This window comes from Dromiciops gliroides, chromosome 1 (assembly GCF_019393635.1).
Source record: "Dromiciops gliroides isolate mDroGli1 chromosome 1, mDroGli1.pri, whole genome shotgun sequence".
In the NCBI taxonomy this organism is placed as follows: Eukaryota; Metazoa; Chordata; class Mammalia; order Microbiotheria; family Microbiotheriidae; genus Dromiciops; species Dromiciops gliroides.
The window spans coordinates 102,566,343-102,638,431 of record NC_057861.1 but is presented as its reverse complement, the minus strand read 5'-3'; the positions used below and the strand labels follow the sequence as shown (position 1 = coordinate 102,638,431).

Below are 72,089 nucleotides of genomic sequence, written 5' to 3'. Positions count from 1 at the left end.
GTTTGCTAGTGTGACTTTGGGCAACTTATTCGAACTTATCTAGAAAGCAAATAATTATAGGGTCATAACAATTTTAGATTGTTGAGAAAGCAAGATTGTGGATCTTGAAGGGCCTGCCCAGATTGAATTTCCTGTGACATGGTGACCAAGGGGATAATTTAGCCATTAACACTTAGTCGGGGGGGCGGGGGGGGGTATTCCTAGCATCTTGCTTTGAGATACAATATTACCTCAAGCTATAGTTCTTCTGCCCCATTAAAGACCTTATTTCTCCTATATTGATTATTTCAGCTTAACATCCCCATCCTTAACACTTGATTTAAATTGATCATACTAAGCAATAAAATTGATTAATTGATTGGGATCTGAACTCTAAATTGTTGGCATTTGCAGGGGGTGGAGCCAAGATGGCTGAGGAAAGGCAGTAAATGCTCAGAATTCCTGACACAATTACTCCAAAAAAAGTCCAAACACAGCCAGAAAACAACTCCTGGAGCAGCAGACTCCACAAAAACTATTTTCTAGCCAAAGACAGCTTGGAAGTTTGGAAGAAGGGAGAGTCGGGTTGGAAGTAGAGTGCAGCCATCACAACACAAATATAGCCCCAGGCAGGCTGTGTCAGAGAAATTTACCCCTGAGCCTCCGAATCCGCTGAAGTGCCAGTGTCTTCTGGAACTAAGCTCATGATCTAGTGAGAGGGCTGAATGGCTGGCTGCGGGGCAGGGGGTGGGGGGGAGTCTACAGGGGTGTATGCAGGAGGTAAGGGGGGATTTGGATGTCCTACCACAGCAGGGAACCAGGAAGAAACCTTGAGCATTGGCGGTCCACCTTGGGGAGGGGTTCAGACTTGTCGGAGCTAGGAACCACAGCACACAATGTTTTCTATCTGGCTGATTGGCTGATTGGCAAATTGGCCTGGAGTTATCTATGGAACAGATAAATGACCTGGCGAGTGAAGAAATTGCCCCTCATTAAATCATAACGCCTGGGACCCCCTGAAGCTTGGGACAGTATATCCTGGAAGCAGGACCCCACACTAAGAAGGAGTTAAAAGTCAAGCTTAAGATGGGCAGGATGAGCAGGCAGAGAAAATTGAAAACTATAGAAAGTTTCTGTAGTTACAATGAAGAATGAGGTGCACCCTCAGAAGAGGATAGCAATGTCAGAGCCCCTACATCTAAAGCTTCCAAGAAAAACATGAATAGATCTCAAGCCATAGAGATGCTCAAAAAGGACTTTGAAGATAAAGTTAGAGAGGTAGAGGAAAAAAATGGAAAGAGAAATGAGGGTAAGGCAGGAAAGACATGAGAAAAAAGTCAACAGCTTGAAAAGCCAAATTGAAAAGGAGATACAGAATCTCTCTGACAAAAATAATTTCCTAAGAATTAGGATTAAACAAATGGAAGCTAGTGACTTTATGAGAAACCAAAACACTTAGTTGGTCATTAATACCAGATTATAGTATTTTTTCAGTTGTTTCCCTAGATTTCTGACTCAATGCTTCTCTACATTCTGTTTCTGAATATCTGTTTCCTCCTATCAATTTAGGGATCATTCTTCTAACTTTAAACCCCAGTGTCAAATCATTAGGGCATAGTTCCATGGAGTTTAGGGCTTTTACTCACAGAATTTAAAGAACCAGCCTCAAACCTTGGGAAGTAACTCAAAACATTTTTGTGAGACAAACAAAAGGTAGAGAAGGGGTCTTGTATCCAAATCATAAATGGTGGTGATAATAGTAAATCTGCTGAATGGGGAGGTATATAATACTTAATACATGAAATTTAAGGGCTTCAGATTGTCTGAATCTACTTTCCAAACAATCTAATATTGTTATGATACTATAATTACTATGGTGTTATAAAAGGGTTTTAGCAAGTGGGTGGAACCTTCCTTATTCATTATATTCATGCTAACCTTGGATGAATCATGAAATAGAGCAATTGTGGCCCTGCACGTTAGTGGAATGTCTCAGAGACAGCATGTAATTTGATGGGAAAGATAGGGATGCTAGATCCACAGATACTGAAGACTCAGAAAGGAAAGTTCTTGCCACCAAAGTCCTTGGCACAAATGGTTCAACATCAGAAACTGATATGATTTTATCAGTGGAAATGACACTCAAAGAAAAAGTGCTAAGAGCTCTTTGCCACTGTACCCTAAGGACCATGGGGTCTTTCTATCTGACCTGCAGCTGAAACCTTCCCTATGTGTTGTATCCCCGATTAGAGTGTGACCTTGAGATAAAAGACTGTCTTATTTTCAATTTGTATATCCTGCACTTAGCACACTGTTTCACATTAAGTGCTTAATAAATACTTTCTTCATTCATACAAAAAGAGTAGCCTACTGTCTAAGAATAAACTAGCAAATCTATGATTATCTTTGAGGCTTTTTAGATAATGTGGAGAAATAGTCTTCTGAATTTCTGATGAGTATTTCTGTTTCCATAATATTTTTATATCATTTGTGTTTTCTTCTATTTCTTCAGGTATTGATTTTTCTATTCTTGCTTTCTGAATTTACATTCAGTCTGAGCCAAATTCTGTGCATTTCTGATAGCAATGGTAGAGACATCTATGGCATTGATCAGTATTATAAGGATGCTTGGTCACTCTTTTGTTTATCTCACACTGATTTTTGTGAGCTATTCCCCAAGGTTTTAAGGATGGTCCTAAATTACTTTATGTAGATTTTGTGAGCAAAAGTCCTTCATTCCATGGGATCATGCCAGAATGATTTGATACTGGGGTTTAGAGCTGGAAGGATGTTCCCTCATTTTACACAGGAGGAAACAACCAAAAAACCCCTAGAAACAGAGATAGAATGTTCTGCAACGGACCACCCAATGTTGATTGAACCTGGGTATTCCAAAGTACATAGACCTTCTGGGCACTATGTGCTGGTCACCTACTTGGTAAGGGTCAAATTTAGTATGGGAAGAGTTAATTGGGTGGCTTGTCATAATATTGGGGTAAGAAAGGAGATTAACAGCCTCTTTCAAAAAACAAAAGAGGGTTTATTAATGGGAACAAATTTAAAATACAAATGAGGTTAGTAAAACTAGGGACAATGAAAAAGGGAATAGGGGAAGGAAAAAATACAATCTGTAACTCACTACTACCTGGAAATCAGCAGTTCCAAAGAGGACAAGCTGCTCAGCACCTCACTCCCTCTCCCGCTAGTACCAGAGTTGAGAGCTTTGGTTTCTTATCAAGCCCTCAAGTACTGATCAATGGCATAATGTCTCTACCATTCCTATCAAAAATGCACAGATATTCACTTGTAGATAACATGGAGAAATTATCTTTTTTTGGATTTCTGGTGAATCATTAAAGTCCAATGGCAGGACAAAAGTAAAAATGACTGGCAATGGTCCAGGATAGAGTGGATGTCCTTGGTGTTTTCAATGCCTGACCAAGTTCTCAGTGTTCCATAGTGCCTGCTTCAGCTACCTTCAAACAAATTGTTCTCATCCACCCATTCTACTGGGGGAAATCTTCACATGCTTGGGATAGACACCCCCTTAAGTCACTGCATGTTTATGGCCCATTGGTTACCATCAGCCTGGTTCAGCCTACCTGCTGAAACAGTTTCCCAAGGTTTTACCTCTGTGTGTGCTACAGCTTCTTTGAGACAGAGGTTGAGAGCTCAGTCTCAGGTAGACACCAAAGGTAGATTAGTAGCTTTGAAAAGGGTTTGGCAAGCCCTCATACCATGGGTGCAAGTCCTCCTTGAACATTCATATACCCCATATAAGGTAGCAACATATATAGAAATGAAGTAACATGTACTGGTAGTAATATATATACAAAAGAAGTAACATATATACAGCACTTTGAAAAAAGCACTATTATAAATTTTTGCTGTCTGGGTGACATAAAAAAGTCTATTATACCCATTGAGATCTACAGCAATTAGGAGTTGGCTTTTATTCTCCATTTTTTTTTCAGACAAAGTCTCAGTTTTTCCAACTTTGGAAGAGACAGAGCATGGTGGAGTCTTGGTTCCTTATTATATTGATTAAATACTTGAAACCAAGAGTCTAAAAAATATCTCCTGATGGTAGAACAAAACACATGATGAGAGTGGAGAGAGTCCAAAGAACAATTAATGCAACAGCTAAGATACCGCTGCTAATTGGAAAGTTATCCAGCTTCTCCATCAAAGTATAAAAAATGCAGAATGGGGGTATAAATATTACACTCAGCACGAAGAGAATCAAATAGCCCATTTATTTTCATTCAGTAGGAAAACAACCAGATATAATTAGCTCTCTGTGTCTCTGCTTCACCACCCATGAGTTATGTGGTCATTCTAAATCATGAAAATAACCTGATTATTCTGTGTTCTACTAGAGTGTCTCTGAACAAGCTTTTAATGCTGTGCCTTAACTATCCCAGAGTGAAATAAAATAAAGGGTTAGTTTCTACTTGGGGGCCAATTTTATGTAACTCTGGTCCGATTAAAGTCAGCTACCTTGAGGATATTTTTAATTAATAGAAAACAAGGAGGGGCCAGGATTTGCATATAAAAACACTATTAAACAGTAATAAATTTCAGAAGAAACACATAAAACACTGATGTAAAATTATCTTTCCCCTTCCTTTCCCAAGAGATAGATTTACTATTGTCATTAAAATGTTTTAATGGATGATAGTGAATACAATTCTAATCCTTATTTTGGTTATGGTGAAGATAATGATGGCAGTGGTGATAATATGGAGTAAAAATGATGATATAATTTTTGGTGACAATAATAATGATTAGCACCTTGAAGGTTCTTTTTGTATCCTCAGTGTGTATTGGAGTTTCTGACACATAGTAGGTGCTTAATAAATGTTTTTGATTGGTTGAATCCATATGGGAAGAAGAATGGTATCATGATGAAGTGATATGGTACCAGAACACCTAGGTTCTAGTTCCAGTTCTTCTAGGTGTTTGTTATTTAACCTTAATCAAGTCATATCTCATTTCTGTCTCTTCGTTTTCTTAATCTGCAAAATGGAGTCAATATTTGTTCTCCATAGCCACTATAAATAAATTATATCTGAAAGAGAATTTGAAGATAGATCCAAGCCCTTACATGACAGAGGAGGAAAATGAAGTCCAGTGAAGTTAAGCATAGCTAGTTAAAGTCAAAGCCAAAACTAAAACTTTCATCTCCATTTCAGGTTCAATACTTCTACTACATATTAGGTCACTATTCAAGAATGTGGTAAAGAGACATGTGCAAGAGCTTGTTAAAACATACCTTATTAATATAAATTAATAAGGAAGGTGTTTAGCGAAGAATGTGATTAACCAACTTCTAATAGTTATGTGCTGCTGCCTAGGTAAACTAAGAGAAAATGACACTTGCTATTTAAATATGAAAGGTAAATATCTTATTGATATATTTTGTCTTTACATAAAAATCATTTTGGATGTAGGAAAATCATAAATACATTCCTCCTCCAAATTGAGGCTTTACTTTTAAGGGGAAAAAATTACTCATAAACATTTCATACAGTAACTGAATCTGACAATGTATTCAGCACTCTAGCTCAATAAACATTCCCCCATTTCACCTCTGACATGAATACAGAGCTGTTTCATTGTCCACTTGCTGGAAACACTTTTTTTGTTCCCCAAGTTCCCCCAAATCACTATACTTATGCTAATATTTTCCTTTTCATTTTGGTATTCATTGTTCATTGTCTTTCCTTTTGCTTCTGCTCATTTCTCTCAGTGAAGCCAATTCAACAAATTCATTCAAATCTTTACATGTTCTACTGGATTAATTTGTCATTCCCATATTTGTCATTCCTACTTCACAATAGTATTCATGGCACTCATGTTATATTATTTTTTGTTTTGTTTTTGTTTCTTTGTTTTGTTTTCAGCAACATCCTGACTGATAAACACAATCCTTGCTTCCAATTCTTGTTTATGAGGAAGAGTCCTGCTTTTATTGTTTCAGTAGGTTTTATAGTTTTATTTCTATCTTTGACTTCCTTGAGTTTTAAGTCAAGTAATAATATCCTTGGGTAAAAATCAGAAACAAATTAGTCATTTTTCTTGCTAAATTTCAAATTGATATCTATAAAGGTAATGGTTAGTCAAATCCATAGCCCTACAACAAGTAGGCTTGTTTACATATAATTTCATCCAACATTGACTATTCTCCTATTTTATCTTTGCAAATTTGTAGGATATGAACTTAAACTTAAAAATTGTTTGAATTTGTATTCCATTGACTATTTGTGATTTCACATGTTTCAATGTAGTCATTTATTTTCAATTATTCTTTTCAAAATTATGCCTAGGGAATGGCACTTGATATAAATAATATTGTGGAAATTCCAGATAGATAGATGGATATATAGATAGAAATATAGAGTTGCATCAGTATTTGCATAAAAAATAATAGATATACCTATGATATCCAATACGTGTTTTTACTGGATATCATGGTCCATCTGTGATATTTGATGCAAACTTCCCCTACTATATAGTGTCTCATTAATCTATCATCATTTGTTTTATTTTTTAAAAAATCTTTAACTTTATATAGTCAAAAGTATCAATTTTTCCTTTCATGTCTTCTCGACCTTATATTTGATCTAGACTTTTTTCTGCCATATAGTGTAAGTTGTTGGTCATGCATAATTTCTGCCAAATGAATTTTCAGTTCTGCTATCATTTTTTGTCAAAAGGATTTCTTCTGCAAGATTTTTTTTTGGTGATAATTTCTTTATAATACATATTGAGGTCTGATAATTTCATGTCCTTTTCAATCATGCATTTTCCTCATTATTTCTCTCAAGATTATTTTTTTCTTCCAAGTAAAGTTGTTATAGTTTCATGGAATTATATAAAGTATATATTACAAAATTGAGTGGTGCCATACCAAACATGTAAAATTAGTATGATTGTTGTCATTTCTAATTTTTTGGTGTGGTCCAACTATGAGCAAAAAATATCTTTCCAATTGTTTGTCATTTTATTTCTGCAGAGAATGTTTTATAATCTCATTTATAGTCAATCCTCAATTTTTGTGGGGGGTGTAACATTACTGGATAATGGCATGAAAGTGAAAAACATTATTGTTGATACATTGAACCTATGGGAAATAGGGGAAATAGGTTTCCATGACTACCAAAAAAATCTAATCTTTTCCTAGACACTGCTGAAAATACACTTTTCTACATACACTCCTTAATAACAAAATCCTAATTCTGATAATAGGCACTTTTCCTCACACAGTAACCATGAAATAACCCATAAAATGCAGTACACAAAATAAAATTAGTAACATGCAAAATATTTTTCTCACTACAAATTCCCTAGAATTCTGTAACCTTTTTTGTTAGTATTTCAATTTAAAAAATGACTTCAGGCAAAATTTCCTTTTCATAACATATGAAATCTACTATCTATAACTACTTTTCTCCTTTTTGTATATAGTTCAGTTGTTTCAATCATGTCTGACTCTTAGTGACCCCATATGGAGTTTTCATGACAAAGACAGGGGAGTGGTTTGCCATTTCCCTCTCCAGCTCATTTTACAGATGAAGAAACTGAGACAAACATGGTTAAGTGACTTTCTCAGAGTCATATAGTTAATAAGATTCTGACACCAGATTTGGACTCAGAAAGTCTTCCTAACTCTAGATCTAGCACTCTATCCACTGCACCATCTAGCTGCCTATATTTTGTGGGTATAAAGAAAAGTCAATTTATTAACACCAGACTTGAAGCTCACAGTGGCTGCAGACATTCTTGCACAACGTTTATCCAACACCTTTATTTTCCAAACCACATCACTATGCAATGAATGTACTTACTCTCCAGCAATTGGATGAACAAAACCAGTGAAGTGCCTAGTAGGATAACAGTTGCTTGAAAAATTTAGATAAATCACACCTTTCATTTTTTTCTCTAATGTTCATAGCCATAAATGTGTGTGGTTGCCAAGGCAAAACTGAAAATGGCGTTATTTTACTAATTGCTCAAATGTTTGAAGTCTTGAAAGGTAAAAACATGAATGTTGAGGATTGACTATATAAATTTTATATGAGCTTAGGTAGATAAAATATGAGATATTTATGAATTTGATAGTTATTTTAAAGGAAATTTCTACTGTAATCAGTCTTCTTAGACTTTGTTAGTACTACATAGAAAGGCAAATTATTTCTTGGCATTTAATTTATATCCTGATATCTCACTGAAACTACTTTTTTTTAAATTAGGCTCTTTGGTGGTTTCCTTGTATGTTCTTAGTAAACTTTTATAATATCTGCAAATAGTTATGATTTTGTCTCCTCCTTGCCAACAGTTATACTTTTGGCTTTATTTTGTTATCCTGTTGTCAAAGATAACAAATAAGAAGCAGGTTGACATCTTGGATAGACAGAGAACTGGCCCCAGTGTTAAGGAAAGAGGATTTTAAGTCCTATTTCTGACACATGCTGTATGTTACTGCAGGCAAATCATTTAAACCTTTGGTATCCCTAGGCAACCCTCTAAGACTGGAAATTGAAGAATACATGCCAATCTGCATTGGTAGAGGAAATTCACCAGCAGCTTCCAGCAATGATGAAATCACAAATCTGGCCAAAGAAAAGAAAAAAAAAAATAGGTAGATGGAGCAACTGGGTTTATCCCATTTTGACAGAGAAGGCTTCTCTTGTTTCTCTATTAAAAAGCATTGGTTTTGGCTATTATCACTAATAATAGCAGTTCACATTTACATATCATATAAAGGTCTGCAAAGCATTTTATATATGTGATCTCATTTGATTCTCATCTTCAAGAAAGGTAATATTACTACCATCTTACAGATGAGGTAATAGAGGAAGAAAAAGATTAGGTACCTTGCCCAGGGACACTCAGCTAAGTAAGTATAAGGATTTGAACTCTTTCTGATGCAAAGTTCAGCATTCTGTCCACTGAACCACCTGACTAATATTAAAGACAGACCATGCTTGTGCTTTTGGAGGGCTTTAAAGTAAATGAGTATTGCATTTTGCCAAAGATTTTTTTTTCTGCGTATGTTGCAGTTTGTTGTTTTTTTTTTCCTTGATTGATTATATAATTATTTTTCTAATGTTATTCTATCTTTGAATACCTTATGTGAATTTAACCTGGTTGTCTTGTAGATTCATTTAGAAGTGCCAAATCTCCCTTTTTCCATATATCTAGAAAGAAGGAGAGAAATGAGGAGGCAGATGAAGAAGAGGGGGGAGAAGAGAGGAAAGAGAAGGAAAAACCTTCTTCAAGCAGTAGCAAAATCATCACAATTCAGCAGCCCCAGTACTGCCTTCTTCCAAGAAAAAGTGATGTGAGGCCCTGGCTCTCACTTTGGTTTTGGCAGCATGTGAAGATCAAACCCCAAAGCGGGTGGGTTTCCTTTAACTTTCTACTTTGGAGTCATGACCAAGTAGTTCTCTCTCCTTTCCTGGATCTAATAAAGTTTTCTGATGGGTTTTGGATTACTCTCATTCCAAGAGAATCCTTTCTCAGACCTCGAATTGCCTTCATGGACCACAGGCAGTCGCTTGCAATCCATTTAGGGGCAAAGGTCTCCTATTACACCCACTGTAGAAACCAAACTCAGAGACAGAAGGAATGCATTGCAAAATGTAATCCAGCACAAGCCCCCACAGTATGGAGGCAGTGACCTAACAGAACTTTCACATCTCTATTTCTGATGATTCTATAACACACAGTCTCCTTAGTAGGGAGACAGCCCAGATTCCCTAATGCATCCCTGACCTGAAAAAAGACTAAGCAGAAAAGAAAAGAAAACAAAACAAAGCAATCAAAAAGGGACTGGGGAATACTTTCTCCCAAAGAAGAGGTCAAGCAAGTTTAAATGCAAAGACTTGATTATTTCCCACTAATCCCTCCCCCATAATAGTTTCAACCAGGGTCTTGTTATTCCACCATCATTGCCCCCTCCCTGCCACCCCACCCCATGTTTGAATAATGGTACCATTAGATCACATTATTTACCAGGGACAGGAAATATTGTGTATTCTAAAAGTACTTTAAACATAGCTCTTTGCTTCCATGAGGCCATACTTCACTGGGTCCCACTAATTGCCAAATGCAGCCCTGGAGCTTTAAAATTGAGAATTTGAAGAATTGCACTTCACATGTGACATGTGTAAAATCAAACTAAATTGTGGTACAGGTTCTTTAGGATTTGGATACATTTTTCTGGCTGAGAATTACGGCAGATGGAGCCAAGTTTAAAAGAAAGAAAGGAAGGAAAGATTTATAGAATAAATGACCTTAAATAGGGAGTAAAGGAATATGGACTAGGAATTCAGGGTCCTGGATTCTCACCCTGGATATACCATTTATTAACTTAAGCAAAGTACTTAACTCTTTTGAGCCCCAAGCCACATAAAGGATGTGAGATCTGGAGACAGAGTACCTGGGTTGGAATCTCACCTTTGTTACATATTATCTATGTAATTTGGGACAAATCAATGAGCCTTTCTTATTCTTGAATACTTCATATGGAAAATGCAATCATTGATCAATCCTTTAGGGATCCCCATTCACTTTTTCCCCACCTAAATTCATTAATAGGCTCTCTTCCTTCCTAACTTCTCACATCTTTGAGTATATTTATGAAAATTATCAACTCCCTTGACCTCTATCTCTCAAGAGCTTCAATCACACATCAGAGTGGGCATAGCTTTGATACCTCCCCCAGCTCCATCCTAACACAATCCTCAATCTATGATCAAATATTAATGTTGTCCCTTTCTATCTCACATTTACTATAAGACTCTACAATTGTTACCAGCTTCAAATTATATCATGCTTTTCAGTTACATAGCTTCTGGCTTCCAATTTAACTCTTACAACAACAGGAGCAGCAGCAGCAGCAACAAACTAGCACAATGAGATTTTCAAAGCCCTTTTCAGCAACATTTCATCTGGTCCTCACAGAAACCCTGTGAGGTGGGTGCTAGTGTTATCCACATTTATAGATAAAGAAACTGAGGCAGGCAGGTTAAGTGACTTGCTCAACAACACATAACTAAGTGTCTGAAGCTGGATTGAAATCAGATCTTTTTAACTCCAGGGTCAGGGTTTTATCCATTGAGTCTATCTAGCAGCCAGAAGAAATAATCTATCTAAAATGGCTTTGAAACCATAATGGGACATGCCCATAATCAATCAACAAAGATATTTTTATATAGGCACCTACTGTAGGTCAAGAACTCTGATAGTTACTGGGGACAAAAATATAAGAACAAAATAATATCTATTCACAAAGAGCTTCAATTCTAAGAAAGACCACACATACATATATACAGAATCACTTTGAAGACAATAAATACAAAGTCGTTCATTAAGTACGAGGTAGTTTGAGAGGAAGGGTGCATGTTGCTGAAAGAATCAGGAAAGGATTTTTGCAGAAGACGGTGTTTAAGGAATAATAGGATTGTATGAGGTGGACGTGTGGAGGGAATCCATTACAGATATGTGTGGTCAGTGCAAAGACAAATGGAGAGGGGAGAGGGAATATCCTGTGTGAGAAGCAGAGAAAAGGCCAGTTCGTTTGAATGTTAGAATGTGGGAAGAGCAGTCATTTACAAAGAGAAGGAAGTACAGAATTATTAGTCTAATTAATATTATTAATCTCATGGCTATCATTATGAAACCTTTAAACCTACCTCAAGATTCAGTGGAATGAGGACTATATTTGGAGTCAGAGAACCTAGTTTCTTTTGCTATCTTTCTGCTTCCCAACCCTGTAACCCTAGAAAAGTCACTTAACCTCCCTTGCCCTCCATTTCCTTATTTGTAAAATGAGATGACCCTGGTGGTCCCTTCCATCTCTCTACCAATGATCCAATGAAAGACAGCATGAAAAAATGGAAACCTCTCCTCATCTCAGTCATTGCCTTGTGTGTTTGGCTGCCATGCTGCCTATCGTTGATTACCATCTCTTTAGACCTTTCCCCTGGAATGTGCCTGGGAAAGATTTCCCTTTGATTCAGTAATTGAGTATTGGTAGCGAATCAAATAAGAAACAGAAGGTTAAAGGAGATACCCTGCCTCTGGTTGGGTCCTAGAATGCCCCCTCTATTCCCTAGACAATGTGTGCATTTTCCTTAATACACAGTGTCTCTTTAAAGCACTAACTGGAAGCACTAGGATCACAGAGTCGTAGAACAGACCTGAGAGACTTTCCAGTCCACAGAACACCTGATGAATGATCTTCTGTGGCATAAAACCCAGAGTAGTCAGCCTTTGTCTAAAGGCCCATGTTGAGGGAGAAACTGTTACATCCCCATACAGCAGATTTCATTTTGGAATCCTCTAAATTTTAGGAAGATTTCCCTGGAATCAAGACTCAATTTGCCTCATTGTAACTTCTACCCATTGTTCCTGGCTCTGCCCGTAGGAGACAAGCAGAATATTCAAAGCAAGCTATCATGTCTCCACTAAGTGTTTTCCAGGCTAAACATCCAAAGATCCCACAACCACTCTTCATAGGACATGATCCTGAAAGTTTTAATATCCATTTTGCCCTCTTCTGTACCCTCACTGGACATTGTCCCTCCAAAAAGGTGTTACCCAGCATTGAGCAAAAGTACTCCAGATTGTATGGGAGGAGGGCCTCTGTAAATACTGATCCTAAGGTGGAGTTTCTTGGTTGATTACAAAGGAGAAAGAGAGGGTTGGATTATTGGTCAGGGGTGCACTTGGGGGAAATCAATTTACTGAGTTGAATGAAAGAGAGTTTGGAACCAGAGAGCTGAGTCAAGGAGACCAAATGCAATTGCAAATTGCAAAAGTCCAGGTGACAGGTAATTAGGCAATGAAATAGGGAGGTGGCTGTGTGAGTAGAGACACATGTGAGAGATGGTGTGGAGGTAGAAGTGACAGGATTTGGCAACTAATTGAATATGTGAGGTGAGGGGAAGGAAAGAACTGAGTAAGATATGGAACTTCGAAGCCTGAATCACAAGAAAAATTGGTGGTGCCCTTGACCTTAAGTTCTGAAAAATGAGGGGGGAGGAGGGTTGGAAGGAAATATCATCTAATGATACCTCATAACAATAAACAACCATCTATTCATGTTCATCCTCTGCAATGATTTTGATGGGGACATTGCTGATGGAGATGTATGATGCTACAGATTCCAGCAAAGAGTGGAAGATGACTGGCAGGAGAAACAGGGCATGACTAGGATAGTATAAAGAATTAATCATTATTTGAGGTTTTTATGACCCCATCTTTTGGCTAGAATTTAAAAGAAAAACCTCAGTGTGCACTGGCCTGGGGCTCCGCAAACTGCATGGTGCTCCACCCACTGATTGTAGCCGTTGCCATGGTGCTGGCATCTCATGTCATCACCACTCGACGATGCCTACATGGGCCTGGAAAAATTAGAATGATTGGAAGTCTAGTGAGGGCAGTCATGTGACTGTCAGAGTGGCCAGCCAATTGGCTGGGGACTGTGTGGGGGTGCTGGGAGAAGGGAGTTTTTTTATGGCAAGCTGGAAGTCACTGAAATAGGCTGCGGTGTATTCTCAGCTGATTCCTGGGCAGTGGTGGTTTTTCAGGTTGTATAATTTCCCTTCCCCCATTTTATTTCCTTTCCCTTGATCCTACTGATCCTGTTTGTGTGTTTTTTGTTTAAGTTCGTTCTTGTTAAAATAAATCCTGTTCTGTTTTGAGGGAGGCTGCTGGTCTCCTTCCTTGCCCCAATATTGTGGCGAGCCGCTTAGCTAACACTCCCCAAATAAAAATTGGTCCCCACAATAGGAAGATGAGAAAGATGAGAAAGACTAGACCCAATTACCTGTGGAGAATAATTACTATCACATTTGGTGGGCTTTGAAAAAGAGTACTAGCCTTAGATTTTCAAAGCCTGTTTTTTTTTTCCTAAAGCCACAATAAAAATAAATAAATAAACAGACAGACAGATAGATGATAGATAGATAGATAGATAGATAGATAGATAGATAGATAGATAGATAGATAGATAGATAGATAGATAGATAGATAGATAAAAGAAGCTCACAAGTACCTGACAACCATAGAAGGATTTAAGCACTAAGTGTGCTAATTTGTTGGTTACCCTGGGGCCTCAGTGTTATTGCTTTTGAGTCATTTGACTCTACATGACCCTATTTGGGGTTTTCTTGGCAGAGACAGTGGAATGGTTTACCATTTCCTTCTCTAGCTCATTTTACAGATGCGGAAAATGAGGCAAACTGGGTTAAGTGATGTGCCCACAGCTAGTGTCTGAGGAGGTATTTGAACTCAGGTCCTCCTGACTCCAGGCCCAGTTGTCTATCCACTGTGCCACCTAACTGCTGTTTACAGGGCTCTAAAAAGTTCTCCAGCATTGAGTGCCTCTCTGTCTTATCATAACTGAATGATTTATCAAGCCTAATCTGGGCTTTGTTTAGAACTTCTGGGGTAAGTGCTTTAAAAACTCTAAGGAACCAAACTTAAATCCCTGATTTGGCTTTTAAAACACTCCATAAACTGGTCCCTTTCTACCTTTCCATTCATTTTGTACTTTCTTGCATGTACTCTATGGTCCAGTAACACTGGCTTCCTTGTTACTCATACAAGGCAGTTGATGCCCCACTTTGGTGCATTTTCCATGGTTGTTCTCCCATGCCTGAAATTATCTCTGTCCTCAATCCCTCCTCCCAATTTCCTTCAAATCTCAAATAAAATTTCATCTTCTATAAGAAGCCTTTCCCAAACCCCTTTAATGCTAGAGTCTCCCATCTAACTTTACCTATTTTATACTAGATAGATGATAGATAGATAGATAGATAGATAGATAGATAGATAGATAGATAGATAGATAGATAGATAGATGGCTGGATCCACCCATCTTCCTTCAAGAAGCTCACATGATAATAGACTAGATAATAGAGACAATAATCAAATATATAAAAGATATATCTTCATATAAAGATATATGCATATATATATATATACACACAAGATATATTCCTATATAAATAGGTAATCAAAAGGAAGGTTCTAGCATTAAAGGGAATTGGAAAAAGACTTCTTGTAAAATGGGAGATTTTAGCTGAGACTTGACAGAACCAGAAGTGGAAATCAGGAGAGAAATAAGGAAGTTAGGGATGGATATCAGACTAGGTAGATAGATGATAAATAGATAGATAGATAGGTAGATAAATAGATAGATAGATAGATAGATAGATAGATAGATAGATAGATAGATAGATAGATAGATAGATAGATAGATAAATGGATGGATGGATAGGTAGATATGTAGATAGGTAGGTAGGTAGGTAGATACATACATGCATACATAGTAGATAGGTAGATAGATGATAGACAAATAAACACATATATAAACACTTAATAAGCTCTTGCTTATTGATAAATTGTCAGATGATTGATTTGGAGTCAAGTAACTCACTTTGAGACCCTGGTTCTGCTGCTTACCTCATGTATTATCTTGGACAAGTCCATTCACCCTTCCAGGCTTCAGCTTCTTTCTCTGTAAAATGAGGGAATGGAACAAATCTATAAGGTCCTTTTCAGTTCTAACAATTGTACCTCTATCCTCTGCTTCAAGTCCAGTAATCCAGCCTGAATCTTCATTTAAGCTTGCTAGCTTGGAGGTTCCCAAGGCAATTATAAGAAAGCAGGGCTATCGACCCAGTACTTCCTCCTCTTGTAGTCCAAACAGAAAAGAGAGTGCACAGCAAAGTAAGACCAGACATGCTGTGATAATGAAATACCATGAGAAGGGTATTGTCTGAACTGTTCCAACCTTGGCTCTCCTTCAAAATTATACTCGGGCCTCCAGGGTTCTGTGCCAAAAGAAATCCATTTTTGCCACTGCAAACTATTAGTGTTGACAGTATCATAGTGGCTGTAAGGGAACCCTTCTGTTCACCTTAGGCCTGCCAACTTTCTAGCTGCTATTCAAGAGACCAGCTGCAAGAATGAGTGCTCAGATGTTGGAATTGTCCTAGACCAGTTAGATCCAGGTTATGCAATGAGCAAGTTGTGTAGAAAGAGCACAGAATTTCTGAAAAACTAAGAAAGGTTGGATTCTATTTCTGGTTGTGGAAAGCATAAAATTATAGAATTCCAGAGTTCATAGACTCCTTAAAGACATATAATCACATTTGCACCTAAATAGAAATCACTGCTCTAGAATCTCTAACAAGTAACCATATTGAAATACTCTCTGAGGGCCTCATCTTGAAAAATAGAGCATTGTAGAGGACCATGCATGTGGTAGTTCTTATAAAAAATATGAGGAGGATGGGAGTGGTTTAATGGACTACAAACTCAAAATGAGCCATGTCAAATAACATAGCAATACTTATATAGCACTTTAATTCTTCACAAAATGCTGTACCAGTTTTGTGTCATTTTATCCTCATAAAAACACTGGTAAGTAGGTGATGTTATCAAACCCATTATACAAATAAGGAAACTGAGGCAGATTGAGTGACTTGTCCAGTCACTCAGAGCTAGTAAATTGCTGAAGCCTTATTGGAACCCAAGTCTTCTTGACTCTAGGTCCAGTGTTCTTTTTACTGGACCACCCAAAATATAGGTAAGACTATTCCTAGGCTGTCATTTTTAGATATTTACTAACCCTGAAATCCTATGTTCAGTTCAGGAAGCTACATATTCAGAATTACAAAAAAAGAGGAACAGGATGATAAGAGGACTAGAGACAACTGAATTATAAAATGATATTCAGGAAATACTGAAGAGAATAAACCTGAAGAAGATAAGGCTTAGTGGGAACATTATAGCAGTCTTCAAGTCAATCAGTCAATAAACACTTAAGCACCTATTTTGTGCCAGTCACTGTGCTAACTGCTAGGTTTACAACTAGAGGCAAAAGACAGTTTTTACCCTCAAAGATCTCACAGTATAAGAGAGGAAACACATAAACTATGATGTTAAAACAAAATAGATACAAGATTAATTGGAAATAATTAATAGATGGAAGGCACTAGAATTGAAAAAGATCAGGGAAGACTAAAAGTCGAAGAGAAAACAAGTTATAAAGAGCTTTGAATGGCAAACAGAGGGTGTTGTATTTGGATTTGGGAAGTGACTGGGAACCAGTGGAGTGTATTGAGTGGGGAAAAGGTGTGATGACATGTTCAGGCTTGCACTCTAAGAAGATTACTTTGACAGCTGAATGGAGAATGGATTGGAGATGAAAGAGACCTATGACAGCGAAACCAGCAGGTTGTTGCCATAGTCTAAGCATGAGTTGGTGAAAGCCTGAATCAGGGTGATACCATTATCAAAAGTGAGAAAGAATGTATGAGAGATGTTATGAAAGAAAACTTGATAGGCCTTGACAAATGATTGAATATGGAGGATGATTCAGAATGGGGAGTTAAGAATGGTGTTATTCTAGTATATAATCATGGGTGACTAGAAAGATAGTGGTAATCTTCACAGTTATAAAAAAAAATTAGGAAGAGAAAAGGGTTTGGGGAGAAAGGTAATGGGTTTACGTTTGGATATATTGAGTTTAAGATTTCTATGGGATGTCTATTTTGAGATGTCAGTTGGAGATATAAGACCGGAGGTCAACATAGAGGTTAGGATTAGATCAATAGATTTGAGAATTATCAGTATGGAGATAATGATCCATGAGAGCTAGTAAGATTACCAAGTGAAATAGTATAGAGGGAAAAGAGAAAAGAGTTCAGGAAAGAGCCTTTGGGTACACACATGGTATTTGGAATGATCTGGATAAATGTACATCAAAGGACATTGAGGGGTAGTTACATAGTTGGGAGGAGAACTAAAAGAAAGCAGTATCATAAAAAAAATTAGAGAGAAAATAGCATCTAGGAGAAGACTGTGATCCACCATGCTAAAGGCTACAGAGAGATTCAGAAGGGGGAGCATGCAGAAACGTTCAAATGATGAGATCAGAAGACAGACTGTAGAAAGTTAAGAAGAGTGAGAGGAAAGGGAATAGAGGCATTTATTTTAGAAAGTCATCTCAAGGAGTTTAGCCACAAAAGCTAGCAAAGAGTATTTGAAGGGCTTGTCAAAAAGAAGATGTTACACTTTTATTGCTTGATTCGGGTGTGGGGGAAGCTAAGGATACAAAATGGAATTTGTACAGAGGTAGCTTGAAAGGAAATTATTTCAAACAATGGCCTCTAACATGCTTTGAAAGGTAGTGAGTTTCCACCCCAAGAAGCCTTCAAGCCAAGTCTGAACCATTACTTGATGAGTATATTCTGAAGGGACTTGTTGGGGTATTAAATGAACTAGGGTCTTTCAGGTATATTTCAATTCTGCTACTATGGACAAGTTTTACAAAAATAACTTAGATTGAGATTATGGGACTCTAACATTATAATCTGGGTACATTTTAATTTTTTGGCATTTAAATAGCATTTTATTTTATTTTTCTCCAATTACATGTTAAAACAATTTTTAAACATTTTTTGTTTTATTTGAGTTCCAAATTCTATCTGTTCTGCTTTCCTTCCCCTTTCATATGGTTTATACACATGTAATCAGGTAAAACATTCCAATATTAGTCATTTTGTACCAGAAGATTTGAATTTACAAAAGAGAAGGAAGGAAGGAAGGAAGGGAAAGAAAATTAGCATGCTCCAGTCTGTATTCATATAGTATCAATTCTTTCTCTGGAAGTGGATAGTATGCTTCATCACATGAAGTGGCAAAGTTTCTTTAGACACATCTTCCTAACCCTGTGTTCATGTGAATGATATGAGTGTTGGATTTTACATTATGTATATTATTTTCCATCTTATTATATTCTGACAATTATTGCAAGCACTTGACCTCTTTTTAGACTCTAATTCTGCCATCTATATTTTTACCCATGCCTCCTACCTCATCTATTATGCTTTCTAAAAGTGAAGCAGCTACCAGTGATCTTTCCAATCAGGCCATCCTTTGCATGCTTCTCTCTTCTACTAAGTCTCTTGTGATTCCTCATGCCCAACTACGAATGAAACTGAGAAAAACAACCCCACTACCTACAAAGCTGGGTCAAATCTCAGTTCGAACTCCCGAGCTGAGCCTCTTTAGTTCTCACTTCCAACTTGCTTGCTCTGAACCTCTTTGGTTCCGTTTTGAAGTCCTAGAGCAGAACAAGGTCTGCCCAACCTCCTTTACTTGAATGTTCTGCCACCAGTGTCACAGTACTCATACTCATGATAGCAACACAAAAGTTGCCTTTACAGGACATGGAATTTCAACATTTTGCATGCCACTTTTCTGCATTGTTGATACCACCTTTTATCAGGTATATGCCTTTCATTTGGCCTCTCTATCCAGTGACTTCATCAAGAATAGACAGGTTTCAGGTAAGTTTTATAGTTTGGGTCAAAGTGTATAGAGAACAAGAACCAATTTGAGTAGACTGGTTGCAGAACAAGGACAAAGTATCATCTGGGAAGTCTACAGGGTGCTTTCAGGGAGTGAGGTGAAAGGTTTAATAAAGGACCTCTCTTTGAAGCCTAAAATCAAGTAATAGTAGTAGGAAGAAAATTTTCATTGCAGCAGTTGCTCTGATCAGAGATGAATTATCCAGTGGGCTTGTGTTATGGGCCAGACCTGACTCAGGCTAATCTGGGAATTCAGGTATAATATCAAAATGAAGTGAGGCAAATATACACATTTAAAAGTTAAATACAGGGCAGCTAGGTGGCACAATGGATAAAGCACCAGCCCTAGCTTGAGGAGGACCTAGGTTCAAATCCAGCCTCACTTGACACTTACTAGCTGTGTGACCCTGGGCAAGTCACTTAAACCTCATTGCCCTGAAAAAAAGTTAAATAAAGGGATTTTACTTAGCCATAGCATTGAAACTGTAGAATAGAAAATGTTACTCAACAAGAATACAGGACCACTTCCCTTGACTCCATGCTAAAACCTGTCTGGATCAGGAAGGTTTGGTTACTCATATGGAAGAAATATGGGAGGAAAATGCATTCAATAATAATCTACTTTGTCCAAAGTACTTTACAAACATTATCTCATTTGATTTTGAAAACTACCCTTTAAGATAGGTTATAATAGTAATAGCTAATATTTAAGTAGTTCTTAGCACTTTACAATTATTATCTCATTTGATCATCATGATAATCCTGCAAGGTAAGTGCTGTTATTATCCCCATTTTATAGATGAAGAAACTGAGGTGAAGTTACTCGCCCATATCAGACATCTAATAAGTATTGAAAGGTAGATTTGAACTCAGAAATTGTGAGGTTCAGTGCTATAGCCACTATGACATCTATCTGCTAAATCTGAAAGACACTGACTCCCCATGGGCTGGCCTTTTTTATGCTTTTGGACAACTATGAAGCTGTATCCTAGGCCAGTTATGTCTCTAGGGCAGCTTCCTTGCCTTTTAGGGAAAAGGAAACAAATATCTAGCCTAGCTTAAGTGATAGGGAAACTAGTAGATATGACTACTTTCATAGAAGCCCATGTGACCTAGAACTTCATGAGACTTATAAATAATATTTTTCTTTCTTTTAGGCCTGGGGGATCCTAATGTAAGAAAGACTATAGGAACCAGAACAGGGACTCTTTATTCTACTCTCATTCTAGAGACTGGGCTCACTCACTATAAATACTGGAGAAGGAATGAATAACCACCAAGAATATAAAGGGAAGAAATTTAAGTGCCTCCATATTGATAACAAAGTAAAAGTCATGACTTTTTGTGTGGCCCATAGCATCCTGCATAAGTTCTTACCACCCTTCCTTTCCAGCCTTGCCTCACAGTACTCAAATCCATGTACTTGACATTTCTGTCTATTGAATATACACAGATTTCTCCCACTTTGGTTCCTTGGTTCATACTTCTCCCTACAACTGAATTGCCTTTCCTTACCACCATGTGAAACACAACTCTAATAGCTATTAATACTAAGCATTTACATAGCGTTTTAAGGTTTGCAAAGCACTTTATATATGTTAATTCCTTTGATGTCTCTTTCTCTAAGGAGCTATTTCTTCCTAACCACCCTGGCCCCACTCCAAGTATTCTTCAATAATGACTTCCCCCAACTTTTCCACTTAGGCTTCACATAGCACTTAGTTTAGCACCTTTTCAACACATTTATCATGTGCTATAGTTTTCTGTTTGTGTTTTATCTGACTCCTAGAATGAAAACTGAGAGAAGGGACCGTGGCATGACTAAACGTTTTATCTATTTTAGTTCCTAACCCAATGCTCTGTATATATTGTGTTTGTTATATTTATATTGCATTGTGATTATTCAGTCGGCTCTCTGGTTTTAAAAAAATTCTGCTGTCTTGAGTCCACGTTTCCATATCCTGGTCTTTTCTGGTATTTTTTAAGAGAAGAGAAAACTCAGAGAGAGAGCCAAACTCCCCAGGTTACTCAGGACCTAGGAATCTTGTCTTCATTCTCATTGTTGCTGTCATTCATTCCACAAAGATTATCCAGAGATTCTGATTCTGATCACAGTGATTCTGAAAGTAGTAATAATTCAATAACAAACATACCATGATGTTAACAGATATATTATGATCACTATGGTAAGACTTATTAGTGTAACCATTGGAAAGGAAGCTGTCTTATAAGTCTGTCTGGAGGACTGATTCTTGCTTTATCCAATATCTGTGTGCTGCAGGGAGAATCGGTCTTTCTTTTAGTGTCACAGTTGTCTCAACTTTAAAATACAGAGATTGAATTAGATGTTCTTCAAAGTTCTTTCCATCACTAACATTCTCTAAATCTTTGAACCATGTATACATGATGAATTTGTAATTTCATTGATATGGAAGCCTCCCTGTGTGGCAACTGACTCCAACAATATGGGCCTCAGCCAACCTTTAATGGTTAGCAATTGATTTTGAAGCTGGGTCTTCCTGATTCAAACAGTATATCCACTATTACACAATATCTCTTGAACATTAATAAGAATTGATATAGGAATAAGGGATGCACCTGTGTTTTAATTGGTATAGGAAGCACTCAAGTGAGGAAGCTTTCTCTTTCAATGCATATTGCAATCTTCTCTGCAACTTATTATCTTAAAGATTTGTCTACAACATTAAAAGCTTAAGTGACCTTTGAACCCAGATCTTCCTGACATCAAGGCCAGATTTCTTTTCACTATGTCACACTGATTCTTTGAACTCTGATATTTGTTTAATTCAATTTATTTACTTAATATAATTTACTCATCACAGACCCCTGTGTACTGATGTGGTTTATTAATTATTAACACCACTAATAATTGGTACCATTGATAATGTCACAATACAATTAATAATTAAGCACATAGAGTGTAATTCTTTGGAATTAATTTATGATAATTCATTTTGTTTTCCAGACTAACAGAGTTAGTTAGAATAATGGTCAGAGTTGGGATGTAAAATGATGCAGCTTATCATATCCACACTCCAAAAATCAATTAAACTCAACTGGTGTGGTGGATAAAGATGGGTTATTTTAAGTTTAAACTTTACTCATAAAAATGTAAACCGATAATTAAACAAAAGAAATAACCCCAGATGACCTTATAATCATTCTTTTATACTGGGAAAGGAAGAAAATGTATAATTTATAATCTATTCTGAAGGAAATGTTCTGATTTCTCCATTGATCTCCTAATGCCCTTATAGCTTATAGCACTTACTTCGTTACTCACTTGAAATGCATATAATATGGTGGAAAGATGAATCAGAATTAAACTTAGTGCTAAAGAATAAATTCCAAAAAATTGTTTGGTGTTTATGGTCTCCCTTTCCTCTGAAAATCACTCTGAGAAGAATAGCATAGGGGGTAGAGAATTGGTTTGGGAGCCAAGAAGATCTGGTTTCAAGTACCACTTCTGACACATATTGGCTCTATGGCACTGGATAAGTCATTTAATCCCGTAGTACATTGGGCAACCCTCTAAAATTATAAGTTGCAGAGAATTTGAGCTATGGCTGTGGTGACCTTTACTGATAGAAAGCATTTTCTGATCCAGGAATTTTTGGTAACACTGAAATCACAGACCTCATCCATATTCCTATTCCCATGTTGCAGTGCTGCAATAAGTCCCAGAGATTTGAAAGCAAGAGTTCTTGCCTTTAAGAGGCATATATTCTATTGGCAGAGGTAGATTAGAAATCTAGGGTACATGAAATCCAGTGCCACCAATGTTTGAAAGGAATTTGTTCTATATGAATTCTGTGTATTTTCACAAGATTCTCATATATATATGCATATATATACATATATATGTGTGTATGTATGTATACATGTGTGTATATTTGAGTGTGTGTGTGTATATATAGATATAGATATAGATATGCACACATTCTCTATCTCTGTATGTGTGTGTGTAAAAGGAAAGAGGGTCCACTCACAAGATTCCCAAATTATTTCAATATTTAGGAGGGGTGGTAAGAAAGAGGACAGGTAGTCTTGTCTGCCTGCTTTAGCCTTGGGACAAACATCTAAAGAAAGACCACATGATTTACAGACTTCAAATGGGTCATAGGCCAAAATGAGGAGGGAGGAAAGCCAGGAAGTTCCCCTTGGTGATGATCCATTAAGGATGTCCTATCCCTTTTCTTGGAAAAGGAAAGTGCTGTGAAGTCTTAAGTTTCGTCACTTTTCTCTTTTCTGGCTGCTGATGTTCTATGAATGAGTCTATTAACCAACAATGGCAGGATCCTCTGTTAAAAATATCTATGAAGCATTCTCCATTTTGGAAAAACTATCTCTTTATGGATCTTAGAGAACTTAGTATGTTCTCCTTTGAAAAAGACATGTTAATCTACATCTTACTCAGCCTACTCGAATATGAGTTTCTTGAGTTCAATCCAATGCAATTCAACAGACATTCATTAGATACCTTCTGTGTTCTGGGTCCTTGTGATACAAAGAAAAAGAATTTTAAAATTTCTTGTCCTAGAAACCTACATTCTACTGGGCTGATTCAACATGTACACAGATATACAAATGTAAAAAAAATTCAGAATGAAGAATGAACTAAATAATTCTAATAACATGTAATTATCTCATTTTATCCTGTATATAGCTTTCTTTGTATATATTCATTGGAATGTTGTCTCCTCCATTAGATTCTCAGCTCCTTGAGGACAGGGACTGTTTTTTGCCTCTTTTTGTATCCCCAGTGCTTGGCACAGTGTCTTGTGCATAATAGGTACTTAAAAACTGTTTATTGAATGAATGTAGAGAGGAGTCAAGAAAAGCTTCTCCTAGGAGGTAGTATTTGAGGAGGGCTTTGATGAAGAGGAGAATAGGAACTATTTGAGATTTATGAAAATCTACAGTGATGTTCATAAAGGTGAATAAACTTTTAGTGTTCTAAACTACTTTCTCCACAAACCTAGTACAATTAAATTATATTAATGGAGGGGTTTCATGAGTGTATTGTTCTTTGTTCTTGTTCTTAGAAAAATCTCTAATATTGTGGAAAGGGTAGTGTTTCTGACTTTTTAACTAGTACCTCTGGCACTAATTTACAATATTATTTTAGAAAAGGCACATTAACTCTCTACGGCAGTTTTCTCATCTACAAAATGAGGGAAGATGATTACTAAAGGCTCTCTTAGACACCTTCCAGCCCTGAAATACAGTTATTCAGTGATTCTGCATGTGATCCAAAACATAGCTGACAGCTCAGGGGCTGACAATAGGCACTTTAGATCTCTAGAATGAATATGAATGGATGAATGGATATATGGTTAATATAGGAATGGCACAAACACAATAAATTAATCAAAAACCATTTATTGAGCACCTAGTATTTACCCAGCACTGTGACACACACATGTACATGCACGTAATAGGTTGCACTTCTTTGTTGACAAGTATAATCCTATTATCCCAAACACTCCATTTCCCAATTCTAAACATGCGTAAATTTGTCACCTAGTCTAAATGTCAAAATGCATCTGAGCAGTGTCTTCCTTATATAATGTGTTCCCCAAAGTCTTAGTGGAGTTTCAAGCCATTAGAGCTTGACACCAAAAAAGATACTTGAAAAAATGTGGAGGATATCACAAAAGACTTAATGGAATTTCAAGACCTTAAAGCTTAGAACCCCACTAAGACTTTTATGATACCCACCATATAATTTTATGTCACAATATTTTTTCTCAGTATCCTTCCTCTTTCCCCTTCCAGGGAGACCCCATATAACAAATAGTCTTTTTAAAGACATTTTTTTAAATAGGAACAATCAGCATAACTTGAAAATGTCTGAAAATATGAACTATGTACAACATTTGTGAACCTTCTATCATTCTCAGTTAATTTAAATTATTTGTAAGAGATTAGCTAGTGTATTAAAATTGATTCCCATTTAATGACATTAATATGTTTTTATTTTATGCAACACCATACTTTGGACTGAAGAGGTGAGGATACAGAAACAAAGGCACTACAGTTGAAAAGCACATAAGAAGAAATCTAGTCTAACCTTTTCCTTTAATAGATGAGGTTTCTAGTGTTGAGAGGTTTAGTAATATTCCTAAACTCGTATAAGTAATAAACAGATGAGCTGGGATTTGAACCTATGTCTTTTGAGTCAAGATTTACTTTCTCTTTCCATTGATGATAATATATTTGTAGCTTGGTAGGACTTCAAAGGCCACCTAGGCCAATCCCATCATTTTACAATCAAGGATATTGAGACCAGAAAAATGTAATGACTTGCCAAAGATCACACAAGAATGTGGCAGAGTGGAAAGTTGGCTTCTCCTACTGCACTGTGGTGCTTCTTCAATGCCATTGCATTGATGGTAATAATGATAATGATGATGATGATGACAATAACAATAATTTTATGCACTTTTAAAATTTTTAATTGATGGAATAAAACAAGCATTTCTACCACCAGTACAATGAAAAAAATGACTACACATGAAAGTTCAAATCTACTATTCAAAACTTGCTGTTCCTTTCAAATATACAAAATTATCATGTAAATTTTTTCTTCCCTACCCCTCAGATATGGCTACCATTACACACAAATAGGTATATTTATGTAAAATTATTCTCTGCATACTTCTAATTATAATTTATTCCTCTGTATGCAGATAGCATCTTTTTATATGTGCTTTATAGTTAATGATATAGATATTTATAATAGTCAAAATAACTCATTCACTCAAACTCATTCTTAAAATAATATTGCTGTTATGTATACAAAATTCTCTTGCTTCTCATTTCATTCTTTATTATTTTGTGCAAGTCTTTCCATTCTTTTTAAATATCATTGAGCTCATCATTTCTTACAGCACAGTAGTATTCCATCATAATCATATACTATGACTTATTTAGCCATTCCCCAATTGGTGGGCAACCTTGCAATTTTCAGTTCTTTGCCAACACAAAGAAACTTCAATATGTGATCTCACTCAAAATAGTCACATCATTTCAGTCTTGTGATTCATCCCATTTTACAGATGTGGCTCTTCAACAGTGTGAAATAACTTCTATTTCAGAGAAGAAGACTGAATCTGATCCAATATGTTAAATGGACAAGGAAGAAATGAAAGAGAGAGACACAGAGAGAGAGAGAGATCAGAGTGATGAAGGGCATATAAGAGAAGGCTTTATAAAAATAGAGACTTTTCAATCTGATCTTAAAGAAAATGATGGTAACATATTGAGAGAGAGGAGGAGGGAGACTATGGTACATTTGCAAGAATATTGTTTTTGGAGCCAGAGGACCTAAGTTGAAACCCCAGCTCAGGTATTGACTACCTGTGTGACACTAGGCAAGTCATTTTTGCTTTCCTGGGCTTCAGTGTCCTCATTTAAAAAATGAAGAGTTTGGGTTAAATGATCACTAATACTCCTTTCAACCTTAACTCTATGATGCTATGATATTATAATGCTTCTAAAACATTTGTTTCTATTGATTCACAGCATCAAATCTATGGGAATCTGATGGTCTTAAGCACTGGCTGGGGTATATATGGTACAATCAATACCCATTGGAAAATGATTTGATAAGATTTATGTTTACTTCTAGCTACCATATCTTCAGAAGGGCATTGGCAAGCTTTGGAAGATTCTGATCAGGGAGAACAAGATCCCCAAAACTGTAGAAACCACATAATATGAAGATATGTTGTGGAAACTTGGCATTTTATCCTGAAGAAGAGAAGCCTCAGAGGACACATTATAGGTATGAATGCCTTTCCCACGGAAGGATGATCCCAGAATTCAGTGGAAGTTACAGGGAGGTAGATTTCAGCTTCATATAAGGAGAACCATCATAAAAAACAAAACTGTTCAAAACAAAACAAAACAAAAAATGGAATGTTCTGCCTTGGGAGAGAGTGAGTGAGTTCCTGGATAGGCTTGAGAAGAGGTTGGAAGACCATCTGTGAGGGATGCTGTGCAAAGGATTTTTGCTTGGGTGGGAGGTTGGCCTTGCTGACCCCTGAGATCCCTTTCAACTACAACAGTCCTCAGTTCTACAATTAATGAAAAGAAATCTCTTCTAACTACAACACAGCAAAAGGCAAAGCCAGCAATCAAAAGGAAAAGTTGTCTGGGTACAAGCCAGGATGATTCAGCATCTCCAGGGGAGCACCAAGGGGAGGAACAGAGAGAATGCCTCTGGGAACATAGCTGGACAGGTAATAAAAAAGCAAGTCAGAAGGGAACAATTAGCAATGGTATTTTCTAGGATCATGGATATCAGCTGTAGGGGCCACAAAGTAGTCTCACTCCCCACCATGTTGGACAACTCACCCCCACCCGCAGCGGATTTCCCTGCTCAAGATCTGACGTAAATTGGTTCCTTACGATGGCAAGCTGCCCACAGATTTCTGGGAAGTATGTTTAAACAGGAGGCACGCCAGGACTGGAGTCGGCAGTGCTTCTGTGTAGCTTAGAATGCAGGCTGTAATTAGGGACATTGAGATCCCTGAAGCTATGGGCCAGGAAAGAAAAAAAAGAAAGAAAGAAAGAAAGAAAGAAAGAAAAAAAGACACCCTTTCAGAATTTCTAACTGTAGAAAGGAAAAATCCCCCCCACCCCCCACCCCCCCCGCAAAGGTTTTTTAGCTTGGATGTGTGTGGGCCCGGTTTTCTCTGTCCACTTGAGTTAATGATTCCATTCTGCACTTTCACCATTGTCCATTTTTCAGTCTCCCTATCTTTGGATACAGACATTAAATATTGTTTTCCACCTTCAATCTGACTCCCACAAGACTCTATTTTGATCTATCAACTCTCTCTCTGTCTCTGTCTCTAACTGCTTCAGTCTCTGTCTCTGTGTCTTTCTCTGTGTTTCTACCTCTGTCTCTGTCTCTCTGTGTCTGTGTCTCTGCTTCTGCACTTTCAAGTTTTTAATGTACTTTTTCCCATCTGTCTTTGAGGAAGGTTATATAACACTATTTAGATAGCACTTTAAGGATTGCACAAAGTACTTCCCTCATTATAACCCAGGGAATTGGGGTTGTTTTATGGATTATTAACACTTCCATTTTACAGAGGCTCAGAGAACTTGGATGACTTGCCCACAGTCACACAATAATATTAAGTATCAAATAAGATTTGAAAGAAGTCTCCTGACTCCAGGCTTAAGGCTGTTCCCACTCTACTTGATGACATCATCAGACATGCCCCACTCCAGAAGAATAAATGGGTTTGGGACTGCTATACTATGAATTTTTTTTTTTTTTTTAGTGAGGCAATTGGGGTTAAGTGGCTTGCCCAGGGTCATACAGCTAGTAAGTGTTAAGTGTCTGAGGCCAGATTTGAACTCAGGTACTCCTGACTCCAGAGCCAGTGCTCTATCCACTGCGCCACCTAGCTGCCCCTGTACTATGAAGTTCTTAAACCATGTAAAACGATTTGCATACATGAAAGTATTCAATAAATGCTAGCTATTATTTTACAAACCCCATAATGCAGCAGTCCAAAAGCCAGGACTAGAAGAGTAAGATGAATTTCACCTCTACAATTATCCCTCATCTTGTTCCCATAATAAATACTGTAAGGCAGATGCTGCTTTCCCCATATGACAGATGAGGAAACAGGTTAGGAATGGTTAAATTTTCCTCCTCAGTATTTTTAATCTACCTTCACTGGTTCTTGACTACGACCAGTTAGTGACAAACCTATTACTTAGTGTAAGTATGGTGTTTAAATAAAAGGGAAATTCATGCAGAAATAGTACTAAGAATTTGAGAGATAAAGGAAAACTTCAGGTTCATTTTACGCAGCCCATCTCATTTTACATGTTAGGCAAATGAGGCCTAGAGAGATGAAGAGACCAAAGATAAAAATTATGGCACCATTGAACAAAAATAGTCTCTGAAAGGCTACAGAAGAGAACGATATAAGGCCTATAGAAAACAAAATGCATGAACCATAGGCTGGAAAGCTGAAAGAGAAGTTAGAGATTGTTTGGTCCAAACCCTTAATTTCACAGATAAGGAAATAGAAACCAGGCAAGATGAAGTAACCTAGCTGAGATAGCAGAGCTAGTAAGCAGGCAAGCTAAATACAGCAAAGTGACTTTCCAATCTGCATTGGGGGCAAGAGGAAGATCAAGAGAGAGGGAGAGAGAGTAGACTCCCTTCTTTAGACAAATAAGAAAGTAACTTATAATGGAAAGAAGGTGTGATTAATGAACTCATATTTTCTTTAGTTATTCTCCACTAAGGGGAACAATCTTCAGAATGAGAATCACAGGATATCAGTTTTAAGAAATCTCAGAAATCAACTTATCTAATTAATACATACTAGAGCAAGAATTCCTTTACATAATACTTGGCGAATGATCATTCAAACATTAATGAAAAGTCTCCAGTGAGTAAGGGATAGGAGAATGGAGGAAAGCCCCCAAACTACCTAAGGCAGTCTATTCCCTTTCTTTGGGTAAGGAGAAATGCTCTAACAATTAGGGCTATCATATAACTGCCAAAATAACTTTGCTAATGTGGGGGGCCTGACCATGTCACTTTCTGTTTAGGGACTTTCAGTAGATCCCCTTTGCTAAAGAAAGTACTTAGCTTATGGTTAAAAGCTCACCATAGGGGGCAGCTAGTTGGCACAGTGAATAAAGCACTAGCCCTGGATTCAGGAGGACCTAAGTTCAAATCTGGCCTCAGACACGACACTTACTAGCTGTATGACCCTAGGCAAGTCACTTAACCCTTATTGCCCTGCAAAAAAAAATTAAAAACTAAAAAAAGCTCACCATAATCTGTCCCCAAAACATTTTTAAAGTAACAAGTATTTTTACTTATAGTTTTAGGTTCCAATTTTATCCCTCCTTCCTTCCCTCTCCTCCCCCCTCCCTGAGGTGGCAAACAATGAGACATAAGTTATACATGTACAATTACGTAAAACATTACTATATTAGTCATTTTGTATATGGAAACTTGAATAAAAGAAAGAATGAAAGAAAGTGAAAAATAGCATGCTTCAGTCTGTGTTCCATCAATATCAGTTCTTTCTTTGGAGGTGGATAGGATCATTGTATTGTTGAGAATAGTTAAATCCTTCACAGTTCTTCATCAAACGATATTGCTGGGGGCAGCTAGGTGGCACAGTGGATAAAGCACTGGCCTTGGATTCAAGAGGACCTAAGTTCAAATCCAGTCTTAGACACTTGACATTAGCTGTGTGACCCTGGGCAAGTCACTTAACCCTCATTGCCCTAAAAAACAACAACAGCAACAAAACAATATTGCTTTCTCTTTACATAATATTCTCTTGGTTCTTCTCTCTTCACTATACATCAGTTCATACAAGTCTTTCCAGGGAAATCATCCTGCTTGTCATTTCATGCTTTTATATTCTAATCAAACTAGACTGCTAGCTCTTCCCTGATTTTTCTTATCCTTTCCTGTTTTCATGCATTCCCACAAATCACCCATATCCTATGACTGAAGGTTAATTAGCTTCTCTTTAATATTCTTTCCTATGAAGGACATAGTTCTGGATCTGATAGCATGATAGCTTGGCCCTTGATGAAAATGCCCATACCTCAATTTTCTCATTTCTAAAAAGGGTATAAAATATCAAAGGAATCAAAAGGGGTATGTAACCACTCTTCAGCACCCCTTAGTTGGAGGGTTTGCAAAATCAAGCCAAAGAATGGCTATGTGGCAAGGGTTTTTATTTTGTTTGCCCAGGCTGGTTTTTAATGTGTTTGGCTTTAAGTTTGTATTTTTGGACATCTTTCCAAATTTGGTTCTTTGTAAAGAGATAAATTCTGAGGCACTCTGTGCAGGCACCAAATCCCCATTACACTAGGAAGCTGATCAAGGTTTCTGAGTCATCATGTCTAAGGAAAATAGCAAAACTTGTTGTGATTCAGGCTAAACATTGACCACCCTGCTTCTCTAAAGCTTTAGCCAACAATCTCACGGTATTTTGAAAATGGCCCTCAGGGCTTCCCAGCATTGCAGTAAAGTGACCTGACCCATTTACCTTTGGCCACATTCATCTCCACATGTACTCCTTTACATAAATGCCCTCAGTCTCCCTACTGGTTTCTTCTCTCTGATCTTTAGCAGGGATATCACCACCTCCACCCTCTATCCTATAATCCCAAAACAAGCAAAGAATCATCAATAAATATGCAATATTAGACAAACCAATGATTTTTTTCCTGCTATACCCAAATGTCTTGGTTCCCTGGTCAGAGAACAGAGAGGAAATTCATCTCTTCTCTGAGATTAGGGATGCTACCCTCACCATATACAGCAGTTCTCCTTTCTTGCTCCCAGGCATTTGAATCTTACTAGAAGATTAGGAAATCAAACTGATTTCACCAGCTACAAATCTATGATGCCAGACTTCAGCTGAATAATACCTGCTATTCAGCTCTCCTCCAAATTAAGTTTCTTACATCTTTATCTCATTCCCCATAGTGACTCCCTACTCCTACCTCCACCCAAACTATATCTTCAATCTTATATGTACAACACATGGTTTATCCAACTACTGCACTAAGAAGACTGGGGGAAACCAACTTGAATTTCCTCTTCTTCCCTACTCCATTTCTTAACACATCTGAACAACCTGTCCTGTCCTCTGTTCGCAGATTTAGTGTACCCACCTCACTAAGGCTCTCCCTCTAACGCTGGCCTTGATTCCATTTTGTTATTGCTCTAGCTCTAGCAGTTATCTCTTCTCTCTCATGAATATGAAAATCACATAGTTATAGAGACAGAAAGGAGCACAAAGACTTTTACTCCAACCCCCTTATTTTAAAGATAAGAAAAATGAGGCCTAGGAAGCCTAAGTAGGTTTCCTAAGGTCACATCAGTCCTAAGTGGTAGTGGCACTTACTATAAGTAAGAAGTCCTCTGACCTAAGACGCAGCTTTCTTCCATGATGCCTCCAAAAAATATTTCAGTGTCTCTCTGTCTTGTCTTTAATTCTTAGTCAATAAATATTTATTAAGTACCTTCTTTGTGCCAAACATTGTACTAAGCACTGGGGATGCAAAGAAAGACCAACAAAAAAAAATCTTTGTTCTCAAGGAGTTCACAGTATAATGGAAGAAACAACATGCACACAGTTGTGTGCAAACAAGCTATGTACAGGACAAATTAGAAATTATTAACAGAAGGAAGAGACTTTCTCACTCTCTCCCTCTGCCTCACACTTTCCCTCTCCCTTCAATCCCTTCCCTCTTCTATCCCCCCTTCTTTTCTCCCCATCCTTTTTAATTATTACTTTTGATTGACATATGACTATTTGTGTCTGTATGGGGAGAAAAGATGCAGAAGTTTGGGAGTAGAGTATAATTCAGGCCCAGGAAGAGTGACAAATCCTGTGGTGTTGTTTTTGTTTTTTTTTCCCCACTAGACATCTAAAGGAGCCAGACATATACCTTCCCCCTCCTATGGATTAAGACAACTTTACAAACAGGCTTAGTAAACTGCTCTACCTATACCCCACCTTCATCAACTTCCTGACCTGAGCAATATCATTTTGGGGATCACCTTAAGTTAAGCATGCAACTAGTTGGAGCAATATGAGAGAAAGCTATCTTATATTGGATGTACTGGCAGCTACCTTGCCACAGTCACCACTTTCCCCTGTTTCCACTGCACCCTCTGAGTTTCTTTATATGTAATGGAAAGGTAGTTGCATTTGGAACCTGAAGACTTGAGTTCAAATCTTATCTCTGCACTCACTATCTGCTTGACCATGGAGAAACTACTTTACTTGTCTGGGCCTCAGTTTCCTCATCTGTAAAATGAGGCTAGGCCTAGATAATTCCAAGTTCTTTTCTGAATATAAATCTAGGATCCTAGATGTATTTCTTTAAACTTTCTTCTATTTACTCACGATAACTGAAACTGAGTTTTGTCCTAAAAATAGCATGTCCTTTAATATCCTCTGGACTGATCCTTTTCATACAACCCCTTGACTCACAGGATAAGGAGGAAGAATTCAAGCCAAAGTATTCTAAATAGAAATCAACTTTTAATTCCCATGATTAAAGCACTCCTTCCCTCATCTTTATTTTTACCTCTTTTATTCACAGCTTCTAGATGAGTTTTTGAAGATGTATTTTATACTCCCTTCCCCCCTTCCCCTCTTCCTTGATTTCCAGAGTACAATGAGAAGAAGCAAAGACAAATACGACTGGACATTTTTGAGTAAAGCTCTAAAATATAGTGTCCACTTTTTTCAATTAAAATGAATTTAAAACCAAAATTAACAAAAAATAAGACTAACATGGAGAATTTACTCTGACAGTGAATTCATTTTTGTTGTTATTTAGTACAGTCCACTCAAATGAATTCAATTTGAGTAAACAAATGTTGAATCTCAAGGTGGGCAAGATCTACTATTGTTTCTGTCAGTTTGCATTGTTTCATGACCTAGATAAATTATTTCATTGTGGTGCCAGTTGAATATATACATAAATTATGTAAAATTAAAGAGCCATTCTAGAAGTTAAAAGTACCAAAACATCTATTAAAATTTTCAACCTCATTCATTTTGGTAAGTAGAAGAATCTGGCTTTTGAAAAACTGAAATTTTTAAAGTTAGAAGTACTATAAAATATTTATAGATGATCATTTTAAAGTTCCAAATTATATTTTGTTTTTTTAAACTTTTTAGTTCTGTTTAATTTTAAATAAAAATGTCCCTTTGTGATGCCTAAGTGCATAGTCAACTTGAAAGAAAACCCATTAGGAAAATGGAAATTATAATAAAAATAAATGTATCATTTTAAATGGTAGAAAAAAAGAGGCTGAATAGAAATCAATGTCCAGAAAGTATAATTCACTATATTTATCATTGTGATTCACAGTTTTTGTTATTAAAAGAGGAAAAAGAGTTATGTTTATCTTGCACAGGTCTTTTAGCAGCTGTATTTTGAAATTTAAATTGAAGTAATATCTTTTAAAAGCACATTCATAATATGTTGGTAAAATATGAACGTTTTCCAATGAAATGAGCAAAATGTTTTTTTTTTTCAAAATTAATGTCTGACATCAAAAGATTACTTGTATCTTCTTATCAGGTTTCTTAAAATTGAGTAAAATGCTCCATTGGGTATTAGAAATGGTATAACCAGCAGCTATAAATATGAGCAAAATAATCATAGGCAAATCATATGAGTAGTAGGTTAAAATGATTTCTCTTCTAGATAATATTATGAAGAATATTGTCCATATGTCTGAAGATGTTTGTAATCAGTCTTGAGACAGAAGTCTTCCTAATTGCATTGCAAGTGGAAGAGGCAACAGATGTAGTTAAAGATGTTTATTTGATTGCACATGCATGTTATGTTAAAATTAATGTGAGAGAAGACGTGTTACTTTCTCAGACTGTGGATAGCTATTTCAAGTGCAATTTTCAATATATAATTGACATTTTTAAAAACAAGAAATTAATAATATGACGAGATGTATTGAATTCTGAATGGAGGGTTCAATGTCAAGATGAAATGAAGATCTATAAGCTCTATTTAAAACATGGCCCACTATAGAATTTTGACACAGAATGCTTCATTAACAATAATTTATATCAAGAAATATAACTGAAGTGACATTACTACAATGCATGTTTAAAGTTTTTGTTGTGTTATATAGGAGTAGAATATAGGTTACTTCTATATTATTTCAAAACACACCTAATTTCCCTTGTCATAGTAATTAAATAGGTGGGTAAGCTTGAGAAATGAAAATTTACTTAATGATAACACATGTGAAGCAAATTAATTTTATAACAAAATATTTTCCTGAAACTTAAATATTTGTATTTTAAATATACATATGTGTAAATGTACATGTAAATGTATACATAAACATCTATGTGTATGCATATATACCATATACTGAAACTTACATTTTTGTATTTTCATATATTCAAATGCATGTATATTGATATCTTTGGAAATGCAAATACATGTATGTATCAAAAAGCTAAATATGCAAATATATAATGTATAAATATGGATACATATCTCAAAAATCCAAATAAGAAAATATATAAAATATACTTATGTATATATAGATCTCAAAAACTCAAACATGCTAATTTATGAACTATGCATATATATAGCTGAAAATTCAAATATGCACATTTTTTAAAGTTGTAGCTATATTAATTTGCTTTATTTGTAAATACACACGTTAAAATGTGTGTATACACAAATATAAAGTTATGATTTTTATAATCTGAGAATAAAAGTAATTGCAGTTATGAAAAAATAAATCATACCTATTCAAAATAATATTATATTTTCACTAATTTTAAAAATACCACCTTGCAATTGAAACAGAAGAAAGCAGTGGCCTCTTTATTGCTTATTAGAAGGAACTGTCATTTTATTTTAGAGAACTAGATACTTCTAAATATAAATGTATAAGGAACTCTATAACTATGGACAAATATGATACAGTTGGTGCTACTCCATCTGAACAAGAATGATTCAAAGACATGTCTAATGGTAGTATATTGAAATAAGTCTTTGAATCTGTCTGTAGTACTTTGGCTATGAGTAAATGAAGAATTTATCAATGTTCTATGCATTTTCCTATCATTCGTGACATAATTGTGTGAAGCAGTATCTTCAGATATAATTGTTATTCAGAAAAAATATCCATACTGATTAATTTTTGGAAAAATAATAAGAGTAATGACATTACCAATGGCACCACACTTTGAGAAACTCTTTGCCTTGAAACAAGCCCAGCCATCACATGAATAGTTTGATTAATACAGTTACTAATTAGTAAGAAATAAATAGGAAAATTAGAAATCATTACTACCAATATATGATAGCTGTGTGTCACAATATTTTATTGTTCCTAATATTTATTTATTTTTGGAAAATTATAAATTCTTAATTTTAAATAAAATGTAGGATAATAAAATTATTTGCATAATATTTTTTCATGTAGAATGCATGTTTAGGGGTTACAACATTTTTTTTCACCAATAACTCAGGGAAGCTACATAATACTCCATACAGATCTTTTTCCTTCCTACTCCTGCTTCCAAACATTTTCTTTGCCTGCATCATTCAGCAACTATGTCTCCACTTTTACTGAAACCTGTTTATATCCTTATTGCTGCTGCCCCTGATAGACCTCCAGATTACTACTAAGATTACATTATCTTCATCTTCTCCACAAGCAACCCATGTTTAAATGGGTTTAATGGACCATGGGCAAGTTACTTAACCTGATTTGTCTCAATTCTTCATTGTAAAATGTGCTGGAGAAGGAAATGGCAAACCATTCCAGTATCTTTGCCAAGTAAACCCCAAAATGGAGTCACAGAGAGAGACACAATTGAAATGACCGAACACCAAGAAAATGGAACTGGTCTCCAGCTCCAAACTACCTCCACCAAAGATTGTAGTGGTCATACACCATGTGCCCTCCAAACTGACCTCTATTGAGCCTGTCCCAGGTGCCAGAATTCAATTGTGTCTCTCTGTGACTCCATTTTGGGGTTGACTTGGCAAAGATAGCTAGAAAAGCTATCAGAACTGCACTTTGGATGGTGATAGATAATACAGCCAGAACCCAATTAGACCAAAAGAAGAATTCTGCAGTCACATTATTTGAATTTGCACTGCATATACCCATTGGGCTAGAACTAATGACCATATTTTGCATAAGTAAAATTTTGAATATTGCAAATTCAAAAACATGTGACTACTTCACAGGATTCATTATCCATACTGATAAGGACCTGGTTGTAATACACCTTTCCTCTACAAAATTCTAGCTACAATAAATTTCAGATTAAAGGGCAGCAATGGGTGATGTGATGAAACAGAGGGAATTGGGTTTTATTATTAAAAGACTCTAACATACTCAGTTCCATAAAATGAGTGAAGTGTCCCTGATACGAAAGTACAATTTTATCTCCAACTCTTGAGAGGTCCTGAGCAGCAGGTTATAGATTCTAGTTAGAAAGAAAGTAGTCATGGGAATCTGATGAAAGCATTTGAAGAAAATTAGGATGCACAGAACTTTTTGCCCTGACTTTTGGTTTTCCCTCTTCCCTGCTGCTATGGCTTTGTTTTTCCTCTGTAATGCACAAAAATACTCCTAGATACAGTGTTACTCATAGGGACTAGAAGCCCTTAGGTTAGTGGCCAAGGACAGATACTGATTTGTTATCCAGTTCAGTCTTCTCTGCAGAAACATTGTTGTGAATGTGCATAAGCTTCTAACCACCTCAATGGAGAGTATGGGTGCTGAGTTCTAAACCAATGGGCATTATCTTTTCCATTATCATTACAAAGTGTATTTATAACACATTTAAGCCATTGTTGATGGAGTTGCATGTTTACTTGGAACCAGAAAATTTTTAAAAGTCCATTTCCTTGGATTAAATGACTGGGGTATAATAGAAAGACATCTCTCATATTAGGGCTTTGTCCATCCTCAAATTTTCATGTCTGTACAATGCTGTTCATATACTATACTCATCATATGAGAGGTTATTTCTTTTTTCCTAGATCTTAATGCAATGTTTATGATCAGGTTACTTGGATTAATGATTTTAAACACATAGTCAGCTCTGAGTTGTGGACTGGAAGGGGGAGAGGCTAGATGCCTTTTTAGGAATTATTATATGAACCAGTATAAAGAAGATGATAGTTCTTTTAATTTGAAGGACCTGGTAATCTCCCCATATTTAAGGACCCTAAGGTTTTCACCTGTATGTCCTTAATGAGTGATTGCTTGTTTATATTTATTGGGTGCATTTATTTGTTGTTATCTGCATCATTGGTCCAATCTATTTAAATTGTGAATTGAATTTGGGACTGTGATGTTTAAAATCTAAATGTGTGGTCACCTTAAATTAGAAGCTTTAGCACAAGTCTTTGAGCACTAAGCATTTATTAAAGCATACTAGGTATTAGGAAAAAGGAAAACACCTGGAGTTCAGAAAGTTAAGAAAAGGCCTATCTAGCCTAGAGTTCCTGTCTGGTCTGGTTCTTCCTCAAGTCCTCCACCATAAGCCTACTTCAACCATGAACTACTTCAGCAAATTGAGTGTGGAAGCTTTTTATAGGTCTGGAGCATAGGCAGTCCTTACACATTGCTTCAAGCTGATTGGTTAGCATAATCTAAATCCATTGGCTCACTGGACTTGAAGGTAGTTTCCTGCTGAGTTCAAAGTCCTTACTTTCTGAGAACAATACCTTCTTAAGGGTGGCCAGGTGGGGTTACAATCTAATTAACTTTAAGTAAGCTAATCAGCAAAGTCAATCATTCTCACTTAATTCAATCAGTTTAGATTAATCTCCAGGTGGGGCCTTTGAGTATCTGCCAAATCCCATTATTTTCTCACAGGACCAATATGTACATGACTTAAGACACCCTTCACAATACACACACACACACACACACACATCCTTGAAGGACTAGTTTTCATTTTGTCTTTGTATCCCTAGAACCTACCATGGTACTTTGTATGTTTTCTCTGTCTCTCTGTCACTCTGTCATTCTGTCTCTCTGTTACTTTGTCTTTCTGTCTCTCTATCTGTGTGTGTGTTTCTGTCTCTGTCTCTCTCTGTGTCTTTCTAGTTGTCTGTTTGCCACTGTGTGTCTTTGTCTTTCTCTCATAAGGAGCCCATTAGTAAGAAAACTCTACACATCTCCAGATCAGAAACTTCTCTCTCTGTCTGTCCAAAGTTACTCTTATCAAACCTCAGGGTAAACACATTTCAAAGCATTTTGGGAAAGAAAAAAATCCTCACTACACTGGATATTCTTTGATTTGACTTTATAAAACTTCAGACTAAGGGGGTCTAAAAATGCTAAACAGCAGTTAGATATCCTTAATGATTCCTGTGATGTTATACCCATTTTTATATGAGAAAACTGAGGCAACTGATTGAAATAACAATGTCTGACTAATAGAGCAAACATGATTCCTCCACCACAATACAGGCCCTGAAAAAAAGATTCTACCTCCTTTCTAGGGAAGACTTGGGATGTTAAAACCTCTAGGCCCAGTGGGTACCAGTACCCTAGGTGTCTCCCATCCAAGCTTAATGCAAGAAGAATATGTGCAGGTAGGTAGACCCTATTTAAACCTTCATTCCAGTATATGGTACATACTTAAGGATAAAGCAAGACAAAAGCATTTGGTTTTCAATGGAAGTATGGCTTTGGACATCTATTATGCTGTCCTTCTTGGGCCCACACTCTTTGGATGAGGAGTGTTCCCTCCTCATCCCACCCCCCAAGATGAAGAGAGGCTCAGACCTGTAAGGGGGTCAGGACAAGAAGATGCACAAATCATCCCTGTCTGGTGTTCATTGGTTATGCCACAGTATCCAGTCATCAACTTGGTGATGCTGACTTAAGCTGCCACCCATCCCTGCCCCAGACATTTCCCCTATAAAAAGCCTTCTTCAGAGTGAAGAAGGAGAATAAGGATATGGATTCCCAGAGCCACATAAAGACTGAATATGGGTGAGGAGCCATGCCTCCTCTCTCTGTACACTGTCACACTGCTTTCATGCCTGGAGAGTTCCTTCTACATTGACTTATGGCCAGTTCAAAAAAAGTGCATAATTTAAAGAAACATGGGGGAAAATAAACCTAAATCAGGACAGGAGGAAACCACATGAACCTGAAGAGCAATTAGATTGCCCCCTTGTCTTAAAAATGAGCTAATGATTTTAACAGGGGGTGGCTGATTGCATCTCCAGACATAAATGGAGATGGGGAAGAAGTAAGCCTGCGTACAACCCTAGTATGCTATTCAGACCTTATTACAGTCTTTCATAAGTGGTCATTATTGCCCAATTTCATATTGGCACCACTGTTTGACAATCTTTCCTGCTATCTCATAAACTGATGTTGAAAAGATAACCCAGAATATGACAAAATAACCAGGTACCAGTTTTCTCAGAATTTCTATAAGGGAATAGTCGATGACCAATATTTCTTGTTAATAGCAAGATGGATGCTAGAAGGATGATGTGATGGATCACAGTTACTATGGTTTGATTTTCATTGGCTCCTAGCTTTCTCCCAGCATTAAAGAACAAGAGGTTCTCAAGATAAAAAATAAAACAATAACAACAATGATGAAGACAAAAACATAGATATCAGAGCTGGAAGAGACACCTTAGACAGCAACTCTATGCAAAGAGAGTGACAGTTACCTGCCTAAGGACATATATTGAGTTAGTAGGAAAGATGAACCTAAGCCCCAAATCCTAAATATGGGTTCAAATCCTGTTCCTCCCACATATTATATTATTTGTGTGATTTTGGAAGAAATTTTTCATCTTGCTAGGCCTCAATTCCTCATCTGCAAAACAAGGGGGTGGCACTGTTGCTTTGTGGTCAATCTGATTCTGGATTCTAAGGCTTGACCTTTCCCTTTCACTACCTTGGATTCTATTCTTTGCTTTTTTCGGGGGGGGGGGAGACAATTGGAGTTAAGTGACTTACTCAGGGTCACACAGCTAGTAAGTATCAAGTGTCTGAGGCTGGATTTGAACTCAGGTCCTCCTGACTCCAGGGCTGGTTCTCTATCTACTATGCCACTTAGCTGCCCTGATTCTATTCTAACAGTTGGTTGCAGCATACCTGTTCTCCATCTGCCACCACACTCATTCCTCCTCACCAAAAAGAGAGTTCCTCTATGAGTAAAGTTTACACTTCCTAATTCCTCTCTCCATCCCCAAAAGGGGAGGTCCTTCAAGCTAGTTGGTTGAGAGTGGTCTCTTGCTGACGTCAGTAGTACACCAACATGTCACTCAGGGTTGGCCAGGTGTGGCCTCCATCCAATAATCCTTAAGTAGGTAATTAGTTTTTTATTCTCACCCAATATTAGATCCATCAGTTGGGGCCCCTGGGCATCTGCCAAATTCCATTATTTATCATAACTTATACATTTATGTGTATGTATGCATGTATGCATATATTTAAATACTAGAATACTGGGGCTTCTAGGGGTCACAGTGGATAGAGTACCAGGCCTAGAGTCAGGAAGACTCATTTTTCTGTGTTCAAATTTGGCTTTGGAGACTTCCTAGCTTTATGACCCTGGGCAAGTCATTTAACCCCTTTTGCCTCAGTTTCCTCATCTCTAAAATGATCTGGAGAATAAAATGACAAACCATTCCTGTACCTTTGCCAAGAAAACCACAAATGGGGTCATGAAGAGTCATACATGGCTGAAAACAATTGAACAATAATTCTTTTTAGCATATCATGCTCCTTCTTTTGGTGGCAATAAGGTGGTGCAGTGGATATAGAGTAAGACCTGGATTTAGGAAGACATGAGTTCAAATCTTCCCTGAGGTACTTATTAGCAGTGTGACCCTGGGCAAGTCACTTGACAGTCATTTGTCTCAGTTTCCTCACCTGTAAAATGGGGATGATCACAGTTCCTACCTTGCAGCATTATCATGAGGATCAAAAGAGTTAATATTTGTAAAGCACTTAGCACATACAATACTCAATAAATACTTGTTCTCTTCTCTTTCCTTTTAAACATTTTTAAACCAATCAGTGAAATTTCTTTCACCCTCATACACATCCTTCCCTAGTACTGCCTACACCCTCTGTCTGTCCGAGTGGTTTGTTTTATTTCTTGTTGAAGGTTTTTCCAAATGTGTTTGAAAATCTTTTTGTTGGATGCTAAGGGGATTGGCTGCCAAGACCTCTGATAGTCACTTTTTATATAGACCTTTATGTGAGATTGCCTGAGGATAAGGTGAATTTGACTCTATTCATTTCAAAGATCAGCTAATTGTTGCACAGGTTGGGGAAAGGATAATCATAAACAAACACATAAATAGGCAAAGAAATAGATGAATGAATTAATAAATAGATATGTAAATAAATTGAATGAATGAATGAGTAAATAAATAACTGAAGAAACAGAGAAATGCATAAAATAAACAAATCGATAAACAAATAAGTGAAAACATAAATAAATCATTGTTTAGATTTTTCTAGCCAAAAAAGCATGATCATGTTGATTGGTAAGAGTAATTCACACTTCTGATAGCTGAACTCAATCTTCTGAGAAATGGTTCTTCCATAAAAGAGATACATTCCACATGTATCATCTCATTAGGGTTGCCTTCATTTCCAGACTCAAATCTTCCACAATTGGTTTCCATAAATGCCAGTGCTATGTCTATGGTGGAAAAGAAACAATAGGAGTGGAGAATAGGTTTTATTTATTGAGTTCCTCTATCCTTAGTATCCAATCAAATCCTGAGAGAACAGTGCTATTTATAAGCACTAGACACAGAAAAGGTCTTCTCGAACATAGGCTCCATCCCCTGGGGGTCAGTTTTGGATTGTTTCCAATAGGATATAGGTCAGTCTGGGCTTCCCATGTTTCAAGTGGTGAAGAGATCAGTTCAGCAATGACATACACCATTACAGCTGACAAGGTCTTACTGAAGCCCATTCAACTTCTGATGACTTGTGGAGGAGAAGTTGTAAGGGGAGAGTAATTGAAAGCAAACATTGGAATGGGAGTTACACAAAGAAACTTCTGAACCGATCTTGTGTCAAGATGAGAAATGCCATAGAAACAAACACATTTCATGCTGACTGGGGCAGTGGGTGGGACAGTGGGGAGCTGTTTCCAGTTGTGAAAGCAGGTTGGTCAAGGCAGTACTGTTGGATAGAAGGCTCCCCTTTGATTTATAGCCAGGGTCTGGGCTCTCTTGAAATTTGGGACTTGAACAGAATGAAATATTGGTTCAGAGAATATAGACATTCTTTCATGAATACATCCATGTGTTTAACAGACATTCATTAGGTGCCTAATATGTGATCAGTTATTGCTATTATTTGGGGAGTTTTTAGATAAATAAAGGGGAGAGTAAAGGGAGAGAAAGAATATTGTAACCCTGAGGGAGTTAGGTGGAGGGACTGGGAGAGGGAAAGGGAGGTCATGATGGAGAAGGCTACATTAGGAACATATCTGGAAGAATGGACTTGAATTGAAATTGTGAATTTCTTATAGATCAGAGAATCTCTAATCTCCCTTCCAGCTTTAAATCTATTACACTATCATTTTAGTCATAGGCTCTTAACCTGGGGTCCATGAAGTCAATTTAGAAATATTTTGATAACTGTATTTCTGCATATTTTTTCTTTAAATCTTACCTGTTTAATTTTACGTATTTAAAAGGATTATTCTGGGAAGGAGCCATTCAGTCTTACCCAACTGCTAAAGACATCCATGGCTATAAAAAAGATTAAAAAGCTCTGTCCTAGATGATCACTAAAGCTCATTCCAGTTCCAAGGAGCTCTATGATGTTATGGAGTCATTAATATTTGGATGAGACCAAAATAAGTACTCATTGCTGAAGAGAAGTTGAAAATCTCTGGGGCTCTGCACCATGAGAAGAAGATTCAGAAAAAAGACCCTGAAGGTTCCTAAAATAATCTTCACCTGGGGCATCTAGGTGGCACAATAGATAAAGCTCCAGTCCTGGACTGAGGAGAACCTGAGATCAAATCTGGCCTCAGACACTTGACAGTTACTAGCTGTGTGACCTTACGCAAGTCACTTAACCCTCACTGCCCCACAAAAAATGAATGAATGAATAAATGAATTGATTGATTGATTGATTAATTAATAGACAAATAAAAATATAATCTTCACCTATTTCACTAGAATGGCCAGCTCCTGATATCTCAGAAAGAGAAAAATAAGTCACTTCTCCTTTAGAACAGTCTTGTGTCACTTCCAAATAACACTGTTCCATGATAGCATTCAAGGAACAATCAAAGGACATTAACACAGCTTCCCTTAGAGAATCACCGAAATGGATACTCAAAGACTCCCTATAGTAACTTCTTCTCCCTGGGCCAGTAGAGCCATGCCTAATACTGGGATAGGGAGACCTGCTAGATAGTTATCATTTGTGGTTCCTATAATACCACATAAGAAATAGTCCTTGCCCAAATCCCAAAGCATGTCAGTCATTCTACAAGACATATCTAGAAGTCTACTACATCCCTTATTCTCTGCAATCCTTTTGTCAACTTAACCAGCCTCTGTGTCACTAAACAACATATGACTTATGGAACAGCATGTTTTGCCAGGTTTCAAAACATTAATGCTGCCATGACCTAGCCACCTTGTCAAATGTGACCTGACTATTCAGATGGAAATACCAGTGTGTGTGTGTGTGTGTGTGTGTGTGTGTGTGTGTGTGTGTGAGAGAGAGAGAGACAGACAGACAGACAGACAGAGACGGGGGGGGGAGAGAGAGAGAGAGAGAGAGAGAGAGAGAGAGAGAGAGAGAGAGAGAGAGAGAGAGAGAGAGGAGGGCGATGTTTTAATAGTCATCCTCCAATGGGCCTTTCTTTTTTCTGAGGCTATTTACAATATTTCCTTCTGGGTTTCATTAAGACCACTGGCTATTGTGCTCTCTAAATTTGCTTAATAGGAACTGACAGAATCTCTTCTACTGACATAATTGGATCATAGCTCAAATCTCAAAAAAAAAAAAAAAAGACATTTCCATTACAATTAACATCCCTGTATACCCAAACATATTATCATACAATGTTAGAACTAGAAGAGCTCTTAGAGATTGTCTCACTGAAGACCCTCATTCTACCAATGAGCTAACTAAGCTGAGGAAGGTTAAGTAATTTGTTTGCTCAAGGTCACCCAGCTAGTAAGTGACTTAAAGTGACTGCTCATTTATTGGTGTCTATAATGGAATTATCATATTTGGACACTAGCTCCTCAGTAAACTGTATGCTATGTGATGAAGTGTTAATTGCTCTTCTGAAGATGAAGTTGCTCAGTGTGGGAGATCCCAAATAAATGAATTGCCACACTGGGACAGAGAATGGACTAGATGACTTTTAAGTGCCTTGCAGATTTTATGATGCTTTGATAATAGTAGTTTATAAAGAGATACTTATCTGAGTATATCCCCTGCCTAATAGAATGTAAGCTCCTTGAGAGCAGACACTTTGATTTTGTATCCTCAGTAGCCAGAAAAGTGTCTTGCACATATTAAGTGCTTAATAATTGATTATTTGCTAATTACAATTTACTAATTATTGATTATAATAACTCATGGCTATATAGTCTTTTGCTTTTGTTTTTTGTTTTGTGGGACAATGAGGGTTAAGTGACTTGCCCAGGATCACACAGCTAGTAAGTGTCAAGTATCTGAGGCTGGATTTGAACTCAGTTCCTCCTGAATCCAGGGCTGGTGCTTTATCCACTGAGCCACCTAGCTGCCTCTATGTAGTCTTTTAAATGTGCAACATGCTTTTGTCGCAAGGTAGGCAAAGCAAATGTTATTGTTGCCATTTTACACTTTAGAGAAGAAAGTCCTACAGAAGTAGAATGAAGTAGCTTGTGAGATTTAAAATTGGATATTAGATCATAAATCTCCCCTACTTAACTTTTCCCTTAATTTATCTCCCAGACTAGTAAATGGAAGAAGCTTCTGGTTTTCTAGATAGAGCCTTTATTGTATATAAGGTGTTGTTGATTAGAAGGATAGGAAAATAGAAATACAGTACAAATCATCTTAAATCTAGGCTTAGTCTATATTCCTTATAAAAACTCACCAAACCAAAAAGGCCACCTTTGGAGTGAGGGAGACCGTCTGTGCCGCGCCGCCAGGAGTCCCGCCAAGCAGGCAAAAAGGACTACTCTCGTTCTCTCCACCCTGGAAGTCAAAAAACCCGGGAGGCAGTCTGACATGCTCAGCAGGCAGACTGTTCATCTCCTCCCCAAAAGGGTGGTCCTTGAAAAACTGGCGTCTTTCAGTTATCCTAACCGACTGTTAAAAACTTTCATATTTTACCACAAGCTTCTTTCTGGCAGGTTCCATTTTGTATCTGGTCTTTGTATTCCTGGTGCCTAGTAAAGGACCTTCCAAAGCATGGGTGCTTAAGAGATATTTACTGAATTAAGCAGGGACAGCTAGGTAGCACAGTAGATAGAGCACTGGTCCTGAACTCAGAAGGACCTGAGTTCAAATCTTACCTCAGACATTTAATAGCTGTGTGGCCCTGGATAAGTCACTTAACCCTACTTGCCTTAAATATCCAGGGACATCTCCAGTTATCCTGATGTATATCTTGCCACTGGACCAAGATGGCTCTGGAGGAGAGAGTGAGGTTGGTGACCTTGCACAGCCCTCCCTCACTTAAATCCAATTCAGTGCAAGTCATGACATAACCCTCATGCCATGGTCTTCTTTGAGAACAAAGGACAAATAACAACTGATTAAGCTGAATTTTGTTTTAGGTTAATACCTGTTTTACATTCAGAATCACATGAGTATTAAGTAGCATACGCACAACTTAAACCTAGATCTTTCCAGGTCAAACCCAGAGAGAATACTTTTCATTGTGCCATTCTACCTTTCCAACTAGTCAAAAGAATAGATTTAATAGGTTAACTGGTCCAAATGCTTCTTATTTTGAGAGAACTACATCTTTTCTCCTAGAACACTGATGCTTGTTTACTGACTGATTCAAGATGCACCTACCTGAGTGCTCTGAATTCAATACATAAGTGCCTTCTATAATCCTTTCTATAATCTTACTCTCAGCCAACGAGGGAAGTCAAGAGAATGTAGTTATAGAAATTTAAAAGTATCCCCATCCCCAAGAAATAAAAGCCTTCCCCCTATACATTGGTGAAAAAAAATAGAGAACAGAAAATTTGGAGGGAAAATAGATAAGAGAGTTCCACTTTCATATTGCCCAAAGCATTGTAAGGGCCAAATTCAATATGGGGAGTGTTAATTGGGCAGCTCACTGTAATGTTGGGGTAAGAAAGGAGATTAACAGTCTTTTAAAAAAAAGCAGGGTTTATGAATGGGAACAAATTTAAAACACAAGTAAGGTTAATAGAACAAGGGAGAAAGAAAAAGGGAATAGGGGAAGGAACAAAATACAATCTGCAACTCACCACCACCTGGAAATCAGCTATTCTGAAGAGGATCAGTTGTTTAGTGTTCCAGCATCTTGCTCCCTCTACCATTCACGCCAGAGTGCTCTCTCCTCCCTTCTCTCTCCCAGAAGCCCCCTCTCCCACAGGAAACAGGGCCGACCACATACAAAGTCCCAAGCTTATTGACTGGCAACCCTGATTGACAGAACTAACAAGCAGCTCTACAACTGCCAGCCCCCCCCCCCCAGCTTCTGGATGCTGAAGATCACCTGACCTATCCTCACTGGGCTTCTAGTCATGGTGGGGCTTCCCTCATTATAATATGGCCAGGGCCATGCCGGCATGCAGGTGTCCGGCACAAGGCCAGCGTGCATGGGCACTTGCTGGGGCCTCTAATCCCAGCCAAAGATAGGGTCACAGAAACCCCAAATCATAATTATTTCCTTATAGCATAGCTGTATGGACATCCTTACATTTGCTATTGAATACTGCTATTTGGCAAGTCAAATATATTTTTTAAATATATTTATCAGGGTTCACTGGGAATAAATTCATGCCTACATATTTTATTGCTTCAATCTCTCTCTCTCTCTGCCTCTGTCTCCGTCTCTGTCTCTGTCTCTGTCTCTGTCTCTCTCTGTCTGTCTGTCTGTCTCTCTCTCTCTCTCTCTCTCTCTCTCTCTCTCTCTCTCTCTCTCTCTCTCTCTGTCTCTGTCTCTCTCTCTCTCTCTCTGTCTCTCTCTCTCCTGTCTTTCAGTCAGTCGGTATTTCCTCTCTGTCTTATACCTTCTGCTTTTCTCTCAGGAGCAAAAGCTCAGAGAGATTTTGTTATTTGTTCAAGGTCCCAAAAGTAGTGAGTGAAAGAGTAGAAAAGCTAATATTTGAACCAAGCACCTTTACCTCCAGGCCCAGAATTCTTTTCATTACACTAGACTATACAATTGGGTACACCTCTTATTCAACATCCAGTGTATGTTTGTCAGCCAATCAGTCAACCAGCATTTATCAGGAACTTACCATGTACCTCAGCACTGTGGGGAGTGCTGAGAATACAAATACAAGTGAAGGGAGTGGCAGCCTCTGCCCTAGAGAAGTTTGCAGTCTAATGAGGAAGAGATGTTAAAGGAAGCTGAAGGGAGGGGCAGGAGAGACAAGGTACTTAACAAGGGAGAATGGTGGAGAAGTTCAGAAGATTAAAAATGGGTGGGAAATGATGAGAAGGCTGTCCTGGGCATCCCTACTTAAATGGACTTTCTGAGAGGAGTCCTTGACCCTCTAAGGAGTGGGAAGAGCCCTAGGAATAGAGAGTACTGATGAGGTAAGAATTCAAGGGCTGGAATTATCTTCCAAGATGAAAAAATTCTTAGATCACATCACCAAGAAAAGTTTATAGTATTATAAATGGTCTAGAAAAACAGTTCACTGTTCATAGTAATAGCTAATACATATTTAGCAATTTAAATACATGATATAATTGGATTGTCACAACAGCTTGGTGAGGAAGGCAGTACAAATGCTAGATAGGAGAAACAGACAGACTCTCTCTCTAAATACCACTAGTCCTTTACCTAGAACCCAGGTGTCCTGACTACTTATCTATTAATCTCCCTCACTGCCATATTGTCTCAGTCTCAGCCTTAGTCCATAATAATAGTTGGCATTAATGAGAAGTTTTAGTAAGTGGTGGTCACTTACCAGAGTTCTACAGGCTCTTGAGTATAGGAACTGTTTCTACTTTTGTCTTTGTGTCTCAAGTACCTTGGGGCAGCTAAGTAGCTCAGTAGATAGCATGCCTACCATGGAGTCAGAAGGACCTCAGTTCAAATCCTACCTCATACACTTATTTGCTGTGTGACCCTGGGCAAGTCACTTAACCCTGTTTGCCTCAGTTTCTTCATCTGTAAAATGAGCTGGAGATGGAAATGGCAAACTACTCTAGTATCTTTGCCCAAAAAATTCCTAAATGGAGTCAAGGGGAGTTGTACATGACTAAAATGACTCAACACACTCAGGTACCTGTTGAAGTGTCTGTTGTGTTTTAAGCACTTCCTAAATGTTTTTGAAAAGAAAATGAATGAAAGACATAGGGATAGGGAGGGGGGAAGAGAATGAGAGGGCTAGTATACCTCAGAGATGTGCTTAGGAGGACTTGAACAAGATTAAAAGGTAATTAAGACATTTTTAACAAAACAAATAAAAACAATAGAGCATAGATAATGTTAATTTGTGGTTTTCTAAGTTAATATGACTCCAGTAGGAATCCATTTCTATTTGAGTTTGACACAACTGAACTAGCTATTTATTAAGGTCCCAAAACACTCTAAATCCATGATAAAATTACAAGCCAATAATTCTGTGGCAATTTATGATTTGGAAAGCATTTTACATACATATTCTCATTTAATCCTCATGACAAGCCTGTGGTGTAAGTTGCACAGCATTAATTATCTTCATTTTACAAATGAGGAACTTGAAGCTTAGAAAGGTTAAGTGACTTGGTGATTTGGCCAGATCACATAGCTAGTAAGGTTACATCAAGAATGGGAATTTGACTCTCAATATTCCTGATTTTATGTCTAAAACTCTATCCACTATACCAATGTTCCCTTTGAAATCTCAGATGCTGTGATTTTGTAAGGACCAAAAAGAGGAAGAAAAAAAAATTTTGTTTGATTCTCTCATTGAGTTAGTAATACATCTGAGTATGACGGTCAAAGCCTCTTAGCCCTTCCCTTCAGAGAAAGAGATATTTGATTCACCCTATTATTCTCTAGTGACCACAATGAGCCTCAGGACCACAATCCAGTCAGGTCATCCATTCCCACTATGACCATTCAGTTTCTCATTTATCCTAATAATATGGTATATTTGAGTCATATCACTGGATAATCTTTTGGGGAGGGGTCCAATCCCTCAGGAACATAACCTGGCCACATTTCTGGGAACACAGATACTTTTGCATAGTCAGATACATGTGACGTCTCTCTTCAGACCCAGACAGAAACTCATGAACATCCATTTACTCCATGACTCTGCTCCCGTGGCAGCTGGCATGCAGTGATTGTATTGCATTCCCAGACCACATTTTTCAGATGCCAGTTTTGTTTCACAAAGTTTGGTCAGGAACCGGGCCCAGAATGCAGGTTTATGGTCTGGCTTCTTGATCTAGAGCCTACTCATACTTTATTTTGATGGGCCATAGCTTGTTTCTTTTGACATAGGTCAAAGCAGGGCTATCCCCGGAGATGGAATAGAAAGTCACCTAAGGTGGTATGAACTGAAAGGTATCATGAATGCCCTGACACCCCAAAGCCTCAATTCAAATCCAATTCCTCATTAAGAACAAGGATCTTTCATCTACTATTTGATAACTAACCTTGTGGCTTATTTTTTCTGAACCTCAGTTATGAAATTTGAAATGTGATAGACGATCTCTTTATCCCCTAAAACTTAGTCTTTAAATCATGTAATCTTATTCATATATCTAAAATTCCACAGTCCAGGAGAAATTTCTTTAGACTAATATTTCTAGTCTTCTAGAGAGTCCTGATAAAAAGGCAGAAGAAATCTTTGTTATAATTTATTGTATTTTATTTTTTTGTATGGGGCAATGGGGATGAAGTGACTTGCTCAGAGTCATGCAACTAGTAAGTGTTAAGTGTCTGAGTTCATATTTGAACTCAGGTCCTCCTGAATCTAGGGCTGGTGCTTTATCCACTGCACCACCTAGCTGCCCCAAGAAGAAATCTTTGGCTAATATTAATACATGTGTTGTAACAATTCTTTGTGAATTAAATTATCAGACAATTTTCAAGCAACTAGGTAAGAATAGGACTGAATGACAGGAAGCATTTGTAAAATTTAAAGCTATAAGCCCATACACAAATATACATATGTGTACATATGTATACATAATATATGTGTGTATTTACATGTGTATGTATAAATGGGATGTTTTGGAGCCAAACCCAACTGGCTATAATGTACAAAAAGTTCAAGAGACATAGTTTCTGGGTAATTAATCATTTTATTAATCATGTTAGCAGATAATTAATAAAAAGAGTCCATGGCACTCTCGAAAGGCAAGAACTCTCATGGAACCCACTCAACACTTATATGCCCTTGGAAGAGTAGGTGCTTCTGAGGGTAGCAATCAAATCCAAGTAATGAGAGAATGAATATTATAAAGTGGGTTTATTCTAACTAGGATCTGGAGGACTTGTCTCTGATCACTTAGACAAGGAGATTTAGCTTTTAACCAGGCTATTTATGCCCAGGGCAAACTGGACAAAAGGGGGTCCACCTCTGCTCAAATCTGGCTGACTACAACACAATGGGCCAGAGTCCACCAGTTGGCCTAAACTAAATTTTCTTTACCTTTTGATCTGATCTAAACTTTCCCAGTTGGATGCATCTTGTACAATATTTCATCTCTGCACTTCAAAGGCTGTCTGAATAGCCTACAGAAATTGATTTTTAAATTTTTTAATTACTCCTAATTCAATAATTGGCTATTAATGTAAGAGAGAAATAATCATTTCTCTCATTGCTTGAGAACCAATTGTTAAAAACTTTCAGTATGAGCATTTGCATATTAGAAATTGGAAAACATTACAAATTCAGGTTTGATTTGTTGTTTTGTTAATTTTCTAGGCTTAAGAAAGCAATAGAGGAAATATGAATATAGCAGAGTAAACATAAAAGTGTGCTGTGCATACAATTTTCTTTAGGTTTTTTTTATTTGTCTTAGAGAGTCAATTATTAAATATCTACCAGCATCCTTCTATATATAAACATACATGCATACTCACAGATATATGTACATATGTATATATACATATATATATGTGTGTGTGTGTGTGTATGTATATATGTGTATATAATGTAAAAAATTAATTGTTATTTGAGGTTTTTATGCCTCAGCGCACACTGGCCTGGGGCTCCGCAAACTGCATGGTGCTCCACCCACTGGTTGTAGCCATTGCCAGGGCTCTGCCACCTCACGTCATCACCACTCACAGATGCCTACATGGGCCTGGCAAAATTATGATTGGAAGCCTAGTGAGAGCAATAATGTGACTGTCAGAGCGGCCATCCCATTGGCTGGGGCTGTGTGGGGAGTTTCTAGGTTTGGGGGAGGAGAATTGGGCATTCGAGGTAGAAGCTGGAAAGCAACAGGCATTCTGCTGTGTATTTTCAGCTGATTCCTGGGCAGTGGTATTTTTTCAGGTATTATAATTTCCCTTTCCCCATTTTATTTCTTTTCCCTTGATCCTACTGATCCTGTTTGTGTTTTGTTTTTAAGTTCATTCTTGTTAAAATAAATCTTGTTCTGTTTTGAGGGAGGCTGCCGGTCTCCTTCCTTGCCCCAATATTGTGGTGAGCCGTTTAGCTAGCACTCCCCAATTAAAAATTGGTCCCCACAATATATATATATATATATATATATATGTACATATATATATATATATTACATATATTTATACACACACACACTATTTGAGAGGCAATGAAGTACAGTGGAAAGAGCACAGAGGTGGAATTCAGAAAATTTGGGTTCAAGTTCAAGTTCTATTACTCAGAGGTTTCTTGGCCTTCGGTAAATCGCTTCCTCACTCTAGGCTTCCAAATCCCTCAATGAGGATAATACTCTTTTGTTCTTCCTGTAATATCAGCTCAATTCAACAAGCACTTATAAAATGCCTATTATGTATAAAGCATTGTTCTCAAATGAAATAATGAAAGGAGAATTACTATGAGACAGGAAGTCCAGCCCAAGCTGCAAATTGTCATTGGCATCAGAATTCAACATGGCCAACCTCTATCAAAGACCAAAAGAGGAAACATTATAAATGTCAGCTGCTTCTGACGAGTTTCACAGAATTTAAGAATTGGAAAAAACATTGGAGAGAAACTAGCCCAACCCTTAGCTGAACAAGAATGGTCTCTATGACTTTTCTAAGTGATTACCCAGTCTGTGCCTAAAGATTTCAAACAACCAAGAGAGACTAGTCACTCAACCCTATTTGACTCAGTTTCCTTATCTATAAAATGAGCTGGAGAAAAAAAAATACAACAACAACAAACCACTCTAGTATCTTTGCCAAGAAAAACCCAAATTAGATCACAGACAGACATGACTAAAAAATGACTGAACAATAGCAACAAAAATTCCAAGGCCTCATACCTCCCTGATCTTCCACTTGTGTCCCTGAATATTTAATCCATAAGTAAGAAAGATTTTATATTTTTCACTATTTAGATTTGTCACAGTGACCCAATGATCTAGACTAGCAGTTCTTAAGATTAGAGTCCATAGATAGATTTCAAAAAGTCTACTGTAAATTTGGCTGTGTGGGGGGCAGCTAGGTGGTGCAGTGGATAAAGTACTGGCCCTGGATTCAGGAGGACCTGAGTTCAAATCTGGCCTCAGACACTTGACTAGCTGTGTGAACCTAGGCAAGTCACTTAACCCTCATTGCCCCACAAAACAAACAAACAGAATACACAGTTAGTTCTTGGGGCAGTTAGGTGGTGCAGTGGATAGAGCACAGGGGCCCTGGAGTCAGGGGGATCTGAGTTCAAATCCAGCCTCAGAGACTTGACACTAGCTGTGTGACCCCAGGCAAGTCACTTAAGCCAAATTGCCTCACCTAAAAACAAACAAAAAATTAGCTGTGTGCATGTGTGTGTATGCCTTTATGTGTGTGTGTGTGTGTGTGTGTGTGTGCATGTGTACTCTTTTTATTAACCTCTAACTAAAATGTTGCATTTCCTCCAACTGTCAATATAGGCAACAACCCGTTATCCTGAGGAGGGATCCATAGTATTCACCAGACTGCGAAGAGGACTATGACACAAACAAGGTGAAGAAACTGGGTTTAAACTGCTGAGATCTTTTTAGATCCTGAATCTGTCAACTGGCATATTAGCTCTCCCTTCCAGCTTCTTGACATCCACAAATTGGATGAGCATGCTATATGTGCTTTTATATAAGACTGATAAATTGATTAAGCAGCACTGAAAAAAAGAAGAAATTCCTGGGGCCTTCTATTACAGACATGCATTCAAGATGATATCATACTTTTAATTAACTCTTTGCTCTTCCCAGTCACTTCTAAATCCTGTCAATTTTGCTATTGTCTAAGCCAGTGGTATCAAATTCAAATAGAAATAGGGCCACTAACTCACACATAAGAATCCCTGTGGGCTGCATGCTAACTCTGAAAGTAACATATTAAAAGTTGCTATGTTTTATTGTATTTTATTTATTTTATTAAAATATTTACCAATTACATTTTAGTCTGGTGCAGGCCATACTCAGAAGTGTTGTGGCCTCATGTGATGTATAGGCCACATGTTTGACACCTCTGAATTAACCTATGTTCATCTGCCTTTTTCGCAAAAATAGAATGAGAGACTTTATCATTTTTTTCATTAAAATCTAGATAAACTCAATATATAGCATTCTTTGGCTCTATGAATCTAATAATTATGTCAAAAAAAGATATAATGCTAGTTTGGTTCAAGTTGGTCTTGACAAATCAATGCAGAATTTTTGTGACCACTGCTTTATTTTCAAGATGGTGACTCACCATCCCTTTACTAATACATTTTAGTAGTTTTCCAGGAATCAGATTTCAGATGTCATTCTTTTCCTCCTTTTTTTGTCAGTAGCAAAAATATCAAAAAATTTAGAAAAGGATAGAAAGTATAAACTAGAGATAATCAACAAAAGGAAAGCACTAAAATTAAGGGAGAGCTAGAATATCAAGAAATTAAAAATATTAAGAAAATTTCCTTTCCCCAGTGTTGCAGGTTTCTATGGTATCTCATGGGTTCTCCCTGATTTTTCTTTCCCTTCCTTTTAAAAATTCTGAATTTATTAAACACCAAATAAAATTAATATTTCCACATATAAAATAAAAGAGGAAAAAAATTATGTATGACACTTTCTATTATACATACCATGCTTTTCCTTTTAAGACTATGATAAATTAAAACTGTATCCTTTAAAGCTGTCCTCCTGGTACGTGTTTACTTCTGGTCTTTATTCTGGTCTCTTCTGTGCATTTAAAAAATATTTCACTGTCCCTCTTTGTTTTCTTTTCCATTCCTAGCTCCTTGTTTCCTTCCAACCACCCCCACAAACTGAAATAGAAAAACTTTGTAGCAAGTACCTATAGTCAAAAAAAAAATAAATTTTCACAATGAAATTGCCTCAAAATGAATGTCTTCTGAAATTCAGATCAGTTCATCATTCCCTACTCAGTTTTTCAGAGGTACAATGGGTCATTTCATTAAACAGTTCTTGGATCTTTTAAAGTTGTTTTTATTTACAATATTGTTTCTCCTTGAGCCTTCAAAAGTTCCTCACAAAGGCTCTGCCAATTCTTTTAGAACTTTGGGAACTCTCCTATAATACCTGAAATAAACCTGTGTAACGATTGGAATGACGCCACCTGCTGGAGACTTACTGTAGAAGAGTTCCGCCCATGAAACGAAGGTCTTTGTGGGCAAGACCAGGAGTCTTTTCTTTGGTGTCAGGAAGTGACGGGGACTAGTGGGAGGAGGAAGGAAGAGACTGGCGCTCGCTCTCGGGCTCTTTCCTTGGGACTCTGGTGGAGAGCAGAGCTAGAAATGTGCTCTCCCTTTAATAGATAGGATTCTAGGCCTTTCTCTTTACCAAATTCTTATTCTCCTTAATAAATGCTTAAAAGTCTAACTCTTGCTAAAGCTTATAATTTATTGGCGACCACTCATTGGATATTTTAGACAGACTAGCTAGAATTTTAGCCCTTAACACCTGGAACACTGACTATAATATTATCTGACATTTTCTCAATGCATTTCATACAGCTTGTTCCCTTTTTCCTTTTGACTGACTGACGCAGTCCACTACTTTTGGTGACTTAAGTAAATTCCTTTACCCTTCTAACAGTTTGATCTCCAAGTTCCACAAAAATTATTTTAACTCATGAATTCCACTTGGCCTGCTCACATCAGTAATCATTAAGTGAATCAATCAATAAACTTTTATTAATCACCTACTATGTACCAGGCTGGGTGTTAAGTAAGCTCTGGGGGTACAAAGAAAGACAAAAGACACTACCTACTTATGGGCACCTCACTCTTTATAGACAGGATAAACTAGAGATAATCAACAAAAGGAGGTGGAGCCAAGATGGTGGAAGAGAGGCTGTGACTCCCACAATCTCCAGATAAACCTGTCCACTCATCCCAAATAATGTCATTAAAAAAAAAAAAAAACCAGAGCAGCCTAATGCACATATGAACAGAGTGAGTATTTTTCAGCAAAAGAGGACAATTGTGATCACCTGCTGATTGGGCTGAACAGCAGCTCAGCGCGCAATCCAGACCCAGATAGGAACAGACAGTGCTTCCAGCAGGCCTCAGAGTCTTCAGTGCCAGCGGCTTCTTCTGAGGTTTAGCTCCACTGATGAGGAGGTTGGATGGTAGGCCAGAGTGAAGTGGAGGTGGTCTCTGCTGGAGTTGGGGCAAAGTGCCCCGGTTCTGAACCAGTGGGAGGGGGGAGTGAGTGAGACTCTCATCAGAATTGGCTCAAAGAAGGAATAATTTACACACTCAAGAGGGGATATTATTATATCTTGCCCTGTGGGAAAGTGGAAGGGGAAGGAGATAAGGAAGGGGTGGGAGAGGCAATGGAAGGAAGAGCAGATTTGGGGAGGGGACAGTAAGAAGCAAAACACTTTAGAGGCGGGATAGAGTGGAGGAAGATAGATAATAGAGTAAATATCAAGGTGAGGGATTAAGATAGAGGGTAATACAGTTAACAATAGTAATTGTGAAAGAAATGATGAGCAGGATGCTATCAGAAGGACTTATGAAAAATGCAAACCATCCATAGAGATAGAACTGATGGTATCTGAATACAGATTGAGGTATATTTTTATTTGTTAGCTCTTCTTTCTAAAGGTATTTTGTCTATTTTCTTTCACAATCTGACTAATGAGATGTTTTTCATAACTGCCCATGTATGACATATTGAATTGCTGGATTTCATAGGGAGGGATGAGGAGGGAGGGAAGGAGAAAATTTAGAACACAAAGTTTTAAAAAATCAATGTGAAAAGTAATGATGAGCAGGGGAAGTTCAGAAAGACCTGGAAGGATTTACATGAACTAATGCTGACTGAGAGGAGCAGACCCAGGAGAACATTGTATACAGTAACAGCAGCATTGTGTGATGAACAATGGTGACAGACTTGGCTCTTTTTAGCAATGCAATGGTCCAAAACAATTTCAAAGAACTTCATATTAGAAAATGTTCTCAACATCCAGAGAAAAAGAACTGTGGTTTAGGAATGCAGATTGAACCATACTGTTTCTACTTTTGGGCTGCCTTTTAAAAAATTCTTTTTTGAGGTATTTCCCTTTGTGCTCTGACTCTTCTGTCACGATAAGACTAATGCAGACATATGTTTAATGTGAGTGCACATATATAACCTATATCAGATTGGTTTCTGTCATGGGGAGGAGGGAGGAAAGGAAGTGTGGGAGAAAAAAATTAGAACTGAACATCCTATGAAAACAAATGTTGAAAACTATCCTTATATGTAACTGGAAAATAACAAAATACTGAACAAAAAAAAAAGAAAGAAATCACTAAAGGTGAGGGAGATCAGGAAAAGCTTGCTGTAGAAGTTGGGATTTTAGTGGAGACTTGAAGGAATCTAGGGAATTTGGGAGGCAGATGAAGGAGAACATTCCAGGTATAAGGGAAAACCACTGAAAAATGCCTGGAGTTTGGAGATGAGTGTCTTGTTCAAGGAATAGCAAGGAGGCCAGTAATCATAATCATAACAATAACATAAAATTGATAATAACAATAAAAGAAGAATAATAGCTATCATTTATTTAGCACTTATATGTGCCTGGTATGGTATTAAATGCTCTATAATTATCTGAATCACAAACTAACTTGGAGTGGGGAGAATGTAAGGTGTAAGAAGACTGAAAAGGTTTTTTAGGGGGGATGGTTATGAAAGGTTGTGAAAGCCAAACAAAGGATTTTATATTTGATCCTGGAAGTGATAGGGAGCTACTGAAGTTTACTGACCAGGGGTGGGATGGAGGGGGAGGTGATATTATCAGACTTGCATTTTAGGAAGATCACTTTGACAGCTGAGTAGAAGATCACTGGAGCAGGAAGAGACTTATGGCAGTGAAGGCTATCAGCATGTTGTTACAATAGTCTGTGCATGAGGTGATAAGGACCTATACCAAAATGGCAGTACAATACCAAAGGAGCCAAGACGCTTGATGCAAGAAATGTTATGAAGGTAAAACCAACAGACCTTAGCAACAGATTGAATGTGAGTAATAAGAAATAATCTTTCCCCACTTGCCTATCTCATGCTAAAGCAGAAAGGATTGATGCTATCAAGGAAGTCCTCAGTTTACCATTTTGCTAGTCAAAACCAGCTCTCAGTGCAAGAGTACCCTCATTATAAGATGCTCAATACTTCACTTAATCCCCAAGTCCTCAGTTCTGAGCACTGCCATAGGAGGGTCATCTGTGTCTGCTGACAATAGCTTTGAACAGACAGAGAGAAACACCAAAAGGAAGGACCTAAAAGCACAGGCACGACCTGCTTCATTCTTTTGTTCATGGTATAGACCAGTGGTGTCAAATTCAAATAGAAATGAGGCCAATAAAGTACTTAACTATATTGATGTTTTTCAGTCATTTCAGTCATGTCCAACCCCATTTGGGGTTTTCTTGGCAAAGATTCTGGAATGGTTTGCCATTTCTTTCTCCACCTCATTTTACATATGAGGAAACTGAGGCAAATGGGATTAAATAATTTACCTAGGGTCACACACTAATAAGAGACTAGATTCAAACTCAGGAAGACAAGTCTTTCTGACTCCAAACATGGCATTCTATCCACTGTTCCCCTCCCTCCCCCAGCTGCCTCATGTTGACATTAACTATGTTCTATTGTACTTTATTTTTTCAAATATTCCTAATAATTTTATTTTAATCTGGTTGGGTACACTGAAGAGTGTTGCAGTATAAGGCCTTCTGTTTGATACTCCTGTCCTAGACAGCACAACTAAGTTTAGAAAGGAGCTTTGAATGTTATGATAGCCTCTCCCCTTCCTGATAAATTTAGAGGTAGGAAAACTTGGGTTCTAATCCCATCCATAACAATCACTAGCTGTTTGACCCTAAGCATCCTGCAATCATCTTCAGTATCCTCTTCCATGAAGAAAGCATAATAATATATTCAGTATGTGCTTTAAAGGACTATTGTGAAGTCAAAATGAGATAACCTATGTAAAGCATTTTGTAAATTTTAAGTGTTCTGTAAATATTAGTGATTCTTACTGTTAAAGCATCTATTGACTTGATAATTATTTCATTTGATTCCTTCTCCTCTTTGGTTCCCTTCCTCTCTTGTCCCCCCCCCCCAGGGGTATTGTTAGCCACAATTTACACAGGAGGAAAATGAGCCTCAGAGAGGTAAAGAGTGCCCATAGTCACACAATCACTAATTGTGAGCCAAGGCTGAAGCCCCAGTCTTCTGATTTTTAGTTTAGTGTTTTATCCAGTGGATCTTATTGTGTCCCTAAGCCTGTTGCTGTGGATCTAAGTCAATGGGAGCACAGGGTCATGGTCATAGGAAACAATTTCTATCCAAAGATAAAACATCAGAAAGGGCATTAAGTTACCCAAATTAAGCCAAAATTGCTATAGCCATGACAAGAGCATCCAGGTCCCCTGCTTCTCTTCATACTCCCACCGTGTAAGTAGAACATCAGAAAAGGAACTAGCCTACAGAAATTATATACCTGGGAGCATTCCATAATATCTAGTTATCCGCTTCCCCCAGTGTACACTGGGTATACTATGTGAAGAGAGCCCAGCCAATCAAATCCCTGACCCCTCACTGATAAGGCCTTTCAAAAATGCTGTCAGCCAATTTGCAGTCATGTACATATGGAGATAGATGAGTCCAAAAGATGGTGAATGACCTCTCTATTCATTCCTGATAAGTGGAACTGTGACAAGCTATGTGTCATGGGACATTCCAGCTGTGTTTACCACTGATAATTTAGTCTAGCTCCATAGTGCAGAGCATTCTTCGTAGCACTTACACACCATTTCTAAGGGAAGAAATGTTTCCAATACATCATCAGGATCAACCACTTTATCCTGGGCAAAAATTCAGTGGATGAGAAATGATGACTTTTTTTTTTTACTTTAATACTTATGTGCAATTCCATGAATAAGACACTCCATCTCGTTCAGATGCTAGCATTTTCTCTGGTTGTTCTCCATGTCTACAATGTTCTCTGACCTCATTTTTATTTTGTAACTTCCCTGGTGACCTTTATGTCACAATTAAAATCCCATTATCCATGAGAAGCCTTTCCCAATCCCTTTGAATTCTAATGTCTTCCCTCTGTTAATTATTTCCTACTTATCTTGCATGTAATTTATTTATATTAATTTGTTTTTTTCTATTAGATTGTGAGCTCTTTGAGGGCAAGGACTGTCTTTTGCCTCTTTTTGTTCCCCCAGTCTTTATCACTAAATACATGTTCATTGATTGATTAATAGTCTGCAATTTCAGTTAAATAGAAATAGGACTAGACCATTTGTATGGCACAGTGAAGGTTCTGACTGAGGACTAACATGGTATTTACAAAACCTATAGTGTAATTATAGAAAGGGAGGGAAGGTGGGAGGGAGGGAGGAAGGAAGGAAAGAAGGAAGGAAGGAAGGAAGGAAGGAAGGAAGGAAGGAAGGAAGGAAGGAAGGAAGGAAGGAAGGAAGGAAGGAAGGAAGGAAGGAATAAATGGAGGAAAAGACAGATGAAGGGAATGAAAGCTTTATAAATAGGCTTTATAAATTCATCCAAATAAATTTCTTCTAAGAACAGAAATTAATTTTTCACCAAATGATCTTCATGAGTTACTACAGAAATTTTAGAGTTACATAGTCCAACCCTTCTACCAATGAACACATTTTTCTCTGTAACGTTCTGCATATGTAGCCGTCTAGCTTCTGTGTGACTATCTCAACAGATGTTAGATTTCCCATCAGATGATTTCTTGAAATGAACACCAAGTGACTATTTGGAAATTCCTGTGTAGGTGGAGATGATGCATAGATAGAGAGATAGATAGATAGATAGATAGAGAGATAGATGATAGATAGATAGACAGACAGATGTATGTCTGAGAGAAAGAGAAAGAATTAGACTATGTGGCCTTCTAATCCTTTTCTGAGATTCTGAAAGAACTTTTTTTATGAAACTACCCAAGTTCTCTTATTATCCAGGACATGTCTTCGTTTGTCACTTTGCTCTGAAAATGGATTTCCTAGAACAGAACACAGTATTCCATATACTGTTATACTGTAAAATACTGTGAGACTATTATCTCTCCATCTAGACACTATTCAGTGGCATACTTTTGGAGAACTCCTTTCAGATTGAAATCAACCCTCAAAGTACAATTGTCAACCAGTTAAAAATCTACTTAACTATAAAATCCAACCTATATTTCTTTGCCCTTTATACAGGAATATCTTGTGAAGAAGCATTGTCAAATGTCTTGTTGAATTTCAGATATACTACATCTATATCCTTCCCATGGTCTGTCAGCCTAATAACTATCAAAACTGGAAATGAGGTTAGTTAGGGAAAATGTCTTCTTAATGACCCCATGTTGGCTCCGAGTGATAATTGCTTCTCTTTTTGAATGATCACAAACCATTCATTTTTAAAAACTTTTTCTACCCCTTTCCAGAGGAACAACATGAAGCACAAAGATTGCATTTTGTGAATTAACCCTACCCCTTTTTAAAAAATGGCCCCTATACCCATCTCTAGTCTCCAGTATTTACCTTTCTTCTCCATGCTGCTTCACACATTTCCAGCAGCAAACAGTTCAGAAATTTTATTTACAAAATCTACAGGACATTGTTTATCTGCAACAAGTGATTTTTATTCATTAAGAGCATCCAGGAGCTTCCATGTTCAATGTATCCTGGATGTCAGGTTTCTCTGAAGTCTGTTGTTTCCATCATTTTCATCCTGAAGATCATTCTCCTTGAGAGAGGAAAAAGGAAGCAAAATTTTAAGGGAGTAGTTTCACTTTTCTGTCTTCCTTTAATGCTACACTATCTGCCCCATGCAGTAATCTTCCTTTCCCGGTCCTTCTTCTTATCCTACAGACAGCTTTAAAAGCCTCTGCGTTAGTACACTAATATACACCAATGCTCACTGAGCAGAAAGTTTCCCAATGGTTCTAGAAACAATTTCTAATTACCCAATAAATATTTTACCTTTTCACGCAGAGATTCCACTCCTGGGACCGTATTACTGGCAAGGAAGTTTATTGACAATGGTTGCGGGGGGTGGGGGGGGAGGCAGAGCTATGTGCAGAGATCATATGTTCATAAGATCATTATTTGAGAAAATAAAATGCTGGAACCAAAATATTGCCTAACAGGGAATGATTCAACAAATTATCATATATAAAGATAAGAATATAGTACTGAACTGGAAGAAATTGTAAATGGGAACATTTCAGCAAAACACGGGAACACATGTATAAAGTGATGAAGTAGGAAGAAAGTAGAACCAAGAGACCTTTTGGTACAATGACTAGAATACAGTAATGAAGTCCACATGGACATGCATGAAAACTCTAGTAAAATAAAACAGTCAGTGTTATTGCCACAATGTCAAACTAAAACACATATCATCTACTGTTAACATTAGAATAACTATTTGATAGTTTCATGCCTATAGTAACAATGCCATCCACAGTCACTGCCTCCACTTCCTTTACCTCTACTCTCTTCTTTAATTCTGTACAGTCTGACTTCCTAGATCATCGTTCAACCAAAATTTCTCTCCAAAGTTACTAATCCTTTTTAAATGTATTTTATTTTTAACTTATGGAATAAAATGAGTAATTTCATAACATATTATAATAAAAAAGATAATTGCAAATGAAATAGAAATTCTATTATGCATGAGCTCCCCAAAATCTTTGACATTGTTGATCACCCTCATCTCCTTGAAACTCTATTCTCCTTAGATTTTCAAGAAACTCCTTTTACCTGGTTCTCCTCCTACACATCTAACCACTCATAAGTTTCCTTTGCTGTATATTTATCCAGGTCAGTGCTTATTAACTTTACGTATCTCAGAGGTGTCTTTCCTGGACCATCTTCTCTGAGAAACTTTTCCTGATACCCATTTATTGATAGTGTCTTCCCTCTATTGAATACCTCCCATTTATCCTGCTTATATCTGATCAGTACATAGTTGTTTTCATGTTGCCTCCCCTATTAGATTGTAAGCTCCTTGAGAGCAGGGACTACCTCTTGCCTCCCTTTACATTCTCAGTGCCTAGTAGAGTGACTGGCACATTTTACACAAATTAGTAAATTTTTATTGAGCTATCAAATCAGTATTTTATTCTATATAGCTAGAATCTAAGAAACTTTCCATTTTGCAATCCAGTCAAAACTAATGTAATTAAAAGAATAAATGCTCAAAATTGATATTTTATTTGTGTAGATTGATTTGTAAGCTTCAAAATCATTTATTATTTACTATTTGTCCCAATTGAATTGAATTGAATGGATATTTACTAAGCACTTACAATGTGAAAGGATAAAGATTTTATTTTATCATTGAGGGGATTGGGAGCCAAGGAGATTGGTTATAAAAAGGAAGAGAGATGTAGATTTCTAGATGGAGACAATATCAGAGTGAAAAAAAAGACTGGATTGGAAAATTTCAGGGTTCTTGGTCACTTTTCAAGAGGAGCAAGGGAAGGGAATAACCATTTATATACCACCTACTACATACCAGGCACTGTGCTAAGTGCTTTACAAATATTACCTCATTTGATCTTCAGAACAAACCTTTGAGGTAGGCATTGTTATTACCCCCATTTTATAGTTGAAGCAGACAGAGCATAGGGTCACACAACTAGAAAGCATCTGATATTGAATTTGAACTCAAGTCATCTTGACCCCAGGCCCAATACTCTGTCTACCATGCCATCTTGCTGCCTTAAAATATAGAACAGACCTGAGCACTTTTGCAGTTAGTAGGAAAGGAGCCAGTGGATAAGGAAACATTAAAAAATAAGTTTTAAAAAAGACATAATAATCAAAGGTATGCCTTTGCACAGGAGATGGGAAAAGATGGGATCAAGAGATTTTCCATGAAAAGGAGAAAAAAAATGTCATAAATGACAAAAATCATGAAAGTTTTCCATTTGTATAACTTCTCACCATAATAGATAGCATACTTCAAGAGGGTAGAACATGTGATTTATTCTTATTTGTAAATGTCAACATTGAATATAATGTTTTGCACATATATTCTGTGCTGAACTTGTGAATTTTCTTGTCATATTGAACTACCTGAGAGAAAACTCTATCAATGCTGATCAATGCCTACTCTGCAATTTATTTTCTTTGACAGGGACTTGCCCAGGGTCATGTAGCCAGTATGGGTCATTTAGGTTTTCCTGACTCACATGATTCTGCAATTTCTTTTCTGATATATTGTTATTATGTTGAATTTAACTGAAGTGAATTATAAGATCAAAAGATTCAGATTTGGAAGATACTGAAGAAGCATCTAATTCAACCCTATTATCTTATAAGTGAGGAAATTGAGACATGGGGAAGTTAAGTGACTTCCTCACAGTTATGCAGATAAAAATATATTTGAACTGAATTAAATTTAACTAAACCAAACTAAGTTGAACTGAAATTCACTAATTTGGCTAGGACTGACTCTGCTCCAGTTCATTACTACTACAATCTGCTCTCTAAATGTCTTCCTTATTAACAGGGAACAACTAAGGCACTGGAGGAAATAAGGCCCAGTGTTTTACTTCATGACTCAAAGGAAAGAATAGCTCCCATCTTGATGCCCTTAATCAATATAATAGATGTTTTCTGTGAACACAGTTAGAAATCCCAGACCAATTTATCAGGCTGCTTTGCCCCTTGTATTCAGGTGTGATGTTTTCTGTGTGGAGTTGTTAGGGATTCAATCATTGTGAAATCATCAGTTTTATTTCTACTCTCTCTATAACTCAGAATCCTAGTTATATTTCTTCTTCCCATGGTGCCAAATAAATACAGTGTTATCCACTCAAACCAAAGCAATGATCTCCTTTGTTGTGTCAGGTTCTGAAGAGGAGATTATGTCAGGTCTGGGTGCTGCTACTTTGGAGGAAGGCTTGTGACACATTGGAAGAAGTCCAGAGGAAAGTAATCAGAATGGTGAGAAAACTGGAGACCATTCTATGAAACGATTGCCTTTCAGGATTGTCCTTTAGGACAAGGGGATCACTGGATCTAAGCTTGTAGAACCATTGATTATATAATTGGACAGGGAACTTAGAGGTCATTTTGTCACTTTTTTTTTTTTATTTTACAGATTATAGAAATTTAACTATAGGGAATAGGTTTATCCGGGGGCGGGTGGAAGAATTAGTGGGGACATGATATTATCCTTCAAATATTTGAAGGGAAACTTAGAGGGTTTTTTTTTTTCTTTGTCCCAGAGGGATGAACTATGAACAATCAGGGAAGTTACAGAAATTCTAAATTGTATATAAGAAGTTAACCTTCAAAAAATAAGCTGAACTATCCAAAGGGAGAATAAACTCCTTTGAGAAGTAGTGATTCCCCCATCACTGACGAGCTTCAAGCAAAGACTGCATGATCACTTCTAAGTTATGCTATAGAGGGAACTCTTGTTAAGGCACTGGTTTTGGTTAATAGCCTCTGAAATTTCTTCCATTGCTAACATACGGCAAAGTCATTCTCAGGGATTAGCACCCATAGAGAGAACTCATTTTCTGGTGTTAGGGTTACTCTTTCAATCAACTGGTTCATTTTTCACCCCATGATAACAATAAGAAAATATCAGACAGTCCTATAGATGCTTGACTCACCTGAAGAAAGACATTATAGATATCTTACATGCTTCTCCTTGAGGAAGGATGGTTGCATTCACTAACTGGTGTAGATGTGTTCCTGGTGTTCTGAGCTGCAACTTGGAATGGATCAAAAGCAGCATCTGCCACTCCCTTATTGAGTGAGCCTGGACAAATGCATTCAATGGTCAGGACCTCAGTTTCCCCTTAGAATTGAGAGGTAACTACATGATTCTAATGTTCCTTCTATAAAATAGAATGTTGTTCTAAGGTAAGCATCTAAACAACACTGAATGCTATCATCCTATGTTCTTACATTGTACTTTAAATTCCCTCTTCAACTCCACCATTCTGTATTCTATGATTCCTTTTATCTCTGACAGTCTATGTTCTAAGGTTCCACCAAATTTTAACATTCTGGGTTCTATCATTATGAGTTCTAAATTCCTTTCCTGTGTCCTAAGATTTCTTCTGCTCTGATGTTATACCAAATTTCTTATAGAAACAGTATGATAGATAGCTAATTGTATTAACAAATGCATTTCATCAACACTTCATTAAATATATTTCTATGGGTGGGGTTCAGGAAGCTGAAAAACTTCATCAAATTCTTTTTACAAGAAATGCATTTTAAATAGCCCCCCCTAAAATATTATAAACTAACTTTTGGAGCATTCACAAATTTGGAAGCTTCCTATCCCATAACAATGATAAACAATAGCATCTAAAATAATAATAACTCATTTTCTATAGCAATTTGAGATATATAAAACCCATCCACAACAATCCCATGAGAGCAATGTTATTTTTGAAGGCACTGGGAGACAAGTTAAGTGACTCTCATGATCTGCTCAGAAATGTCAGAACTGTGACTTTTGACTTAGATAACTCAAATGCCAAAGTCCAATTGTGGAAGTCATAGGACTTCTCTGTGACAATTCCACTCTTTTCTGGACACTAGAAAAATGTTATGATTACTGAACTGCTGGCACCCAAGATATTAGCACTCCTGGTGCCATGACTACTGATGATTTGCTGACACAATTTGAGAGAAAACATATTTCTTTCATTCTACCCTCCATGTCCTCTTTCTGAAAGCCTGTGTAGATGAGCCATTGTATGATGTTTGTCTTCAATCAAGAACTCGTTGGGACTGTACAGAATAATATACTAACAAAGATACAATCTGAAGGCCTGGATCCACTATTCATTGCTCTGTATCAGTACCAGTTTAAAACATCAAGTCATAGGTCTAGAAGGCATTTCTAGTCTAAAATGTAAGAACAGACTATCAGACCTAGAAAAACATTATAATTAGAATGTAAGAGCAGAAGAGGCCTTCAATAATGTGAAACAGAATGTTGAAGCAGGAAGAGACCTTAGAACATACAATGTCACAGCTAGATATGAGGCCTTAAAATGTGAGATTTTTGTTCTTAATTACATTTTAATTTTTTACGTTAACATCTTTATGTTTCTCCCCACCCCCCTGCCACCTCACTGCTCTCACCACTCAAAACAAACAAACAAACAAATGGAATACCTTATAACAAATATATATGGTCAATCAAAACAAATCTTGACATTAATCATGTCCAACAAATACATGTCTCATTCTGCACCTTGAGTCTATCATGTCTCTTTTCAAAGAATTGGATAGCATTCTTTATTGTCCATCCTCTGAAATCATGGTTGGTCAATACATTGATCAGAATTCTTCATTCTTTTATAATTGTGGTCTTTACAGTTTTGTTACTGTATAATTTGTTCTCCTGGTTTGCCAACTTTCATTATGTTCATAAGTTCATACTAACGTTCCCCAATTTCATTTTGACATTATCCCTTTCATTATTGCTGGTGGCACAAAATATTGCATTACATTTATATACTATGTTTTGTCCAGTCATTCTCCCGTTAATGGTGACACCCCTTAATTTACAGTTCTTTAGCATCACAGAAAAGCTGATTTTAATATTTTTTATACATCTGTATTCTTTTCTTCTTTCTTTGATTTTTTTAGCTGTATAAGATTACTAAAAGTATTTCTGGACTGCGAGATATCTCGAACTAGGGAGATCTTTAGAGATCAAATTGAACACCTTCATTTTAAAGTAGATAATATGAGAAGGCCCAGATAAATTATTTCCCCAATATCACACAGCTAGAGAATGAATGAAAAAGGCACTATAGCTAGATGACCTAACTCCTGGTCTGCTGAGCTTTTCATTATATGAGAACCCTTATGAGAGGGTTATTCCATTTTATAATTAGTCTGAAGCAAGTACAAGAAGATAAGCCTGGCATTCATAAGTTCCAAAAAAAAGTTCCTTTGGAGGAAAATAGAAAGATAGGCAGGAGATAATATAGTAAACGGTGCTGGATTTTGGTGTCGGAGGTACTAGATTTAAATCCTGGCTCTCTCTGTGTAACTTGAATAGTCACTTAAAATCTCATACCTCAGTTTCCGCATTTGTTAATTGACACCATTTAATTAGTTATACTCTAATATCTCTTTTGTTAAAATATCCGATGCTCTATGGTTTTTTGGCCCTGCTTTATCATTTCAACAGTGTTTGTCATGAGATTAAATGAAGTACTAGTTGTAAGGCACTTGCAAACCTTAAAGTGCTATTAAATGCTAGTTGTTAGTATTGTTGTTGTTATTCCTCTGAGGGTCAATTTTCTCAATCAATTTGATATGCATTAATTGAATGAGTTACCAAATGAATGAGTGAAAAATTATAAAAGCACTTACTACATGCAAAAACACTATGGTAAGGACTAGGAATACAAACAGCAAGAAGTTCCTACAAAGAGCTCACAAGAAGACAATATATATAGACAGTATAAGCTTCAATTTATAAGGCCACTGGTCTTTAGAATCCAACAACAAAGAAGGACATCTTCTTTAATACCATTTCCATCAACAAAATCATACTGATTTTTTAGTTTTGGACTATTTGACAATTCTGATGACTATGGCCCTATAGAAAAATTATCTTAATCCATTCTTCAGTATCTGTGGTTTCTGAAGACTGTAGAGGACAGTTGCCAGATCATATCTCCATAAGGGTTGCTTCCCTGTAATATGGCTACTAAACAGACCTAGGCTGGAAGCAAGGATAGTGATTCAAGAGGTGATTCTGTTTCCAGAATTCTTGGGTTTTTCTATCCGTCAGTATTAGCTGGCTGATGGTTAGTTTGGTTGCAGGGACACCAGACTTTTTCTCCATAAGAGTTTCTCATCTGTCATGATGATTATAAGAGCCAAGCCAGAAAACAGGGTAGTGGTTGATGAGGTTCTGTTGTTCCTGGGGCTTTGGGGTTCAATGTTTTGGGTTGTTTTCATTACAGTCTTAGTAGAAGTGGTGGTAAACCCATGGCCACTGAAACATGCCACTTCCAGGCTCCCTTGAGGTGTTTTGTTGCTTCATCTAGGCTGGCCTTCCTGCCCATCATTAGCACTGTAATAAGCACTGGGAAAATAAAGATAAACAAAATAGCTCATACGTTACCTCAGGGAGATTACTTTCTACCAGGTGGGACCTATATACCCAAATGCACATAGTACAAGGAAAATTGAAAAGGAGAGGTCAGTAGTAACTGTGGCAGAAGCATCTGATTGGTTGTTGTCCTTGTTATCCAAAATTACATCACTATGTTGGAGTCAAGGTACAATGTTTCCAACTGTGGTTGATCAGACCAATACAACTTGGAAGGCTCTACCCTAGGCTGGGCACAAATAGTCCGTATGAACATTGGGAGTAGACAGGGCTCTAACTTTGTATCTCTACAACATCTTGCATTCTTTTCAGCTTTTGTAATTCTATTTCAATTCCATAGAGCACAGGACGTTCTTTGATACAGGTATACCATAATGGGTTGGGTTTTTTTGTTTGTTTTGTTTGTTTTTTTTCAGTGTCTCTTATCTCATTCACAATTGATTCCAAAGTTCTTCAGAGAGATTTTGAGAATGTTCTAGTATTACTTCTTCTGAGCACCATGATCTTTGGTTTGGTCAGCAGCCCGATGCCTTTTCTCTCCCACATTTTCTTTTGGAGCATCCCAAACATTGAACTAATGCTGGCAAAGCATGCATCAACCTCATCTATGTGTGCATCTCTGGAAAGTACACTGCCAAGGTAAAGTGAATGTACCCACAGTGCTCAAAATTTGTAGTAACCAATGGCTCCACATATGGATAGTGTGGTGTTGGTTGTTGGAAAAACCTGTTTTTCCTGATGTTACTTGTTAGGCAGAAGGATCTGATTTTGAGCCTTGAAGCAAGACAAAAACTCTAAGAAGCTGCAATAAGAGGGAATGTCACAGACATCAGGAAGGACTTCAATCAATGCAAAGAAATGGAAGATGGAGTGTCATCTTAAAGGACAAATGGCTATACTTTTTACAGAATAGGATGAGATACTTTATCAATCAACTGTTCTTATTGCCTGTTCATCCCTAAGGGTTCCTTCCAGGAAGGCTTCATTACTTGGAGTAGATCATTTTTCTTACACAAGGATAAATACCTGGAGAACACCTCACCTTGTGATGAACTTTGATATGTGGGACCCCTGGGAAATTTTTGTTTGTTTTTGTTCTTTCCTGGTATCAATAGATGCTCTGAGACTACCTGTTGATTTGGGGGAAATGTTACCAGAAGTTATTTGACATGCTTTAGGAAAGAGTAAGTTTTGGTAGATATGTAGATGATGCTATATTAGAAAATGTTTGAGGGGCAAAAGGTTTCCTGTCATCTCACCTGCTGGCTAAGAAGACTGGAGCAACATGGGATGCAGGAAGTCTTTGGGCCCCTCTCTCCCGATGATGGCCAAGAAACTAATTCCCAAACTCCTATCACCTTTTCTGATTCCTTTAGGAATTCAGTGAATTTGATGCATGGTACATGCAATAACCTCTATGATTCACATGAATATTAGTAGAAAACTTTAATGAAAGAAAGAAGGGTTTGTCGCATCCAAAAGGAATGGTCTAAACCAGTGCTGTCCCAAACTCAAATATGAGGGGATCCCTGATGTGGCATCATTGAATTAGAAAAACACAAATTAACATCATTGATGTTGTATTTTTATTTATTTTGTTAAGCATTTTACAATTACATTGCAAAGGCCACATTTGGAAGTTTTTCCACACTTGCAGCCCTCTCACCAAGAGTTTGACATGATCCCTATCAACTCAGTTAGTCAGAGAAGGTTTCACGGAGGAACTAGGCTGAAGTTGGATTAGGAAAAGAGCCTAAATCTGTATCAAAAGATGGTTTATTTAGAGCTCATCTAGTTTAAACCCCTAAGTTATAGATAAGGAAACCTGAATCCCAGAGAGGTCAAATAAACAAGGTCATATAATTAGTAAATGGTCACATCAGGATTCAAACCCAGCTCCTACTCATAGTTCCCTCTTCCTCTTTCCCATTAGCATTGGTGGAACAGAACAGGAAAAATTCATGTTTCAAATGGGGAGGTGGGGCAAGAGGAAGAGAATGTGGGAGAGGGGAGCAGGGAGATTTTTTAAAAGAAACTCAGGAAAAGAGAGATTGAAATGGTCTCTTTTGAAGCCCCACATTTGAAAGATCTCTTCAGAGTCCCACAGAGAACAAATGACAGGCCTGGGAACAAAAATCAGGAATTTGGAGTTCCTCTTCCTGCTTCTAATCATGTTCCCAAGAGAACTAGCCCAGCTGTTGCCTGAATGTCTGAGT

At 37.3% G+C, this 72,089-nt stretch overlaps 1 long non-coding RNA gene across 1 annotated transcript; it reads left to right on the top strand.

Annotated features, from left to right (window-relative positions):
* Window positions 1-13,514: 13,514 nt before the first annotated feature.
* On the top strand, window positions 13,515-54,446 carry LOC122731209. The gene is made up of 3 exons (XR_006353584.1): window positions 13,515-13,580; window positions 27,031-27,643; window positions 54,187-54,446. It is a non-coding gene; the product is annotated as an uncharacterized LOC122731209 (long non-coding RNA).
* The last annotated feature ends 17,643 nt before the right edge of the window (window positions 54,447-72,089 follow it).